This window comes from Coregonus lavaretus (genome assembly GCF_964263955.1).
Source record: "Coregonus lavaretus genome assembly, chromosome: 7".
Classification (NCBI taxonomy): domain Eukaryota; kingdom Metazoa; phylum Chordata; class Actinopteri; order Salmoniformes; family Salmonidae; genus Coregonus; species Coregonus lavaretus.
In genome coordinates, this window is record NC_139994.1 from 15,240,757 (window position 1) to 15,312,845 (window position 72,089).

Here is a 72,089-nt window from a genome sequence, read left to right on the forward strand (position 1 = left end):
TGAGCGTGCATAACTATTCACCCCCCCGAAGTCAATACTTTGTAGAGCCACCTTTTGCAGCAATTACAGCTGCAAGTATCTTGGGGTTTGGCTCTATAAGCTTGGCACATCTAGCCACTGGGATTTTTGCCCATTCTTCAAGGCAAAACTGCTCCAGCTCCTTCAAGTTTGATGGGTCCGCTGGTGTACAGCAATCTTTAAGTCATACCACAGATTCTCAATTGGATTGAGGTCTGGGCTATCACTAGGCCATTCCAAGACATTTAAATGTTTCCCCTTAAACCACTCGAGTGTTGCTTTAGCAGTATGCTTAGGGTCATTGTCCTGCTGGAAGGTGAACCTCCGTCCCAGTCTCAAATCTCTGGAAGACTGTAACAGGTTTCCCTCAAGATTTTCCGTGTATTTAGCGCCATCCATCATTCCTTCAATTCTGACCAGTTTCCCAGTCCCTGAAGATGAAAAACATCCCCACAGCATGATGCTGCCACCACCATAATTCCCTGTGGGGATGGTGTTCTCAGGGTTATGAGAGGTGTTGGGTTTGGGCCAGACATAGCGTTTTCCTTGATGGCCAAAATTCTCAATTTTAGTCTCATCTGACCAGAGTAGCTTCATCCATATGCTAGAAGGCCGGTGATGACGAACTCCGAAGCCTGCCCAAACAAGGAGAGGAGGCACCTTCGGAGGAAGTCGTGACACGTGTGAGTTTGTTTTGTACAGTAAAATTCTATGTCTGGGGACACAATTTGCAAAGCAAAGTTCATGTGTGTTTATTTGGATTTCAAATGAGACTGAGATGACCATCATTGCTCCTGACTTCCTTGAATGAGTGGTACTTTTCTTCCTCCATTAATGCAAAGACAGCTCTGTGTCGGACAACATTGTTCATTCCCTTGATCTTGTTCTGTTTTGCTTGATGACAAAATGAGCCAATGACACAGTGAGAAAAACACAAACATTTAGATTTGTATATCTTTTAAATTAGACTATGTATTGTGGCAACCTTTGCCTAACACCTAGTGACCTGTCAAGCGGTTCTTATCTATTGACATAATGTCTGAGGTGTTGGGTTGACAGTCACTGGACTGTCATGCTGCTGTAATTCTCTGTAGTATGTTTGACACATATTTACTGTAAAATATATATACAGTGCTTTAAGAAAGTATTCATACCCCTTGACTTTTTCCACATTTTGCTGTGGTACAGCCTGTATTTAAAACTGATCAAATTTAGATTTTGTGTGATTGGCCTACACACAATACCGCTTAATGTTAAAGTGGAATTATATTAGTACACATTTATTTACTAAAAAATTAAAGCTGAAAAGCTGAAATGACTTGAGTCAATAAGAATTCAACCTCTTTGTTATGGCAAGCCTAAATAAGTTCAGGACTAAAAATGTGCTTAACAAGTCACATAATAAGTTGGACTCTGTGTGCAATACTAGTGTTTAACCTTTTCCTGCAATGGACTAAATCGGGGTCACACAGAGTGTTTCTTGATAGTTTTAAACAAATCTACTTTGAAACAAAATTATACACCTCACACACATGGTTATGGGCTTAAAAAAAAGAAAACGCCCGTACCATGTCAGATATAGAGTTGAAATGTATTCAATTTGGAGTTTGCATTCCAATATTACACTTTATATACATCACAGAAGACTGAAATATAACAGAAGAGTTTGACAGATAAACATCGGATTTTTAGCAATAAAAATAATAACATTGTGTTTACATTTTTGTTTAGTGTAGTATTCCATCATTTGCTTGGGCCTCCCTGGAGTTCAGAATTGACAGGTTTTGCACTTTTGGGACCATTCCAATAGTTCCATTGTACCAGGCAAGCTCAATCATCAAGCACAGCTACAGTACCAGTCACAAGTTTGGACACACCTACTCATTCAAGGGTTTTTCTTTATTTTTATAATTTTTTACATTGTAGAATAATAGTGAAGACATCAAAACTATGAAATAACACATTTGGAATTATGTAGTTACCAACAAAGTGTTAAGCAAATCAAAATATATTTTATATTTGAGATTCTTCAAATAGCCACCCTTTGCCTTGATGACAGCTTTGCACACTCTTGACATTCTCTCAACCAACTTCATGAGGTAGTCACCTGGAATGCATTTCAATTAACAGGTGTGCCTTCTTAAAAGTTAATTTGTGGAATTTATTTCCTTCTTAATATTTTGGAGCCAATCAGTTGTGTTGTGATTAGGTAGGGTTGGTATACAGAAGATAGCCCTATTTGGTAAAAGACCAAGTCCATATTATGGCAAGAACAGCTCAAATAAGCAAAGAGAAACGACAGTCCATCATCACTTTGAGACATGAAGGTCAGCCAATACGGAACATTTCAATAACTTTGAAAGTTTCAATAAGTGCAGTCGCAAAAACCATTAAGCGCTATGATGAAACTGGCTCTCATGAGGACCGCCACATGAATGGAAGACCCAGAGTTACCTCTGCTGCAGAGGATAAGTTCATTAGAGTTACCAGCCTCAGAAATTGTAGCCCAAATAAATGCTTCACAGAGTTCAAGTCACAGACACATCTCAACATCAACTGTTAAGAGGGGACTGTGTGAACCAGGCCTTCATGGTCGAATTGCTGCAAAGAAACCACTACTAAAGGACACCAATAAGAAGAAGAGACCTGCTTGGGCCAAGAAACACGAGCAATGGACATTAGACTGTTGGAAATTTGTCCTTTGGTCTGGAGTCCAAATTTGATATTTTTGGTGCTGACCGACGTGTCTTTGTGAGACCCGGTGTGGGTGAACGGATGATCTCCGCATAATAATAATAATATGCCATTTAGCAGACGCTTTTATCCAAAGCGACTTACAGTCATGTGTGCATATTTTTTTTTTACCCATGGGTGGTCCCGGGGATCGAACCCACTACCTTGGCGTTACAAGCGCCATGCTCTACCAATTGAGCTACAGAGGACCACGGTGGTTCCCACCGTAAAGCATGGAGGAGGAGGTGTTATGGTGTGGGGGTGCTTTGCTGGCGACACTGCCTGTGATTTATTTAGAATTCAAGGCACACTTAACCAGCATGGCTACCACAGCATTCTGCAGCGATACGCCATCCCATCTGGTTTGGGCTTAGTGGGACTATCATTTGTTTTTTAACAGGACAATGACCCAACACACCTCCAGGCTGTGTAAGGGCTATTTTACCAAGAAGAAGGAGCGTGATGGAGTGCTGCATCAGATGACCTGGCCTCCACAATCCCCCGACCTCAACCCAATTGAGATGGTTTTGGATGAGTCGGACCGCAGAGTGAAGGAAAAGCAGCCAACAAGTGCTCAGCATGTGGGAACTCCTTCAAGACTGTTGGAAAAGCATTCCAGGTGAAGCTGGTTGAGAGAATGCCAAGAGTGTGTAAAGCTGTCATCAAGGCAAAGGGTTGCTGTTTGAAGAATCTCAAATATAAAATATATTTAGATTTGTTTAAGACTTTTTTGGTTACTACATGATTCCATATGTGTTATTTCATAGTTTTGATGTCTTCACTGTTATTCTACAATGTAGAAAAACCCTTGAATGAGCAGGTGTGTCCAAACTTTTGACTCTTACTGTATATGAAATACTGTTTACTCCCACTAGCTGGGTAATGCTCTGAACCTTACCTGGTGCTCCCAAACTGTTGTGTCAATAGTATGTCAGGAGGTTGGCTACTGTTACAGTAAAATATTAGCTTCCTTTGTACTGATAAAGAGCTATTGAGGGGACTTTTACTTTGAAAATATATTATGAATGATGTTGAATAGATGTGTTATGACTGTTGTTATGAATGATTCTGCAACAAACAGAAAGGTGTTATGACTGCTTTCATAAAGGTGTTATGCAAACCCCCTTCAAATAAAGTGTTACTGAACTAAATTGTCATTAAATTAATATCAAATAACCTCTGTGATAGTATGTGATCGCAAGGTCGCCACTTTCCACATGTATTTGCGATGTGAGGTTAATTTGTGTTTATTCAAATGAGACCGAGATGACCATCATTGCTACTGCAGGGACAGGGAAGTGATTCAGTCTGGATTCTCCCCACAGATTACCCTGAATGACAGTCCAAATATTTTCTAAATACACTTCAATTGCTCTGGTGCTATCCAGACCTGCGTTCAACTAGTATTTGAGTGTTTTCTTGAGCCTGTTTGGAGTGCCAAATGGACAGGGTTTGCACTTTTGGGGCTATTCCAATGGTTCCATTGAACCAGGCAAGCTCAATCTTTGGCCAATAGAGGACACTACAGTTAAGCCAGAATACTCCTAATGTTATTATGTAGGCTTTACATGCCAGGGTTGGTTCAGCAGCATACCGTAATGTACCATGTCCATGTACCAATGCACAAATGTGGGTGAAATTTGGCTAATAATAAGTGTGCACATTACTGTCATGAAATAATGGCACTTTATTTTCATAAAGCTAATATAATTGTATTAGTTGCATTTCACATGGAGTTGACCCAAACCCTGGCAAGGTAAGCTGCAGTAGTTGACAGGAAATTACAATACAAAATGTATGTTTTTAAAATTTCACAATTGTGTGTTCATGTTTGACTTTTCAAGTTGGTTGAAATTGATTCTGTGACCAGTAGTAGAAAAACAAGTCAATTTACACAAGTTTAGATTGATGTTTTTCCACCTTGATTTCTTTAATAAATGTTTAGTTTCTGTATTGAGTAAAAGCAATCTCCAAGAGTAAACTGTAATGAAGTGAAGAGAGTCATCTTGTGTGGTTGTTTGTTCTCTTTGGGACACTAATGCAGCACCAATAGACAGTCATTTATACCCATAATCTCAGTATTTCCTTATTCCAAACTTGGTTAGAAAATCCTCATCTAACAACACTGGTGTATTGAGTAACGTGAATCGATATGAAGGTTGCAAATAGAAATAGATTGAATAGAGCTGACACGATTGTCTAATCTATTCTATTTGACAGACAATAATTTATGTTCTACATGATACATTTCTGTCTGAGCGCTAGGTAATGTTACATCCTGAACAGGCCCCATATCTCTTTACATGGTCTGGGAGGGGTTAAGCAGAAACAGTCTGTTTATGAATAGATAACACATCCAAGTATGTACTTTAATGCGGGGTTGAGCAGAACAAATTAATGTTCCAACGACCCTTGGCAGATGTCCCCATCCATACCAGTTTGGTGACATTGCCAACGAGTCAACGTCATCAGGGATGAGAAGACATAGTTCATAACCAGGATTTAAGCAGGATTTAGTACTGTCAGATGTGTGGAGTGACAGCTCCACCGCGCTAATCGAACCTCCACAATAAACAATCACACACAAAGACAAGGGGGCAGAGGGAGCACTTATACAGGTACTGATGAGGGGATATGAACCAGGTGTGTGTAATAAACAAGACAAAACAAATGGAATGATGAGATGAGGAGCGGCAGTGGCTAGAAGGCCGGTGACGACGAACTCCGAAGCCTGCCCGAACAAGGAGAGGAGGCAGCTTCGGAGGAAGTCGTGACACGTGTGAGTTTGTTTTGTACAGTAAAATTCTATGTCTGGGGACACAATTTGCAAAGCAAAGTTTATGTGTGTTCATTTGGATTTCAAATGAGACTGAGATTACCATCATTGCTCCTGACTACCTTGAATGAGTGGTACTTTTCTTCCTCCATTAATGCAAAGACAGCTCTGTGTCGGACAACATTGTTCATTCCCTTGATCTTGTTCTGTTTTGCTTGATGACAAAATGAGCCAATGACACAATAATGGATGTGGTTATTGATGTGGGTATGCAGACCCGCGAGCAACTGCGGCCCCTCATGAGTTCAGATTTTTTTTGGGTGGCCCCCAACCCCATCAAAGTTGCCCATCCCTGAATTAGGCTATGCATTGCAGCAACCTCGTCAAGAGGTTCAGATCTCTTTGCATAACGTCCAAGGGGTTAGGCTGGACAATCATAATGCTGTAATTCTCAGCGGTATGTTTGACAAATATTCACTGTAAAATACACTATGAATGTGGACACCCCTTCAAATTAGTGGATTCGGCTATTTCAGCCACACCGTTGCTGACAGGTGTATAAAATCGAGGACACAGCCATGCACTCTCCATAGATAAACATTGACTTGGCATTGTGCATGGTGATCTTAGGCTTGTGTGCGGCTGCTCAGCCATGGAAACCCATTTCATGAAGCTCCCGACGAACAGTTATTGTGCTGACGTTGCTTCCAGAGGCAATTTGGAACTCTGTAGTGAGTGTTGCAACCGAGGACAGACGATTTTTACGCTCTTCGCGCTTCAGCACTCGGCGGTCCCGTTCTGGGAGCTTGTTTGAAATACCACTTCACGGCTAAGCCGTTGTTGCTCCTAGACGTTTCCACTTCACAATAACAGCACTTACTGTTGACCGGGGCAGATCTAGCAGGGCAGAAATTTGACAACCTGAGTTGTTGGAAAGGTGGCATTCTATGACACGTTGAAAGTCACTGACCTCTTTAGTAAGAACATTATACTGCCAATGTTGGCTATAGAGATTGCATGGCTGTGTGCTCAATTTTATACACCTGTCAGCAACGGGTGTGGCTAAAATCCACTAATTTGAAGGGGTATCCACATACTTTTGTATATACAGGTTAGTCTAGGACCGATAGGAACCTCGACTCAATAATCTGCTTTCAACTATTTAGCGAGAGGCAGGACCTATTTCTATAGAAGAAGCCCATTTTTAACTAACTCATCAAATGCTTTTTAAAAGACAGCTTTTCATTTATCCAGATTCCCAGATATTTGTAAGCAGGGACACGATCAATATGGACACCATCCAAAGCACATATGCTTCAATCGTCATAGTTATTTTTACGTACTCTAGAGAACAACATATACTTAGTTTTACCTGCATTCAATACTTATTTCAGGTTAATAAAGTTTTCTGTAATACAATGAAGGCAGACTGTAGTTGAGCTAGAGCCAGGTCAATCGTGGGGGCAATAGCATACAATACAGTATCATTGGCATACAAAAAGTGCAGGTTAACATTTTGGTAACACTTTACTTGACACCCAGTTCATAACACGTTATGACACGGTCATATACTTGACATCCAGCTCATAACACGTTATGACACGGTCATAACCATGTCATAATATGTCATAACTGCTGACATAACTTGTCATAACCTGTCATAATATGGTCATAACACTGTCATTACCCATATATTTACACCTGTTGTGACATTCAGAATATTGCGTTATTTATAGCTGGTCATGACACCTACATAAGAGTGTTAAAACCCACAAAACCTAACACACAAGGCAGAACATTACATTACACCATAGCCTACTTGTCAAAAGTATGTTTTTGTCATATAACATTTTCAGAAATTGAACATATTCAATTATCATTGTAAATACACACAAATTGATGTCCTACCCCAATGCTCTGTTGCTGATGACTGGGATGAATGCAGGAGCAGATTTCAGGAGCAGGACAAGAGACCCTCTTTTTGACTGGCTTACGAAAGCATCCCCCCCCCCCCCCCCCCAGAATTTGAGCGTGCATAACTATTCACCCCCCCGAAGTCAATACTTTGTAGAGCCACCTTTTGCAGCAATTACAGCTGCAAGTCTCTTGTGGTATGGCTCTATAAACTTGGCACATCTAGCCACTGGGATTTTTGCCCATTCTTCAATGCAAAACTGCTCCAGCTCCTTCAAGTTTGATGGGTTCCGCTGGTGTACAGCAATCTTTAAGTCATACCACAGATTCTCAATTGGATTGAGGTCTGGGCTTTCACTAGGCCATTCCAAGACATTTAAATGTTTCCCCTTAAACCACTCGAGTGTTGCTTTAGCAGTATGCTTAGGGTCATTGTCCTGCTGGAAGGTGAACCTCCGTCCCATTCTCAAATCTCTGGAAGACTGTAACAGGTTTCCCTCAAGAATTTCCGTGTATTTAGCGCCATCCATCATTCCTTCAATTCTGACCAGTTTCCCAGTCCCTGAAGATGAAAAACATCCCCACAGCATGATGCTGCCACCACCATAATTCCCTGTGGGGATGATGTTCTCAGGGTGATGAGAGGTGTTGGGTTTGTGCCAGACATAGCGTTTTCCTTGATGGCCAAAAAGCTAAATATTAGTCTCATCTGACCAGAATTGCTTCTTCCATATGTTTGGGGAGTCTCCCACATGCCTTTTGGCGAACAGCAAACATGTTTGCTTATTATTTTCTTTAAGCAATGTTTTTTTCTGGCCACTCTTCCGTAAAGCCCAGCTCTGTGGAGTGTACGGCTTAAACTGGTCCTATGGACAGATACTCCAATCTCCGCTGTGGAGCTTTGCAGCTCCTTTAGGGTTATATTTTGTCTCTTTGTTGCCTCACTGATTAATGGCCTCCCTGCCTGGTCTGTGAGTTTTGGTGGGCGGCCCTCTCTTGGCAGGTTTGTTGTGGTGCCAAATTATTTTCATTTTTTAAATAATGGATTTAATGGTGCTCCGTGGGATGTTCAACGTTTGGGATATTTATTTATAACCCAACCCTGATCTGTACTTCTCCACAACTTTGTCCCTGACCTGTTTGGAGAGATCCTTGGTCTTCATGGTTACGCTTGCTTGGTGGTGCCCCTTGCTTAGTGGTGTTGCAGACTCTGGGGCCTTTCAGAACAGGTATTCTATATACTGAGATCATGTGACAGTTCATGTGACACTTAGATTGCACACAGGTGGACTTTATTTAGCTAATTGTGTGACTTCTGAAGGTAATTGGTTGCACCAGATCTTATTTAGGGGCTTCATAGAAAAGGGAGTGAATACATATGCACAAACCACTTTTCAGTTTTTTTTTTTGAATATTTTGAAGCAAGTTCTTTTTTAAATTTCACTTCACCAATTTGGACTATTTTGTGTATGTCCATTACATGGAATCCAAGTTAAAATCCATTTAAATTACAGGTTGTAATGCAACAAAATAGGAAAAACGCCACTGTAAAGAAAGCATTACAGCAACGACAAAGGAATTAAGAAACAAACTTTCACACAAAAGGAAACTTCTTGGCAGGGAAAAAATACATTTGAATAAATGTGGGTTTGACACTTATGTAGGTGTCATAACCAGCCATAAAATAACGCAAAACATGTCACAACAGGTGTAAATATATGGGTCATGACCAGTGGTGACCCGTCATTCATGGCAGGTGAGGCAGAGCCCATCTGTTTAGGTAAATAATAGGTGAGTCCAAAAATGTATTGTATGCTGCTGCATAAATGATGCAATATGCCAGGGAGATATGTATACTGTAGCTAAGAAAGTAATACTAAATGTATGCTGTGTAGTAAGCTGTTAGCTGTTGGTGGTGCTCATGTAGCCTATGGCCTGTTTTAGAGAAATGTCATCATTTAACATTGTAAGAGCTTTCATTGTCTGCTTATATGCCCCCTTTATTTATCCTACGGTTCTGATTTGGTGTAGAGAGAATACTGTAAGAACGGTCCATGTTCTGAATTCTGTCACTGTACATTTCAAAAGTGCTGAACAAATAGTTATATTGACTACGTCCGTCCTAACTCGCTCATTAATGTCTTAATCGAAATTACGGATTGCCTCTTATACGCTCGTCGTCCTGTTATGCGATAGTTTGTACATCTCAATTGTCAGTAGAAACCACATTTGTTTAAGCAAGTCAGCCATATCAGCTATGTTTTTTTAAGGCAGTAAATGAGGCTGTATGGACTGTTTTACTACCAGACAAGGCTCCGCTGATAGCCAGGTGTAGCGATGGTAAGGATTCACTCCATGGTGCTGAAAAGAAAGCTCTGCTGTTGGGACAGTTTTATGTAGGCCCTAACAGTTTGTCACCGTTAGAGTGCAATTAATGTATTTTTTATTGTTGTGTTGTGTAGTGGCTTTGCTGGCATGCATCTAAACAATTTGGGGGGGAGTTTGCCCCACAAAGATTTACATACTAAAATCGCCACTGGTCTTGACAATGTTATGATCATATTATGACAGGTTATGAGAAGTTATGTCAGCTGTTATGACATATTATGACATGGTTATGACCTTGTCATATTGTGTTATGACGCTGGTGTCAAGTAAAGTGTTACAATTTATTTTGACAGACAAGTCAGTATTGTTAATGTAAATAGTAAAAAATACAGGACCCAGAATCGAATCCTGCAGGACATAATATCCAGTAAACCTGATTTAACACCATAAGTCCTGGCCCTGGGGGTCTGCCGTACTGTTGGTTGTCACTCTGGTCTTGGCCTAACACACCTGAAGCCAATAATGCTTACTGAGGTGTGTTGGGTTGGGGCGCTGCAGGATGGTGGATCCCTATAGGCAGGACGGGGCGATCCAGCTATATTGCAAGTAAAAAGAGCTTTACAGTACTCTTACGGCTATGATATGAATTGCAGTGAAGCATGTTTTATATATTTTCGCTCTATACTCCAAAAGTTTGGATTTTAAATCAAAGTTCAAGTGCAGACTGTCAGCATCAATTTGAGGTTATTTTCATCCCTATCGGGTGAGCCATTTACAGGGGGACCAAATGTATTTGGACAAATTCACATGTAAATGTATTAAAGTAGTAAAAAGTTAAGTATTTGGTCCCACATTCATAGCACACAATGACTACACCAAGCTTGTGACTCTACAAATTTGTTGGAGACATTTGCTGTTTGTTTTGGTTGTGTTTCAGATTATTTTGTGCCCAATATAAATTAATGATAAATAATGTATTGTGTCATTTTGGAGTCCCTTTATTGTAAATAAGAATGTTTCTAAACACTTATGCTACCATGATCATGAATAATCCTGAATGAATTGTGAATAATGATGAGTGAGAAAGTTACAGATGCACAAATATCATACCCCCAATGCTAACCTCTCACCAATACAATAACAGGTGAGGTTAGCATTTCTTGGGGGGTATGACATTTGTGCGTCTATAACTTTCTCACTCATCATTATTCTCGATTCATTCAGGATTATCCATAATCATGGTAGCATCCACATTCATAGATCTCTTTATCCATTTTTGGGGGGATCCACCCCTGTAAACGTAATTTGCCTAATGACGTGCGAGTGGAGAAGGACCGTCTCATTTCAAGCAAGCGCATTTCCATCCATGTTCACTCTCCTCGACGACTTTCCTTCTCAAATACCTTTGACCTTTTTCAAAAGGAGGCGAGAGAGGATGGAGGAGAGGACGCAAGAGGTGAGCAAATGTAATTGATAAAAGGCCTATGTTTAGCCCATGTACAGTGGGGCAAAAAAGTATTTAGTCAGCCACCAATTGTGCAAGTTCTCCCACTTAAAAAGATGAGAGAGGCCTGTAATTTTCATCATAGGTACACGTCAACTATGACAGACAAATTGAGAAAAAATAATCCAGAAAATCCCATTGTAGAATTTTTAATGAATTTATTTGCAAATTATGGTGGAAAATAAGTATTTGGTCACCTACAAACAAGCAAGATTTCTGGCTCTCACAGACCTGTAACTTCTTCTTTAAGAGGCTCCTCTGTCCTCCACTCGTTACCTGTATTAATGGCACCTGTTTGAACTTGTTATCAGTATAAAAGACACCTGTCCACAACCTCAAACAGTCACACTCCAAACTTCACAATGGCCAAGACCAAAGAGCTGTCAAAGGACACCAAAAACAAAATTGTAGACCTGCACCAGGCTGGGAAGACTGAATCTGCAACAGGTAAGCAGCTTGGTTTGAAGAAATCAACTGTGGGAGCAATTATTAGGAAATGGAAGACATACAAGACCACTGATAATCTCCCTCGATCTGGGGCTCCATGCAAGATCTCACCCCGTGGGGTCAAAATGATCACAAGAACGGTGAGCAAAAATCCCAGAACCACACGGGGGGACCTAGTGAATGACCTGCTGAGAGCTGGGACCAAAGTAACAAAGCCTACCATCAGTAACACACTACGCCGCCAGGGACTCAAATCCTGCAGTGCAAGACGTGTCCCCCTGCTTAAGCCAGTACATGTCCAGGCCCGTCTGAAGTGCATTTGGATGATCCAGAAGAGGATGGGAGAATGTCATATGGTCAGATGAAACCAAAATATAACTTTTTGGTAAAAACTCAACTCGTCATGTTTGGAGGACAAAGAATGCTGAGTTGCATCCAAAGAACACCATACCTACTGTGAAGCATGGGGTTGGAAACATCATGCTTTGGGGCTGTTTTTCTGCAAAGGGACCAGGACGACTGATCCGTGTAAAGGAAAGAATGAATGGGGCCATGTATCGTGAGATTTTGAGTGAAACCCTCCTTCCATCAGCAAGGGCATTGAAGATGAAACGTGGCTGGGTCTTTCAGCATGACAATGATCCCAAACACACCGCCCGGGAAACGAAGGAGTGGCTTCGTAAGAAGCATTTCAAGGTCCTGGAGTGGCCTAGCCAGTCTCCAGATCTCAACCCCATAGAAAATATTTGGAGGGAGTTGAAAGTCTGTGTTGCCCAGCGACAGCCCCAAAACATCACTGCTCTAGAGGAGATCTGCATGGAAGAATGGGCCAAAATACCAGCAACAGTGTGTGAAAACCTTGTGAAGACTTACAGAAAACGTTTGACCTGTGTCATTGCCAACAAAGGGTATATAACAAAGTATTGAGAAACTTTTGTTATTGACCAAATACTTATTTTCCACCATCATATGCCAATAAATTCATAAAAAATCCTACAATGTGATTTTCTGGATTTTTTTTTCTAATTTTGTCTGTCATAGTTGACGTGTACCTATGATGAAAATTACAGGCCTCTCTCATCTTTTTAAGTGGGAGAACTTGCACAATTGGTGGCTGACTAAATACTTTTTTCCCCCACTGTATCTGATGCTGTCTGGCCAACAAGAGTATGGCATGTAATCCTCTTTTTGGCCAGACAGCATCAGATACATGGGCTACATGTAGTAAGACAGAGGGGAGTTGTTTCGCTCACTCGGATGCATTCTCCGGTGAGATAGTTTCAGCCACTTGCGAATTTAAGGAAAGTTGCCGGGTGCACAGTGCTGTTCAGTTGCTAGAATTATTTTGGATGACCATGCGAAGGTAACCTAATTTTGGAAGTGATTTGTTCGACAATCAGATATGGCACATTAAACATCTTTACTATAAATCCATGAAAAAAATGTGGGGACAGGGGACAGAATGCGGTCAGACCATCATATAATTGGCATATAAATTACTCTTACTGAATTTCCAAGTTGGCGAGGATATTGGAAATGTAATCAAAGCCTTTTGGAATTTATAACTGAATTTTTCCGACATAACATAGGTACAGCAAATCCCCTTATTGTATGGGACACTTTTAAATGTGTCTTTAGAGGCCATGCAATTCAGTAGTCATCTCGAAAACAAAAGCAATTTAGGTCAAAAGAGTCCATACTAACAAAGGAAATAGAAGGTCTAACAGAACAGATAGATAGCAATAAAAACTGTAACATAGAGTCTCAGAATAAATTAGAGGAAAAATGAAATGGAGAAACTTATTCAAAAAATATCAAGTGTAATATATTTTAAAAATAAAGCAAACTGAATGGAATAAGGGGAAAATGCACTAAATTATTTTTTAATCTTCAACATAGAAATGCTACCAAAAATAATTTACTGAAACTGGTTACAAATGACGGAGTCACCCATGATTCACCAAATTATATTTTGAAGGAGGAAGCAAAGTACTTTAAGCATGTGTTTTCGTTTCAGTCGCCTCCATCTCCTCTAACTGAAGCTAATTGTAGGGATTTTTTTCTATTGATAATGTAAAATTAACAGCCATTCAGAAAGACTCATGTGAAGGTGAAATTACAGAGGTGGAACTTATGGATGCAATTAAAGACTAAGTCCGGGAAAACTCCAGGGTTGGATGGCATACCAGTCGAGGTATACCAAACCTTTTTTTATATACTCAGAGGACCATTATTAAATGGTAGATTATCAGACACTCAAGAAGAAGGTCTGATTTCATTATTACTGAAACAGGATACAAGTGGGAAATATAAAGATCCAGTCCATTTAAAAAATTGGAGGCCCCTTACACTTCAGTGTTGTGATGCAAAAATTCTAGAAAAATGTAAAGCGCATAGAATTAAAAGGTATTGTCGGACATTATTCATTCTAATCAGACAGGTTTTTTACATGGACGATACCTTGGAGATAATATAAGGCAAGTACTGGAACCAATAGAACACTATGAAAAATCTGGGAAACCAGGCCTGCTATTCATCGCAGGCATTTGATAAAGTACAACTGGAGTTTATATATAAATGCCTGGAGCATTTCAATTTTGGAGAATCTCTTATAAAATGTGTTAAAATCATGTATAGTAACCCTAGGTGTAAAATAGTAAATAATGGCTATTTCTCCGAAAGTTTTAAAATGTCAAGAGGAGTTAAACAAGGTTGTCCACTATCGGCATATCTATTTATTATGGCCATCCAAATGTTAGCTATTAAAATCAGATCCAACAATAATGTCAAGGAATTAGAAATCCAGGGTTTAAAAACAAAGGTGTCATTGTATGCTGATGATTCATGTTTTCTTTTAAATCCACAACTTGAATCCCTCCACAGCCTCATAGAGGATCTAGATTCATTTTCTAACCTCTCTCTTATAATCTTTGTAAATTATATCATAGGTAGGACTGGTGGTTATGCTCTACCCAAAATTACAACCAAATAATTGCAGCATTACCACAAAAATGGAAAAGGAAAGTGGAAGGGGGAAAGGTAAGGAACTTGTCTGTAGGACCTGCATTAAATACCATAATTGGTTAAAGAAAATTGTGATAAATAAAAAAGTATACCAGTTTCATTTAAAGACCAAAGGATTGACAGCCATCCCATATAGATTCCAAAATAGTTGGGAAGATTGTTTTGACTTACTGATTCCATGGCATAGTGTTTATGAACTGACACGCAAAACAACACCAGATACAAAACTTAGAATTTTTCCATTTGTATTATTATACAGAATTCTTGCTACCAATAGAATGTTATTCATATGGGGGATACAATCTTCCCAGCTCTGCAGATTTTGCTGCGAAGAGACAGAATCATTAGATCATTTGTTTTGGTTCTGTCCATTTGTAGCTGGTTTTTGGTCACAGGTCCAGGAATGGCTGAAGGATTGCAATATTTACCTGGAGCTAACCCTGCAGATAGCACTACTGGGTGATCTGAAAAGTCATAGTCAATCGATCAATAATATAATAATACTTTTAGCAAAATGTTTATTTTCAATTTACAATCTGTAGAAACAATGAGAATAGAAGGGTTCAGAACTTTTGTGAAACATCACAGTACAGTTGAAAAATATATGGCAAATAGAAATCCAAATTGGATGGTGTTAAGAGATAGATGGGAGGTGTTGAATGGAGCTGAAGGATGGGACTAATAACATCAAACATCAACTAATTACAACAAGATAACTAATGTAAAGCATACTGTGTCCATAATAAGTATATTGGTTATAGGTTGAGAGTGTTTGTGAAAGAGCACAGTTAGAAAGATATGGCATATAGAAGCAAACCGGGTGGACATCTTGAAAATGATCGGAGAAGTTGAGGGTAGAGGAAGTTCAGGAGTAAAAACAAACAAAATAGAATTCTTGTAAAATTGACTGTGTCCATAAAATGTATATAGTATGTATAAGCTGGAAGTAAAGGCCTAAGCGTTACTCCAATTAGGGGAGGGGTGGTGGTGTTGGAAAATAATAAAGGGAGAAAAAAAATTATTTAAAGGAGGGAAAAAAGTATTTGATCCCCTGCTGATTTTGTACGTTTTCCCACTGTCAAAGAAATTATCAGTCTATAATTTTAATGGTATGTTTATGTGAACAGTGAGAGACAGAATAACAACAAAAAAATCCAGAAAAACGCATCAAACATTTTATAAATGGATTTGCATTTTAATGAGGGAAATAAGTATTTGACCCCTCTGCAAAACATGACTTAGTACTTGGTGGCAAAACTCTTGTTGGCAATCACAGAGGTCAGATGTTTCTTGTAGTTGGCCACCAGGTTTGCACACATCTCAGGAGGGATTTTGTCCCACTCCTCTTTGCAGATCTTCTCCAAGTCATTAAGGTTTCGAGCCTGACGTTTGGCAACTCGAACCTTCACCTCCCTCCACATATTTTCTATGGGATTAAGGTCTGGAGACTGGCTAGGCCACTCCAGGACCTTAATGTGCTTCTTCTTGAGCCTCTCCTTTGTTGCCTTGGCCGTGTGTTTTGGATCATTGTCATGCTGGAATACCCATCCACAACCCATTTTCAATGCCCTGGCTGAGGGAAGGAGGTTCTCACCCAAGATTTGACGGTACATGGCCCCGTCCATCATCCCTTTGATGCGGTGAAGTTGTCCTGTCCCCTTAGCAGAAAAACACCCCCAAAGCATAATGTTTCCACCTCCATGTTTGACAGTGGGGATGGTGTTCTTGGGGTCATAGGCAGCATTCCTCATCCTCCAAACACGGCGAGTTGAGTTGATGCCAAAGAGCTCGATTTTGGTCTCATCTGACCACAACACTTTCACCCAGTTCACCTCTGAATCATTCAGATGTTCATTGGCAAACTTCAGACGGGCCTGTATATGTGCTTTCTTGAGCAGGGTGACCTTGCGGGCGCTGCAATATTTCAGTCCTTCACGGCATAGTGTGTTACCAATTGTTTTCTTGGTGACTATGGTCCCAGCTGCCTTGAGATCATTGACAAGATCCTCCCGTGTAGTTCTGGGCTGATTCCTCACCATTCTCATGATCATTGCAACTCCACGAGGTGAGATCTTGGATGAAGCTCCAGGCCGAGGGAGATTGACAGTTATTTTGTGTTTCTTCCATTTACGAATAATCGCACCAACTGTTGTCACCTTCTCACCAAGCTGCTTGGCGATGGTCTTGTAGCCCATTCCAGCCTTGTGTAGGTCTACAATCTTGTCCCTGACATCCTTGGAGAGCTCTTTGGTCTTGGCCATGGTGGAGAGTTTGGAATCTGATTGATTGATTGCTTCTGTGGACAGGTGTCTTTTATACAGGTAACAAGCTGAGATTAGGAGCATTCCCTTTAAGAGTGTTCTCCTAATCTCAGCTCGTTACCTGTACAAAAGACACCTGGGAACCAGAAATCTTTCTGATTGAGAGGGGGTCAAATACTTATTTCCCTCATTAAAATGCTAATCAATTTATAACATTTTTGACATGCGTTTTTCTGGATTTTTTTGTTGTTATTCTGTCTCTCACTGTTCAAATAAACCTACCATTAAAATTATAGACTGATCATTTCTTTCTCAGTGGGCAAACGTACAAAATCAGCAGGGGATCAAATACTTTTTTCCCTCACTGTATATGTATTTATCAGTATGTATGTGTATGTGTATGTATGTATATGTGTGTGTGTGTGTGTGTGTATATATACACATATATTTATATATATATATATATATATATTTGCGAAATAGAAACATATGGGGGATTGGATGTGATGCGGACAATTACAGTGATGGAAGTTACAATCTATCTGCAATATTAAAACTGATCTAACCCCTTTTTTTTTAAGACAAAAAAAGACAACCATCTCTACAGCACTCCACCAATCACGCCTTTATGGTAGAGTGGCCAGACAGCCCACTTGGAGTTTGCCAAAAGGCACCTAAAGGACTCTCAGACCATGAGAAACAAGATTATCTGGTCTGATGAAACCGATTAAACGTGCCAAGCGTCACGTCTGGAGGAAACCTGGCACCATCCCAAGGGTGAAGCATGGTGGCAGCATCATGCTGTGGGGATGTTTTTCAATGGCAGGTAATGGGAGACTAGTCAGGATCGAGGGAAAGATTAACGGAGTGAAGTACAGAGAGATCCTTGATGAAAACCTGCTCCAGAGCGCTCAGGACCTCAGACTGGGGGCAAAGGTTCATCTACCAACAGGACAACGACCCTAAGCACACAGCCAAGACAATGCAGGAGTGGCTTCGGGAGAAGTCCCTAAATGTCGTAGAGTGGCCAAGTCAGAGCCCGGACTTGAACCCGATCAAACATCTCTGGAGATACCTAAAAATAGATGTGCAGCGACGCTCCCCATCCAACCTGACAGAGCTTGAGAGGATCTGCAGAGAAGAATGGGAGAAACTCCCCAAATACAGGTCTTACCCAAGGTCATACCCAAGAAGACTCGAGGCTGTAATCGTTGCCAAAGGTGCTTCAACAAAGTACTGAGTAAAGGGTCAGAAAACATATGTAAATGTAATATTTCCATTTTTTTATTTTTTATACATTTGCAAAACAAATCCTGCCAAATTAAAGATAATCAGGAACACAACGTATAATGAGAGGCGTGATGATTCACAAGATCACAGTGTTTAAAACAGTTCACATAATGACTCAGTAAGACAGACAGGATAGACCTGATCCCCATACAGTATACCTTATGGTACATTAGACATAGCAACAGGAACACAGGCTACAGTAAAGTTACTCATGTTCTGTAGCTAACTATGGTTCCATATAGTAAGTACTCCCTTATGTCCAATTTCACTAAATATGGCTTCCTACAATACAGGTGATAAAGCATCAGTCTGCCTCTGAAGTTATTTTTTTAATGTTTTATAATTAGCTAGAGTTCTGCCTTTTGTTCTTTCCATCTGTCTTTTTATCATGGTCTTACACAATGTTTTTACGTGACACCGATGTCTTGTGCTTATTATCTGAATTGGGGAAGAATATAGAATTAGATAAGAAACCTCTATAAAATGTATAGACTTTATTTATCACCTTTCATAGAAAACATAGTAGCCAAAAGTGCTTCTGAAATGAGCACTTACTGAACAATGTAAAATGACACGCAAGATACAGAATAATACATATAAATATTACAGTGTGCATCTTTCACCTACATCGCTTTAATTAGCCAGTAGTGCTGACTGTTGGATTGATGGCTACCATTTCTTACATGATGCAACAAAATGGCGTGGATTAAATCTTCACTTTGATCCTTTTTGTAGGCAGAGACCCAGACCAGACTAACAATTTAAAAAATGTTTTATATTCTTATATTATGCTTGCTGAGTCAACTAGAATGAAAACAAATAGTGAAAATTTGGAAAAACAAATTTGACACATTTGAATATGACATAAAGAAGCATACAAAAGAAAACCTTTCAAAGCAATTCAATTTGAGGACTACACATATAGGGGATTACTTAATTTAACTTGTAAGGCAAACAAACTAAATATGATACATCAAATGATGTTATAATTGTGAAAAAATAACAAATGCCTTATTATATTATCTAGGGCTTAAACACACTGTCGGCCTTATAAGCCTCAAGACGAAACTGTTTCAATCTGTTCATCAAGGTTCTTCTTGCCCTTAATTTAGTACTATTCAATTCACGTTCATTTCTGGGACTTTCTGTGTTCCAGAGTAATTTGCTGAGGCTCTCCACCTCAGCACAATTACCATAGATGTTGTTGCCAGTCGGAGGACCTGCGTGCTTGAGATTTAAGAGCTTACAGCAGGCTTTACAAGGTGGCTTTTCTGTATGGATGCTATCCACACTAAAAGCTCTGCATCTGACTGTTTCACATTTTACAGGTTCTCTTTTCATAACAGCAAGTGACACATAAGGGTGCCATGTGTGTAGACAAGATGAGGCAATCAGGAGTTTTCGTGCCACTAACCCAGTGCTGGACAAAGATGCCCCATAATAATAGCCCCTCTCTCGATCTTGGTCTTCAATGTAGTTGGAGACGCATATTGTTGACGCGATCAATTTGTAATCACCATCCAAACCCAATTCTGTGATGAGATTGGACAGATGGTCTTTGATATCCCCTTCATCTTCATTCAGGGTGACAACCTGCAAACATATGACAATCAAAATTAAAATACTCTCTTTAGTTGCTTTGACCAGTTCTAATGTGTAGTACATTAAAGTATAAGAAGTCACTGCTCTTGGTTGAAGTATTCCATATGGTATGGAACCAATTTTCAAACAGAGCTAAACAAATCCCTGTTGTAAAGAGCACATGAGAAATAAGCATATTTATTTTACCTGTATTTTACCAAGTCAGTTAAATGAGAACTCATTCTCATCTACAGCAATAATCTGGGGAATAGTTGAGAAAGATTGAATGAGCCAATGTCAGGAATTGGGGTAGTTCAGTGTTAAGCCATAGCAAAACAGAACACTACCGCAGAGTTCAAAGCTTAATACATTGCCGACTCCTGCCAGATCTCACAACGCCTGGATAGGTATTTAACATATCAGCTAACCACGTCATATAGTAAATGAATCTGATGCCCCACTGCACAATCGATAAGGTGACACAGCCATTGGTTGATGCGATGTCTGCAATATAGAGCACAACCTACTACTTCCACACCCCATCCCTAGGGTTTTTTATTTATTTATTTTTAAGTCATTTAGCAGACACTTACAGTTAGTGAGTGCATAGATAATTTTTTTAATTTTTCATACCCCCTGTGGGAAACGAACCCACAACCCTGGCGTTGCAAACACCATGCTCTACCAACTGAGCTACATCCCTGCCGGCCATTCCCTCCCCTACCCTCGACAACGCTGGGCCAATCGTGCGCCGCCCCATGGGTCTCCCAGTCACAGCCGGCTACGACAGAGCCTGGATTCGAACCAGGATCTCTAGTGGCACAGCTAGCACTGCGATGCAGTGCCTTAGACCACTGCGCCACTCGGGAGGTGGCAGCAGCAACTGGTTCAGGTTCTGGGTTCTGCTATTGAGGCCTGATAAGCAAGTGATTGCTCTCAGTTGCGAGCCTTGTCACATTTTATGTGTGTAAATACTTCTGTTTGAGCATGCCTTTGTGTTTCCTTTTTGTTTATATCATTATCACCACCACTTTGGACTCTAAACTGCTTGGGCTGGCTGACTAAGAGAGTCAAGACCGAGCTATCCGTGGACCCAGTAAGTTTGCTGTCTCCTAGACACATGCATCCAACACCTAGGGCCTCATTTATCAAAAGTGTATATGCACAAAAAACACTGTAAACCTTGCGTGCGCCAGTTTTCCAGCAATGGTTCGTATCTCCACTCAAATCTCAGACCATGAGTATGCACAACTTCTAGTGGTTGATGAACTGTATTGCAAGTAAATATTGTTCTTTTGGGGGAAATTGAGGTGTTTGATGCACAGGAATTACAATAATGGTAGGCTAATAAAAACATTATAACATAGGACTAATGATAAAAAAAGATGCATTTGCCATTGGTAAGGAGATCATATAGCAGCATGTCACCTAATATCTTGATTTTACATTTATTATATAGGCCTAGATCATAATCATATTGCATGTCTCTCCTTTTCTGACATGACTGGTTTATTAACGCTACACAACAAATTTTAGGCTACGATTGATCAATTGCTCATTCAATAGCCATGCTCGAAAGTAAATAGACCGGTAGCCTATTTTAAATATTTGACTGTATGAGTAGTTTACAGTATTGCTGTGCAATATGAACGTGACTTCATAGCTATTCAATCTCAGAGCCTATACCAAGGCAGGAGATAGAAACACAATCATGTATTGATAAACAAAATATTGAACAACAATTCATATTTTAAATAGAAGTGTGGGCTGTAGGCAGCATTTACTTTTAAATTGTTCAATAGACAATCAATCTTGAAGAATGCACGGCCAGTGTTTGGCACTTGCGGCATGCATTTTCTGTTTAAAGTCACTGCAAAACATTTACGCATTCTGCCCACACCACTACATAAATGTGATCAGCTTTGCCATTGCGCTTTCTACAGCATATGAGGCAGTTTTTGTTGACATAAAAGGTGAATGGAGGGTGTTTTCCCAGGCTGGGTTGTAACACTCATTCACAAGCGCAGCAATATAGTATGGCTCTGATTTATCAATGAAGACATGCATATACTGTATGTTGTTCGTGACAGTTTGATGAATCCCAATAATTTGTTGCTCAAGCAAATCCTAGAATGTCCACGTAAACCCAGAATTTAATGAGAGATTTACGCACGGTTCATAAATGAGGCCCCTGGTTCGCATATGCATCAGGGTTGGGCTCAATGCAGAAATTAATTGAGAATGCCTCAAATTCCAATTTAATTCTTAAATTTGAATTGAATTTGAATTTAAGTAGTAAACAGGATACAGAATTGCATTTCAAATTTGAATGAAAGGAAATAGAATTGATTTCAGTGAAATTCAAATGCCTCTTCTATTCTATCTTAGGTGTAGTCTATATAAATATACATATTGTACATAAAACATACAACATATATTTATATACATGCATATACAATATTGATGAAAATATAGATTTTCAGTACAAACTCTTAAAATGAATGATCATGGAAAACAAAACCTGTATGCGAATATACTAAGTTAATATATTTAATTAATTAACATTTTGTTAAATACGGGGAAGATACCACATTTACCATAATGCATTAGTTTGACCCTCAAGTTGACCCGGAGGCCTTAAAAAAGAACAAACAAATTAAATGGTTGGTGGAAATATGGCTATTCTAAGCACTAAGATTAAAAGAGTATATCAACATTGTTTCCAGAGAAAAGTGATATATTCTTTGGTATCTGGAAGTGTGACCTGTCAGATTCAATTAAACTCTCGGTAGCACTTTATTTGGATAGTCCATCTGTAGATCCTCTACAGACTATCAGTAACATTTCATCTAACTATCTACTAACCCTATCCCTAACCTTAACCCTTATCCTGACCCTAAACGTCTTACCTGAACCTTAACCTTAACCTTAACCCTTACCCTAAACCAAACTCTAACCTTAGCAAGCAGTTGCTTATCAACAGATTGTTTGTTCATAGTATGACCATCTGTAGAGCATATACAGATGGACTATCCAAATAAACTCTCATGTTCTATGACTGAGTGGAATTTCCTTTGAATTGCACTGAATTAAATTCTGCTTCCTGTCATTCAAACTCAAATTCAAATTCTACATCTGGTGGGGTGTGGCTAATTTAATTAGAATTTCAACTCATGAGTTGAATGGGAGTCAGTTCCAAACTTCTGAATTGAGCCCAACCCTGATATGCTTGCTTCTTATGTTAATGCACACATTCAGACAGACTGGATAGGTGGTTTCGTAACACAATTGGAAGCTGGGATGATTAGGTGGTCATGATGGTATAACTCGTTTAGGAATTTAACCAGAACACCAGGGTTAAAACGTATATTATTGTGATAGGTGTCAGGACATCTTTAGTGACAACAGAGTCGGGGACATTTGGGTCTCCATTACACCAGCAAAAAGAGTGCCCCCTACTGGCCCTCCAGCAGGGATCGACCAGGCCCAACCCTGCCTATCTTCAGAGACAAGCCAGCAATGAGATGCAGGGTGGTAGGTCTGCTGGAAGTGTAAGTCCCTTTATTTCGTTTTTAAGAACCTTTAGTTAAGAAACACTAACCATATCTAGTAGACAGGAGAAGGGTGTCCGGCGAGGCAGTTCCGTGCTGTAACTCTCCAGTGGTTTCGGAAACTTTGTCTTCACGATCTTCAGCACATTCTCTCCCAAGATAATTTCCGGAGGGCATGTTGGTACATGTATGTTACCTAGGAAAAAGATGCTATGAAGCATCTTGAAAACATGAAGTTAAAGCCAGCCTGTAAGATTTCCTGTAATTTAATTAATTAATTAATTAATTAATTATGACCGTTAATTTGTATGAATATGACTAAATGCCTTAAAGCTCCAGTCTGGGATTGGTACATCCATTTTTGTGATTGTAGTTTTTTATTGCCATTGATTATTGAAATGTCTCATGAGATTAGTTTAACTGTTTTACTCCAGCAGAACCAAAAATATAAGCTGGTTTTGTATTGTTTGTAAACAATGTAATTGTTCACACCGAAAACGTCTAAAAACTACTTTTGGTTTTCTTGAACTAAACCTCGTTAGCGTAATGCTAGCAGGTACCTATAGACTTCCAGTCATTGTGCTATCACTAGTTAGAATTGACTCGCAAAACTACATTTAACTCTCTTCATACTGGACATAGAGACATACAATTGGTACCCACAAGTTAATCTGACTCTGGGGAAGAAGATAAAGGGTTGCCTGATTGCCAAAATCCCAAAGTATCCCATTAAGTGTACATTTTTGTTAACTGTCATTTCGTTTGTTATATTCCAACACTCTCTCCATCTTGTGCCAATACCAGTTATTCTTAGGTCTTGCTTCCAATAGTTTATATTATTTTCAAGGAGATTGTCAGTTGGATAGACTTTCTGCAAGGTTTTGTATATCTTACCTATCATATGAGTATCCTTTTCTGACTTCAATAGAATTCCCTCAACATTGTTCTGATGTCCAAAAGATTTCAGATTGAAATTTCTTGTATTTGAAAATGTCTTCATTGGTCAGTCCAAAATTGCTTTTTAATTCTGTCATGGAAATAATTGTATTTCCTGTTACCAAGTCATTTACAGTTTCTATGCCTTTAGTTTGTTGGCCAATTTATCAGTGAATTCTGAAAAGCTATCCAAGGATTGTTCCATAGGGGTGTTATTTTAGGGAGTGATATTGTTTCTTGTAGAATCCGTTATTTTTTCCCCCATGTTGTTATAGTGTTCTTCAGTATAAAGTTTTTAATGTTCTTAGCATCCTTCAAAAACAAACTTGTGAAAATATTATAGGGATGAGCATGCGCATATTCAATACAGTGGGGGGAAAAAGTATTTAGTCAGCCACCAATTGTGCAAGTTCTCCCACTTAAAAAGATGAGAGAGGCCTGTAATTTTCATCATAGGTACACGTCAAATATGACAGACAAAATGAGGAAAAAAAATCCAGAAAATCACATTGTAGGATTTTTAATGAATTTATTTGCAAATTATGGTGGAAAATAAGTATTTGATCAATAACAAAAGTTTCTCAATACTTTGTTATATACCCTTTGTTGGCAATGACACAGGTCCAACGTTTTCTGTAAGTCTTCACAAGGTTTTCACACTCTGTTGCTGGTATTTTGGCCCATTCCTCCATGCAGATCTCCTCTAGAGCAGTGATGTTTTGGGGCTGTCGCTGGGCAACACGGACTTTCAACTCCCTCCAAAGATTTTCTATGGGGTTGAGATCTGGAGACTGGCTAGGCCACTCCAGGACCTTGAAATGCTTCTTACGAAGCCACTCCTTCGTTGCCATTGTCATGCTGAAAGACCCAGCCACGTTTCATCTTCAATGCCCTTGCTGATGGAAGGAGGTTTTCACTCAAAATCTCACGATACATGGCCCCATTCATTCTTTCTGATCAGTCGTCCTGGTCCCTTTGCAGAAAAATAGCCCCAAAGCATGATGTTTCCACCCCCATGCTTCACAGTAGGTATGGTGTTCTTTGGATGCAACTCTGCATTCTTTGTCCTCCAAACACGACGAGTTGAGTTTTTACCAAAAAGTAATATTTTGGTTTCATCTGACCATATGACATTCTCCCAATCCTCTTCTGGATCATCCAAATGCACTCTAGCAAACTTCAGACGGGCCTGGACATGTACTGGTTTAAGCAGGGGGACACGTCTGGCACTGCAGAATTTGAGTCCCTGGTGGCGTAGTGTGTTACTGATGGTAGGCTTTGTTACTTTGGTCCCAGCTCTCTGCAGGTCATTCACTAGGTCCCCCTGTGTGGTTCTGGGATTTTTTCTCACCGTTCTTGTGATCATTTTGACCCCACGGGGTGAGATCTTGCGTGGAGCCCCAGATCGAGGGAGATTATCAGTGGTCTTGTATGTCTTCCATTTCCTAATAATTGCTCCCACAGTTGATTTCTTCAAACCAAGCTGCTTACCTATTGCAGATTCAGTCTTCCCAGCCTGGTGCAGGTCTACAATTTTGTTTCTGGTGTCTTTTGACAGCTCTTTGGTCTTGGCCATAGTGGAGTTTGGAGTGTGACTGTTTGAGGTTGTGGACAGGTGTCTTTTATACTGATAACAAGTTCAAACAGGTGCCATTAATACAGGTAACGAGTGGAGGACAGAGGAGCCTCTTAAAGAAGAAGTTACAGGTCTGTGAGAGCCAGAAATCTTGCTTATTTGTAGGTGACCAAATACTTATTTTCCACCATAATTTGCAAATAAATTCATAAAAAATCCTACAATGTGATTTTCCTGATTTTTTTTTCCTCAATTTGTCTGTCATAGTTGACGTGTACCTATGATGAAAATTACAGGCCTCTCTCATCTTTTTAAGTGGGAGAACTTGCACAATTGGTGGCTGACTAAATACTTTTTTCCCCCACTGTATGTACCCACTGTTTCTCTTTAGTGCATTTAACAATATGTCGCAAGTAAAAAAAAAAAGCCTTGGGTGGTGAGTTGATACAATTCCAAGTCTGGAAGGTTAAAACCACCCTCAGACTTAGGGACATGTTAAACTTGACTATTTATTCTATTAGTTTTATTTGCCAATATAAAGTTGGTTATGGTCGAGTATCATTTTTAAAAGAATGTCTTCGGTGGGGTAATCGGTATTACCGAAAATAAATATAAAAACTTTGGGAGCCATACCATTTTAAAGAGGCTTATTCTACTGTACCTGTAAGATTTATGGGAAGATTGACGCCATTTAATTATATCTGATTTCATGTTGTTGAGTAATGGGATAAAGTTATCTTTATATGTTCGTTTTTTGTTGTCACTTATTAAGCATCCTACGTATTAAATATTTGTTGTGGTCCATTTAAAGGATTACTTTAGATCATGAGTTATTCTTTTTCCTATTGCCATTATTTCAGTTTTTTCTGAAAACATTTTTAACAAGGGGGGCATTGAGTTTTCAATATTAGTCAGGTATATCAAGAGATTGTTGGCAAATAAGTTTAGTTTATATTCATGTTTACAAATAATGATACCCGTTATATTTGGGTCCTGTCTTATTCTTTCTGCTAGCAGTTCAATTGCCTTTGCAAACAGGAGGGGGGAGAGAAGGCATCCCTGTCTTGTGCCCCTTTCTAAAGCAATTTCATCAGATAATGTATATTTTTGCTTTAGGATATACAGTACCAGTCAAAGGTTTGGGCACACCTACTCATTCCAGGGTTTTTCTTTATTTGTACTATTTTCTACATTGTAGAATAATAGTGAAGACATCAAAACTATGAAATAAAACATATGGAATCATGTTGTAACCAAAAAAGTGTTAAACAAATCAAAATATATTTTATATTTGAGATTCTTCAAAGTAGCCACCCTTTGCCTTGATGACAGCTTTGCACACTCTTGGTATTCTCTCAATCAGCTTCATGAGGTAGTCACCTGGAATGCATTTCAATTAACAAGTGTGCCTCGTTAAAAGTTAATTTGTGGAATTTCTTTCCTTCTTAATGCGTTTGAGCAAATCAGTTGTTTTATGACAAGGTAGGGGTGGTATACAGAAGATAGCCCTATTTGGTAAAAGACCAAGTCCATATTATAGCAAGAACATCTCAAATAAGCAAAGAGAAATTACAGTCCATCATTACTTTAAGACATGAAAGTCAGTAAATCTGGAAAATGTAAAGAACTTTGAAGTGCAGTCGCAAAAACTATCAAACGCTATGATGAAACTGGCTCTCATGAGGACCACCACAGGAAAGGAAGACCCAGAGTTACCTCTGCTGCAGAGGATAAGTTCATTTGAGTTACCAGCCTCAGAAATTGCAGCCCAAATAAATGCTTCACAGAGTTCAAGTAACAGACCCATCTCAACATCAACTGTTCAGAGGAGACTGCGTGAATCAGGCCTTCATGGTAAAATTGCTGCAAAGAAACCACTACTAAAGGACACCAATAAGAAGCAGAGACTTTCTTGGGCAGAGAAACATGAGAAATCTGTCCTTTGTTCTGATTAGTCCAAATTTGAGATTTTTGGTTCCAACTGCCTTGTCTTTGTGAGACGCAGAGTAGGTGAACGGATTATCAACGCATGAGTGGTTCCCACCGTGAAGCATGGAGGAGGAGGTGTGATGGTGTGGGGTTGCTTTGCTGGTGTCACTGTCAGTGATTTATTTAGAATTCAAGGCACACTTAACCAGCACGGCTACCACAGCATTCTGCAGCGATAAGCCATCCCATCTGGTTTGCGCTTAGTGGGACTATATATCATTTGTTTTTCAACAGGATAATGACCCAACACACCTCCAGGCTGTGTAAGGGCTAATTGACCAAGAAGGAGAGTGATGGAGTGCTGCATCAGATGACCTGGCCTCCACAATCACCCGACCTCAACCCAATTAAGATGGTTTGGGATGAGTTGGACCACAGAGTGAAGGAAAAGCAGCCAACAAGTGCTCAGCATATGTGGGAACTCCTTCAAGACTGTTGGAAAAGCATTCCAGGTGAAGCTGGTTGAGAGAATGCAAAGAGTGTGCAATGCTGTCATCAAGGCAAAGGGTGGCTACTTTGAAGAATCTCAAATATAAAATATATTTTGATTTGTTTAACACTTTTTTGGTTACAACATGATTCCATATGTTTTATTTCATAGTTTTGATGTCTTCACTATTATTCTACAATGTAGAAAATAGTAAAAATAAAGAAAAACCCTTGAATGAGTTGGTTTACAAACTTTTGACTGGTACGGTATTATTTTTATGAAATGTATTATTTCAGCTGGAAATTCAAGATGAACAAAGCCTTTTCAGCATCAACAGCAATTGTTGATAAATCTACATCTTGTTTTTAGCACATTATATTATACTGAAACATGTTCTTGTATTTGTTTGTAAGTGTCTAATATATATCAAGTCTGGTAAGACTTTTGCCATTCAGTTGCTTATGAGTTTTGTTATTATTTTATTGTCGCAATTTATTAAGTGTGTGGGTCTAATCTGCAGGGGACTCTCCAGATTTTCCTGGTTTTAATATAACTGAAATAACTGTTTGATACATAGAACTCAGAAGCACTGAATTGAGTGGCTTTTGTTGTCATATGAGTAAATAGGGGTGCTACTTTGTCCCAGAATGTCAAATAAAATGATATGGGAAAGCCGTCCATACCTGATGCTTTTCTCCTCATGAATGTTTTAACAGTATCTAATATTTATTTTTGGTTGACTTAGATTTTTTGTTATTCTTTTTTGTCTGCTGATAGTTGTTTCAGGGTTAGAGGCTAAGAAGGCTGTAGGATTAGTCCCAACAATTATTTAATTCTGATTTATATAGATTTTCATAGACGCTTAGAAATGTTTTATTAATAGTGTTGTTGTTACTAATTAAAGCATTTGTATCCTTATCTTTTAAATGTATAACTGCAAGGTGTTTACCAGGTTTATTTGTCTTTAAATAGTTTGCTTTATTTGAGTTTAACCTTTAGCTGTTGGCTCTCTTCAAAAGTAAAAGACCTGATTAGTGCTTTTAAAGGCAATGGCTAAATTACCTTCAAATGTCAATCGTGCTATATCACGGTTCGGATTGAATCCCGGCCTAAGTCTGCGATTCGATAAACAACTAAATGGCTGCTACATCAATTATTTTTGTGTACATTTACTGTGCATTACATTTGAGTAATTTAGCAGATGCTCTTTTCCAGAGCGACAGTTCATCTTAAGGTAGGTTTTTATTTTTTATTTTTTTATTCAGACCCTTTGCTATGAGACTCGAAATTGAGCTCAGGTGCATCCGGTTTCCATTGACCATCCTTGAGATGTTTCTACAACTCGATTGGAGTCCACCTGTGGTAAATTCAATTGATTGGACATGATTTGGAAAGGCACACACCTGTCTATATAAGGTCCCACAGTTGACAGTGGATGTCAGAGCAAAAACCAAGCCATGAGGTCGAAGGAATTGTCCGTAGAGCACCTGGCAACATGACTACTGTGAAGCATGGTGGCGGCAGCATCATGCTGTGGGGATGTTTTTCATCGGCAGTGAATGGGAGACTAGTCAGGTTTGAGGGAAAGATGAACGGAGCAAAGTACAGAGAGATCCTTGATGAAAACATGCTCCAGAGTGCTCAGGACCTCAGATTGGGGCGAAGGTTCACCTTCCAACAGGACAACGACCCTAAGCACACAGCCAAGACAACGCAGGAGTGGCTTCGGGACAAGTCTCTGAATGTCATTGAGTGTCCCAGCCAGAGCCCGGACTTGAACCCGATCGAACATCTACGGAGAGACCTGAAAATAGCCGTGCATCCAACCTGACGAATGGGAGAAACTCCCCAAATACAGGTGTGCCAAGCTTGTAGCATCATACCCAAGAAGACTCAAGGCTGTTATCGCTGCCAAAGGTGCTTTAACAAAGTACTGAGTTAAGGGTCTGAATACTTATGTAAATGTGATATTTCCGTTTTCAATTTTTTTATACATTTGCAAAAAAAACTAAACATGTTTTTGCTTTTTTCATTATCGGGTATTGTGTGTAGATTGAGGAAAAAATACAATTTAATCAATTTTAGAAAATGGCTGTAACGTAAAACAAAATGTGGAAAATGTCAAGGGGTCTGAATACTTTCCGAATGCACTGTATATCGGGAGAAAGAAAGGATCCTTCCTGGATATCCATGATTGGCTGAGATAATGTAGGGGTTGGACATGCCAAAAGATGAGTCCTGATTGGTCTGTCATGTCACACCCTTCTGTCTGTAAATGTGGGGCTTCCCTAGTCATTGTATACATTTATATTTACATTTACGTCATTTAGCAGACACTCTTATCCAGAGCGACTTACAAATGTGTGCATTCACCTTATAGCCAGTGGGATAACCACTTTACAATATGTTTTTTTTTGGGGGGGTGGGGTAAGGGGGGGGTAGAAGGATTACTTTATCCTATCCAGGTATTCCTTAAAGAGGTGGGGTTTCAAGTGTCTCCGGAAGGTGGTGAGTGACTCCGCTGTCCTGGCGTCGTGAGGGAGCTTGTTCCACCATTGGGGTGCCAGAGCAGCGAACAGTTTTGACTGGGCTGAGCAGGAACTGTGCTTCTGCAGAGGTAGGGGGGCCAGCAGGCCAGAGGTGGATGAACGCAATGCCCTCGTTTGGGTGTAGGGACTGATCAGAGCCTGAAGGTACGGAGGTGCCGTTCCCCTCACAGCTCCGTAGACAAGCACCATGGTCTTGTAGCAGATGCAAGCTTCAACTGGAAGCCAGTGGAGTGTGCGGAGGAGCGGGGTGACGTGAGAGAACTTGGGAAGGTTGAACACCAGACGGGCTGTGGCATTCTGGATGAGTTGTAGGGGTTTAATGGCACAGGCAGGGAGCCCAGCCAACAGCGAGTTGCAGTAATCCAGACGGGAGATGACAAGTGCCTGGATTAGGACCTGTGCCGCTTACTGTGTAAAGCAGGGCCGTACTCTCTGAACGTTGTATAGCATGAACCTACAGGATCGGGTCACCGCCTTGATGTTAGCGGAGAACGACAGGGTATTGTCCAGGGTCACGCCAAGGCTCTTTGCACTCTGGGAGGAGGACACAACAGAGTTGTCAACCGTGATGGCGAGATCATGGAGCGGGCAGTCCTACCCCGGGAGGAAGAGCACCACCGTCTTGCCGAGGTTCAGCTTGAGGTGGTGATCATTATACAGTAGTTAATATTTGCTACTGATGATTTTGAAAGGTATACCTATGGACAACTGTTTCTACAGCTCTCAAAAACATTGCCGCCCTGAATTTAGTTGGTGCTATCAACAAAGCTCAGTAGGAGAAAGTAGAGTGACTACTTTCTGGAGGACAATGCCATGTTGACTGACATAGGCGTACACAAAGAAGAGCTTTCGAGCAAGGGCATTTCTCCTACTGGTTTCCTTTAGTGTGGGATAACAAGTTTATTAACTTTCAAAGCATCATAATATCCCATATTTCCTCCAACTACAGTGTAAGATATACATTTTGAAGCTCTGAGTCTGTACTTTTAAAGTGTAAAAGGGATAGTGGTCATTTTGGCATTGAGGCCCTTTATCTAGTCAGATGAACCTCTGGATACCATGTTTGTGTATCTCTGTCCAGTATGAAGGAAGTTAGAGGTAGTTTTGCAAACCAATGTTAACTAGCGTTAGTGCAATGACAAAGTCTATGGGAACAGCTAGCTGCGACCTCAAAGACACCCACCACTTCCAGTCATTGAGCTAACACTAGTTAACAATTGTGCTTACACTAGTTAGCGACTTCCTTCAAACTGCACATATATACATACAATTTAATGTTACCCACTAGTTCGTCTGACTTTGGGGAAGTAGATAAAGGGCCGAAATCCCAAACTATCCCTTTAAGCTCACTTAGAGGAATTCAGTCACAATAAACATCCAATACATACCTCCTCTATTAGAATGTGCATATCATCATGAGTTTCAAAAAGTTCCAACACTTTGTAAATGATCTTTGCTGCATTTATTTCGAAATTGTCATTTATTCGAAAGGCAGCTGCCCTGAGAAAGACAACAAAATATTTAGAAAATCCCCACCTGACCATTCTTGATTCGACCATTTGTAATTTCAAGGAAGGATTATTCTGTGGGAATATCTCTTAATTCAAAGATTTCTCTTAATTAAAAAAATTACAAGATCATGAAATTAGCCTACTATTGATGTTTCTGTCTAACAGATTATGACACTTTTCAGAACTTTATCAAGAAATCTGGTTATTTTCATTTGACCATATCAAAGATAGAATAACTATGCTAATATAAATGTTACAATGTCATCTATACATTTTCAAAATTATACATATATTGGGTGAAAACTTTAAACAGCTTACCTTTCAGAAAGCCCCTGCAAGTGCAACATAAAAGATTAGGCTGCCTATTACAACAAATTGTAATTTACATTAAATTAAACATATAATTATCACAACTAAACCAGATAAATAAGCTGCTTACTGTATCAGCCATGTTCTCTGCAAGCATTGATGTGTGTAGCCTGCTACAAAGTTGATGTGGTCTGTAAAATGTATAATAATCACATGACACCCTGTAGGAGTGGTTGTCCGCAAGGTTGGCAACACATTGCACTAGTCGAATTTCCTTAGCTGCAGCCCCACCCATATGGCCAGAGATTCCACTCCCCTGTTTCCCAGGTATGACTTTTAGACCCTCACTAGAGGGGAAGGATGAACACAACCAGTATTTCTGACATCAAGCAGAGAAAATGTTAATAATAATATGCCATTTAGCAGACACTTTTTTCCAAAGAGACTTACAGTCATGCGTGCATATATATATACACTGCTCAAAAAAATTAAGGGAACACTAAAATAACACATCCTAGATCTGAATGAATGAAATAATCTTATTAAATACTTTTTTCTTTACATAGTTGAATGTGCTGACAACAAAATCACACAAAAAGTATCAATGGAAATCATATGTATCAACCCATGGAAGTCTGGATTTGGAGTCACCCTCAAAATTAAAGTAGAAAACCACACTACAGGCTGATCCAACTTTGATGTAATGTCCTTAAAACAAGTCAAAATGAGGCTCAGTAGTGTGTGTGGCCTCCACGTGCCTGTATGACCTCCCTACAACGCCTGGGCATGCTCCTGATGAGGTGGCGGATGGTCTCCTGAGGGATCTCCTCCCAGACCTGGACAAAAGCATCCGCCAACTCCTGGACAGTCTGTGGTGCAACGTGGCGTTGGTGGATGAAGCGAGACATGATGTCCCAGATGTGCTCAATTGGATTCAGGTCTGGGGAACGGGAGGGCCAGTCAATAGCATCAATGCCTTCCTCTTGCAGGAACTGCTGACAAACTCCAGCCACATGAGGTCTAGCATTGTCTTGCATTAGGAGGAACCCAGGGCCAACCACACCAGCATATGGTCTCACAAGGGGTCTGAGGATCTCATCTCGGTACCTAATGGCAGTCAGGCTACCTCTGGCGAGCACATGGAGGGCTGTGCGGCCCCCCAAAGAAATGCCACCCCACACCATGACTGACCCACCGCCAAACCGGTCATGCTGGATACTTTTGTGCCTTTTGTGCCATATGCACTTTAGGGAACTTTAAGTTCCAGCTCATCTTCCAGCACATCTTCCAGCTCATCTGAGTTGGCTAACCTAAATGTTACACTATTCAATCACGCCAGGGGTTTACTTGAGATCAGGGATGGGAGGGGTTTGTCAAATGTGATATTTATAAAAGTTTACAGAAATACTTATTTGTATAACACCTTTTATACAAAAAAAAAGTGCTTTACAAAGATCACTTAAAAAAAAAAAACGTTCCTGGAGGATCCTTTAGGGGTTCCTTAGATTGCTACACCGGCGGAACCCCTAAAGGTGACTCCAGGAACCTTTTCATTAAGGTTCTCTGCATGTCAAGTATTGAATTTCAAGCACAGATTCAACTACAAAGACCAGGGAGCTTTTCGAAAGCCTCATAAAGAAGGGAAGTGATTGGTATATGGGTAACAAAAACAAATCAGACATTGAATATCTCTTTAAGCATGGTCAAGTTAATAATTATGCTGTGGATTATGTATTAAACCACCCAGACACATCAAAGATAGTCGTCCTTCTGAACTGAGCTGCAGGACAGGAATGAAACTGCTTAGGGATGTTACCATGAGACCATTGGTGATTTTACAAGAGTTACAGAGTTAAATGGCTGTGATGGAAGAAAACTGAGGATGGATCAACAACATTGTAGTTACTCAGGCTCCCGAGTGGCGCAGCGGTCTAAGGCACTGCATCTCAGTGCTTGAGGCGTCACTACAGACCCCCTGGTTCATTCCAGGCTGTATCACAACCGGCCGTGATTGGGAATCCCATAGGGCGGTGCACAATTGTCCCAGGTTTGGCCGGTGTATGCCATCCTTGTAAATAAGAATTTGTTCTTAACTGACTTGCCTAGTTAAATAAAGGTAAAATAAACTAAATGACAGTGAAAATAATACAAATATTCCAAAACATGTAACAAGGCGCTAAAGTAATACTCCAAAAAAACACAGCAAAGGAATAAACATTTTGGCCTGAATGCAAAGCCATACAGTGCATTCTGAAAGTATTCAGACCCCTTGACTTTTTTCACATTTTGTTAAGTTACAGCCTTATTCTAAAATGGATTACATTTACATAAGTACTCAGTACTTAGTTGAAGCACCTTTGGCAGCGTTTACAGCCACAAGTCTTCTTGGGTATGACACTACGAGCTTGGCACACCTGTATTTGGGGAGTTTCTCCCATTCTTCTCTGCAGATCCTCTCAAGTTCTGTCAGGTTGGATGGGGAGCGTCGCTGCACAGCTATTTCCAAGTCTCTCCAGAGATGTTCGATCGGGTTCAAGTCCGGGCTCTGGCTGGGACACTCAAGGACATTCAGAGACTTGTGCTGAAGCCACTCCTGCATTGTCTTGGCTGTGTGCTTAGGGTCGTTGTCCTGTTGGAAAGTGAACCTTCGCCCCCAGTCTGAGGTCCTGGGCACTCTGGAGTAGATTTTCATCAAGGATCTCTCTCTACTTTGCTCCCTTCATCTATCCCTCGATCCTGACTAGTCTCCCAGTCGCTGCCGCTGAAAAACATACCCACAGCATGATGCTGCCATCACCATGCTTCACCGAAGGGATGGTGCCAGGTTTCCTCCAGACGTAACGCTTGGCATTCAGGCCAAAGTGTTCAATCTTGGTTTCTTTAGACAAGAGAATCTTGTTTCTCATGGTCTGAGAGTCCTTTAAGTGCCTTTTGGCAAACTCCAAGCAGGCTGTCATGTGCCTTTTACAGAGGAATGGCTTCCGTCTGGCCACTCTACCATAAAGGCCTGATTGGTGGCGTGCTGCAGAGATGGTTGTCCTTCTGGAAGGTTCTCCCATCTCCACAGAGGAACTCTGGAGCTCTGTCAGAGTGACCATCGGGTTCTTGGTCACCTGCCTGACCAAGGCCCTTCTCTCCCGATTGCTTAGTTTGGCCGGGCGGCCAGCTCTAGGAAGAGTCTTGGTGGTTCCAAACGTCTCCCATATAACAATGATGGAAGCCACTGTGTTCCCTGTGGACCTTCAATGCTGCAGACATTTCTTGGTCCCCTTCCCCAGATCTGTGCCTCGACAAAATCCTGTTGACAGCGCTACGGACAATTCCTTTGACCTCATGGCTTGGTTTTTGCTCTGACATGCACTGTCAACTGTGGGACCTAATACAGACAAGTGTGTGCCTTTCCAAATCATGTCCAATCAATTGAATTTACCACAGGAGGACTCCAATCAAGTTCTGGCAAGGTAAGCTGCAGTAGTTGACAGGAAATTACAATACAAAATGTATATTTAAAAATTTCACAATTGTGTGTTCATGTTTGACTTTTCAAGTTGGTCGAAATTGATTATGTGACCAGTAGTAGAAAAACAGGTCAATTTACACAAGTTTAGATTGATGTTTTTCCACCTTGATTTCTTTAATACATGTTTAGTTTCTGTATTGAGTAAAAGCAATCTCCAGAGTAAAATGTATTGAAGTGAAGAGAGTCATCTTGTGTGGTTGTTTGTTCTCTTTGGGACACTAATGCAGTACCAATAGACAGTCATTTATGCCCATAATCTCAGCATTTCTTTATTCCAAACTGGGATAAAAAATCCACATCTGACAACACTGGTGTATTCAGTGACGTGAAACGCTATGAAGGTTGCAAATAGAAATAGATTGAATAGAGCTGACACGATTCTCTAATCTATTCTATTTGACAGACAATAATTTCTGTTCTACATGATACATGTCTGTCTGAGCACTAGGTAATGTTTCATCCTGAATGGGCCCAATATCTCTTTACAGGTCTGTTTATGAATAGATAATATATGCAAGTATGTACTTTATTGGGGGGTTGGGCAGAACAAATAAATGTTCCAACGAACAGACCTACACAAGGCTGGAATGGGCTACAAGACTATCACCAAGCAGCTTGGTGAGAAGGTGACAACAGTTGATGCGATTATTCGCAAATGGAAGAAACCCAAAATAACTGTCAATCTCCCTCGGCCTGGGGCTCCATGCAAGATCTCACCTCGTGGAGTTGCAATGATCATGAGAACGGTGAGGAATCAGCCCAGAACTACACGGGAGGATCTTGACAATGATCTCAAGGCAGCTGGGACCATAGTCACCAAGAAAACAATTGGTAATACACTACGCCGTGAAGGACTGAAATCCTGCAGCGCCCGCAAGGTCCCCCTGCTCAAGAAAGCACATATACAGGCCCATCTAAAGTTTGCCAATGAACATCTGAATGATTCAGAGGAGAACTGGGTGAAAGTGTTGTGGTCAGATGAGACCAAAATGGAGCTCTTTAGCATCAACTCAACTTGCCGTGTTTGGAGGAGGAGGAATGCTGCCTATGACCCCAATAACACCATCCCCACTGTCAAACATGGAGGTGGAAACATTATGCTTTGGGGGTGTTTTTGTGCTAATGGGACAGGAGAACTTCACCGCATCAAAGGGACATTGGACGGGGCCATGACCCGTCAAATCTCGGGTGAGAACCTCCTTCCCTCAGCCAGGGCATTGAAAATGGGTCGTGGATGGGTATTCCAGCATGACAATGATCCAAAACACACGGCCAAGGCAACAAAGGAGTGGCTCAAGAAGAAGCACATTAAGGTCCTGGAGTGGCCTAGCCAGTCTCCAGACCTTAATCCCATAGAAAATATGTGGAGGGAGCTGAAGGTTCGAGTTGCCGTTCAAACGTCAGCCTCGAAACCTTAATGACTTGGAGAAGATCCGCAAAGAGGAGTGGGACAAAATTCCTCCTGAGATGTGTGCAAACCTGGTGGCCAACTACAAGAAGCGTCTGACCTCTGTGATTGCCAACAAGGGTTTTTCCACCAAGTACTAAGTCATGTTTTGCAGAGGGGTCAAATACTTATTTCCCTCATTAAAATGCAAATCAATTCATAACATTTTTGACATGCATTTTTCTGGATTTTGTTGTTGTTATTCTGTCTATCACTGTTCACATAAACCTACCATTACAATTATAGACTGATCATGTCTTTGTCAGTGGGCAAACGTACGAAATTAGCAGGGGATCAAATACTTTTTTCCCTCACTGTATATCAGGTCTGGTAAGACTTTTGCCATTCTGTTGCTCATGAGTTTTGTTATTATTTTATTGTCGCAATTTATTAAGTGTGTGGGTCTGTAATCTGCAGGGGACTCTCCAGATTTTCCTGGTTTTAATATAACTGAAGTAACTGTTCGATGCATAGAACTCGGAAGCACTGAATTGAGTGGCTTGTGTTGTCATTTGAGTAAATAGGGGTGCTACCTTGTCCCAGAATGTCAAATAAAATGACATGGGAAAGCTGTCCATACCTGGTGCTTTTCTCCTCATCAATGTTTTAACAGTGTCTAATATTTATTTTTAGTTGACTTCGATTTTTTGTTATTATTTTTTGTCTGCTGATAGTTGTTTCAGGGTTAGAGGCTAAGAAGGCTGTAGGATCAGTCCAACAATTATTTAATTCTGATTTATATAGATTTACGAAGAAGCTTAGAAATGTTTTATTAATAGCGTTGTTGTTAATAATTAAAGCATTTGTCTCCTTATCTTTTAAATGTATAACTGGTTTGTGGTGTATTTGTTTTGTGAGGGCTGCAAGGTGTTTACCAGGTTTATTTGCCTTTAAATAGTATGCTTTATTTGAGTTAACCTTTAGCTGTTGGCGCTCTTCAAAAGTAAAAGACCTGATTAGTGCTTTTACAGGCAATGCCTAAATTACCTTCAAATGTAAATCGTGCTATAACACGGTTCGGATTGAATCCCGGCCTAAGTCTGCGATTCGATAAACAACATAATGGCTGCTACATCAATTATTTTTGTGTACATTTACTCTGCATTACATTTGAGTAATTTAGCAGATGCTCTTATCCAGAGCGACAGTTCATCTTAAGGTAGGTTTTTGTATTTTACATTTGATTTTTTTTTTTTAACTAGGCAAGTCAAATTATTATTTACAATGACGGCCTACCCGTTATAGGTAAGAGAGACAATCACACAGCACAGTCATACTAAGCCATTTTTTCCCTCAATAAGTATCTATCAGTAAAGGCAGGGATAGTAAGAAAAGACACATGCGATAGTTAGCAACTACGGTAGCGCTAGTTAGCAACTTCCTGCAAACCAAACGCAGAGACATAAAAATTTTACCTATAGTTCATCTGAGTCTGGGGGAGTAAATAAAGGGCCTCATTGTCAAAATCTCAAAGTATCCCTTTAATCCAGTGTAAACGAATGTACAGAATGTATTATACAAGAGACAAAAATCTAACAAATGCTCAATAATCCATGCTTTCTGGGAGTGCTATAAAGTCAAAAAGTTATGGGTGGAGTTAGAAAGTTGGCTGTAAGAAGTTCTACAATATAAATGCACTTTTAGTCTATCTGCATATTTCAAGACATGGCATATGAGGGTGCAGTGAGATATCCAATGAATGGGACTGTAATTTTCTCGTCAATCATTTTGAAACTGGAAATCAAATGACCCTCCATCGTTAAGACAGTGGATGAATCAAATGGATTATTAGCTAAATATTGAAAAAATTATTGAATAAAGAGCTAAACAAAATAGTACAATTTGAAGCCATATGGCATAAAGTATTACAAGCACTGGAGATATCCAAAGGATGAGGAATGAAATAAAACTTTATTGTGAGACGGGTAGGATGTGCGTGGATATGGTGGATCTGAGCAAGTGTGATATAATTCATGTTTGTTGAAATGTATGTATGTACACTACCGTTCAAAAGTTTGGGTTCACTTCAAAATGTCCTTGTTTTCGAAAGACATTTTTTTTTTTTGTCCATTAAAATAACATATCAGAAATACAATGTAGACATTGTTCATAAAAAAATAAAAAAATATATGCCATTTAGCAGACGCTTTTATCCAAAGCGACTTACAGTCATGCGTGCATACATTTTTTGTGTATGGGTGGTCCCGGGGATCGAACCCACTACCTTGGCGTTACAAGCGCCGTGCTCTACCAGCTGAGCTACAGAGGACCATGATGGCTATTTTAGCTGGAAACAGCAGATTTTTAATGGAATATCTACATAGGCGTACAGAGGCACATTATCAGCAACCATCAGTCCTGTGTTCCAATGGCACGTTGTGTTTGCTAATCCAAGTTTATCATTTTAAAAGGCTAATTGAACATTAGAAAACCCTTTTGCAATTATGTTAGCACAGCTGAAAACTGTTGTGCTGATTAAAGAAGCAATAAAACTGGCCTTCTTTAGACTAGTTGAGTATCTGGAGCATCAGCAATTGTGGGTTCGATTACAGGCTCAAAATGGCCAGAAACAAATAACTTTCTTCTAAAACTCGTCAGTCTATTCTTGTTATGAGAAATGACAGCTATTCCATGCGAGAAATTGCAAAGAAACTGAAGATCTCGTACAACGCTGTGTACTACTCCCTTCACAGAACAGCGCAAACTGGCTCTAACCAGAATAGAAAGAGGAGTGGGAGGCCCCGGTGCACAACTGAGCAAGAGGACAAATACATTAGAGTGTCTAGTTTGAGAAACAGGCGCCTCACAGGTCCTCAACTGGCAGCTTCATTAACTAGCATCCGCAAAACAACAGTCTCAATGTCAACAGTGAAGAGGCGACTCCGGGGTGCTGACCTTTTAGGCAGAGTTGCAAAGAAAAATATATATCTCAGACTGGCCAATAAGAAGAAAAGATGGGCAAAAGAACACAGACACTGGACTTTTTCTTTGCAACTCGGTCAGCATCCCGGAGTCGCCTCTTCACTGTTGACGTTGAGACTGGTGTTTTGCTGTTTTATTTAATGAAGCTGCGTTAAAGGCCCAATACAAAATAATTTATTTGTAACAGTTAAGTACCTTACTGTAATCGTTTTTCATTCAAATTGACAGAAATAGCTTTTTAGCAAAAAACTATTCCTCAAGCAATAATTTTGATAGGACTATCTGGGAGTGGTCTGAGTGGGGAGGGGAAAACTGAAAACTAGCTGTAATTGGCAGAGAGATTTGGAACTCTCTTTGTTATTGGTATATTAACCAATTTACCGTCTGGTGATGTCACCAGGCAAGCCAAAACTCCCGTCCAAGCAAACCTGCTAATTACAAGGTCCTGTCTAGATTGTATTTTCAAACACCAACTATCAGGGAATAACACTGATCAAATGTTTTGTTTACAGTGTTAGTTTTTATTAGCTGTTGTACAATATAATACAAAACACAGGAATAAATGAATTTTGACTGCACTGGGCCTTGAACCATCCCAGCCATTCCAATCCTATCTAACAACCCTATCAGCTAGAATGAATGACAGTGACTATTCAATAAACAAATGGACAGAAGTGAATAAGTCAATTGTGACTGGTTACAAGATCAGAGGCATTTGACGCTAGTTCCTACTTCACAGTATGGCTATTAAAAAAAATTGTTGATGGCAGAAATGCCTTTTTGAAAATGTGAACTTTCATGTGCCTTAATTACAAAATGGCAGTTTAGTCTTGTATTTAATTGTTGACAGCCAGTAGACACAATGTTTATATTGAAGAAAGTGACTCATTTTGGGAGCGATGCATTTAAGTGGATCATGTTGTGAAATGGAAGTTGTTTTCTGTTGGTGGTGAGCAAACTGTTTTCTGTTGTCTTTAGGGGGAAGGTGTTACAGGTTTTGGTTTTTCCATTTATATTTTGAGGTTGCACGTAGGACACACCGATTGGTGTCACCTTGTTTGTCAGTATGTATTACACCTGTGCTGGCTTGTCCATCTCGTTAGTCGGAAGGTGTTAAGAGTGGCTGGCCCAGTGCTCCAGTTGTCTTGGTGGCATGGTGGCCTCCCGAGTGGCGCAGTGGTCTAAGGCACTGCATCGCAGTGCTAGCTGTGCCACTAGAGATCCAGGTTTGAATCCAGGCTTATTATGCTGCCTATTACAACAAATTGTAATTTACATTAAATTAAACTTCTAAATATCACAACTCAACCAGATAAATAAGCTTGCTTGCTTACTGTATCAGCCATGTTCTCTGCAAGCATTGATGTGTGTAGCCTGCTACAAAGCTGATGTGATCTGTAAAATTTATAATAATCACATGACACCCTGTAGGAGTGGTTGTCCGCAAGGTTGGCAACACATTGCACTAGCTGAATTTCCTTAGCTGCAGCCCCACCCATATGGCCAGAGATTCCACTCCCCTGGTTTCCCAGGTATGACTTTTAGTCCCTCACTAGAGGGGAAGGATGAACACAAGCAGTATTTCTGACATCAAGGAGAGAAAATGTTAAGGGCTGTCAGTGAAAAAAAACTAAACGCGAGAGTGGTGTAATACATCATTCAAATCTCCTAACATGATTAGTGTTATTGTAATATAATGACTTTTTAATCTATCAGTCTATCATAATTGACGATGACAGATTTTTTACTTTTGTGCTTCATATGCACTTTAGGGAACTTTAAGTTCCAGCTCATCTTCCAGCTCATCTGAGTTGGCTAACCTAAATGTTACACTATTCAATCACGCCAGGGGTTTACTTGAGATCAGGGGTGGGAGGGGTTTGTCAAATGTGATAAAAAAATATATTTAAAAGTTTACAGAAATACTTATTTGTACAGAGAAAAAAAAAGTGCTTTACAAAGATCACTTTTTTTTTTTAAACGTTCCTGGAGGATCCTTTAGGGGTTCCTTAGATTGCTACACCGGCGGAACCCCTAAAGGTGACTCCAGGAACCTTTTCATTAAGGTTCTCTGCATGTCAAGTATTGAATTTCTAGCACAGATTCAACTACAAAGACCAGGGAGCTTTTCGAAAGCCTCATAAAGAAGGGAAGTGATTGGTAGATGGGTAACAAAAACAAATCAGACATTGAATATCTCTTTAAGCATGGTCAAGTTAATAATTATGCTGTGGATTATGTATTAAACCACCCAGACACATCAAAGATAGTCGTCCTTCTGAACTGAGCTGCAGGACAGGAATGAAACTGCTCAGGGATGTTACCATGAGGCCATTGGTGATTTTACAACAGTTACAGAGTTAAATGGCTGTGATGGAAGAAAACTGAGGATGGATCAACAACATTGTAGTGACTCTCAATAATAAACTAAATGACAGTGAAAATAATACAAATATACAGAATACAAATATTCCAAAACATGCAACTATTTGCAAACATGCAAATATTCCAAAAAGGCACTAAAGTAATACTCCAAAAAAAAACACAGCAAAGGAATACACTTTTTGGCCTAAATGCAAAGCCTTACAGTGCATTCGGAAAGTATTCAGACACCTTGACTTTTTCCACATTTTGTTAAGTTACAGCCTTATTCTAAAATTTATTAAATAGTTTCCCCCCCTCAATCTACACACAATACCCCATAATGACAAAGCAAAAACAGGTTTTTAGATAAAAAACTGAAATATCACATTTACATAAGTATTCAGACCCTTTACTCAGTACTTAGTTGAAGCACCTTTGGCAGCGATTACAGCCTCAAGTCTTCTTGGGTATAACGCTACAAGCTTGGCACACCTGTATTTGGGGAGTTTCTCCAATTCTTCTCTGCAGATCCTCTCAAATTCTGTCAGGTTGGATGGGGAGTGTCACTGCAAAGCTATTTTCAGGTCTCTCCAGAGATGTTGTATCGGGTTCAAGTCCGGGCTCTGTCTGGGTCAATCAAGGACATTCAGAGACTTGTCCCGAAGCCACTCCTGCATTGTCTTGGCTGTGTGCTTAGGGTCATTGTCCTGTTGGAAGATGAACCTTCGTCCCAGTCTGACGTCCTGAGCGCTCTGGAGCAGGTCTTCATCAAGGATCTCTCTGTACATCTTTCCTCGATCCTGACTAGTCTCCCAGTCCCTGCCACTGAAAAACATACCCACAGCATGATGCTGCCACCACCATGCTTCACCGTAGGGATGGTGCCAGGTTTCCTCCAGACGTGACGCTTGGCATTCAGGCCAAAGAGTTCAATCTTGGTTTCATCAGACCAGAGAATCTTGTTTCTCAACCATTCCTTCTGCTGACAAGCTTTATGGAGATGCTGATTTTATTTTCCAGCAGGACTTGGCACCTGCCCACACTACCAAAGGTACCAATACCTGGTTCAAAGACCATGGGATTACTGTGCTTGATTGGCCAGCAAACTCGCCTGATCTGAACCCCATAGAGAATTTATGGGGTATTGTCAAGAGGAAGATGAGAGACACGAGACCCAACAATGCAGATGAGCTGAAGGCCGCTATCGAAGCAACCTGGGCTTCCATAACACCTCAGCAGTGCCACAAGCTGTTCGACTCCATGCCACGCCACATAGATGCAGTGATTCATGCAAAAGGAGCCCCAACCAAGTACTGACTGCATGTACAAGAACATACTTTTCAGAAGGCTGACATCTGTATTACATTTCCTTTTTTCACTGGACTTATGTCATATTCTAATTTTCTGAGATACTGGGGTTTTCATGAGCTGTAAACCGTAATCATCAAGATTAAAACAAATAGAGGCTTGAACTATTTCACGTTTTGTGTAATTAATCCACGATATATATGAGTTTCACTTTGTCAATTGAATTATTGAAATTACTTAACTTTTCCACAATATTCTAATTTATTGAGCTGCACCTGTATATAATGTGCAATATAAATATGTGCAAAAGGTGCATGAAGAGTGCAATAGACAAACATCAGTGTCATAGGGAACACCTATCCTCTGTAGCTCAGCTGGTAGAGCACGGCGCTTGTAACGCCAAGGTAGTGGGTTCGCTCCCCGGGATCACCCATACATAAAAATGTATGAACGCATGACTGTAAGTCGCTTTGGATAAAAGCGTCTGCTAAATGGCATATTATTATTATTATTAATAGGTTAAACACAGACGATTACAATTAGAACGCAGCTTCTTTTTGGGGTCTTCTACTGTAGCTTTTTCACACCAATTCACTGGCCTCTGTTGAGAAAATATTTGCCCGTATGAGGAATGAATCCATAAGAATTATAAAATAATGTCTAAGTAGAGCTTGTCACATTGAATATGGCCTGAATATAACCTTTTCATTGTTGTTTATGCTTGATTGAAACTAATAACACATTTATAAAAAGATGTACAATTAAGGAGCAAAGTATTACTAATAGAAAATGATACAAAAATGAACCTTTTTTTTCTGCATCATCTGCGTTAGTAATTTGCGTTGGATGATGTCAAGGTTTTTCACTGGCCTCTGTTGAGAAAACATTTGCCCGTATGAGGAATGAATCCATAAGAATTATAAAATAATGTCTAAGTAGAGCTTGTCACATTGAATATGGCCTGAATATAACCTTTTCATTGTTGTTTATGCTTGATTGAAACTAATAACACATTTATAAAAATATGTACAATTAAGGAGCAAAGTATTACTAATAGAAAATGATACAAAAATGAACCTTTTTGTTCTGCATCATCTGCGTTGGTAATTTGCGTTGGATGATGTCAAGGTTTTTCACTGGCCTCTGTTGAGAAAACATTTGCCCGTATGAGGAATGAATCCATAAGAATTATAAAATAATGTCTAAGTAGAGCTTGTCACATTGAATATGGCCTGAATATAACCTTTTCATTGTTGTTTATGCTTGATTGAAACTAATAACACATTTATAAAAAAGATGTACAATTAAGGAGCAAAGTATTACTAATAGAAAATGATACAAAAATGAACCTTTTTGTTCTGCATCATCTGCGTTAGTAATTTGCGTTGGATGATGTCAAGGTTTTTCATTGGCCTCTGTTGAGAAAACATTTGCCCGTATGAGGAATGAATCCATAAGAATTATAAAATAATGTCTAAGTAGAGCTTGTCACATTGAATATGGCCTGAATATAACCTTTTCATTGTTGTTTATGCTTGATTGAAACTAATAACACATTTATAAAAAGATGTACAATTAAGGAGCAAAGTATTACTAATAGAAAATGATACAAAAATGAACCTTTTTGTTCTGCATCATCTGCGTTGGTAATTTGCGTTGGATGATGTCAAGGCTTTTCACTGGCCTCTGTTGAGAAAACATTTGCCCGTATGAGGAATGAATCCATAAGAATTATAAAATAATGTCTAAGTAGAGCTTGTCACATTGAATATGGCCTGAATATAACCTTTTCATTGTTGTTTATGCTTGATTGAAACTAATAACACATTTATAAAAAGATGTACAATTAAGGAGCAAAGTATTACTAATAGAAAATGATACAAAAATGAACCTTTTTGTTCTGCATCATCTGCGTTGGTAATTTGCGTTGGATGATGTCAAGGTTTTTCACTGGCCTCTGTTGAGAAAACATTTGCCCGTATGAGGAATGAATCCATAAGAATTATAAAATAATGTCTAAGTAGAGCTTGTCACATTGAATATGGCCTGAATATAACCTTTTCATTGTTGTTTATGCTTGATTGAAACTAATAACACATTTATAAAAAGATGTACAATTAAGGAGCAAAGTATTACTAATAGAAAATGATACAAAAATGAACCTTTTTGTTCTGCATCATCTGCGTTGGTAATTTGCGTTGGATGATGTCAAGGTTTTTCACTGGCCTCTGTTGAGAAAACATTTGCCCGTATGAGGAATGAATCCATAAGAATTATAAAATAATGTCTAAGTAGAGCTTGTCACATTGAATATGGCCTGAATATAACCTTTTCATTGTTGTTTATGCTTGATTGAAACTAATAACACATTTATAAAAAGATGTACAATTAAGGAGCAAAGTATTACTAATAGAAAATGATACAAAAATGAACCTTTTTGTTCTGCATCATCTGCGTTGGTAATTTGCGTTGGATGATGTCAAGGTTTTTCACTGGCCTCTGTTGAGAAAACATTTGCCCGTATGAGGAATGAATCCATAAGAATTATAAAATAATGTCTAAGTAGAGCTTGTCACATTGAATATGGCCTGAATATAACCTTTTCATTGTTGTTTATGCTTGATTGAAACTAATAACACATTTATAAAAAGATGTACAATTAAGGAGCAAAGTATTACTAATAGAAAATGATACAAAAATGAACCTTTTTGTTCTGCATCATCTGCGTTGGTAATTTGCGTTGGATGATGTCAAGGTTTTTCACTGGCCTCTGTTGAGAAAACATTTGCCCGTATGAGGAATGAATCCATAAGAATTATAAAATAATGTCTAAGTAGAGCTTGTCACATTGAATATGGCCTGAATATAACCTTTTCATTGTTGTTTATGCTTGATTGAAACTAATAACGCATTTATACAAATATGTACAATTAAGGAGCAAAGTATTACTAATAGAAAATGATACAAAAATGAACCTTTTTGTTCTGCATCATCTGCGTTGGTAATTTGCGTTGGATGATGTCAAGGTTTTTCAGAAATTCTTCTTCCATTGACTTCAGGAAACACTTATGTTCATCCTTTTTTTTCTGAATCTCATCACTGTCACGTTCAACTTTAGACCATTCTTCTGTTGTCTGAAAAAGTGGAGTTTAAACAGTTTTTACCTTGGTGGCCTGCCCTTTGTGGTTTAGCCGCTAAACCTCTACTTTCTAATAATTTCAATTGTCTCAAAACGTCCCTCTTGAAACTTCATTATAAGGTAGTTACATACATCGCTAAACAGTTTTGATCTTACCATGTCTGCAAAACACTGGCCACGGTAGAAGGTTTTGATTCCTGGGTACTTCAGCTGTGACGCAAACAGATCTTGCATACTATTTGCAACCAGATGAAGACACTCTGTCTCGTAAGCATACACCTTCCAGTCCTCACCTACCAAAATCAACAGTTGCCCACTCTCTGCCTCACACTCATCAACATCATCTATTACACCAATCACTACCATCTTCACTTCCTCTTTAAGGTAGAATTTGCTCAACTCTTCAATTTCTTTCTTGTTTCCTTTGTAAACAGTGTTATCTTGGTGCCCGATCTTCAACTTGTACCCCTTTTTGTCGTCAAGTGAAATGCTTTCATTACAATGTGCTGTCACTTTGTCTGAAACACATCTAAGGCCACCACCTTGAAAACACAAAAGGGCAACATTAGTACAAAATGTAATATATGTCATATGCATGTTATTTCACTTATCTACAACAAGAGCAATATCGTGACAATTTCTCAGAAGCCTGAACAACAAACATAATAGCAATCTCACTCCACAAATTCCAACCAAAAGCAGCTCATAGACTACGTTGACCCAGGCTGAAGAATGCTATAGCTCAAGTCTCATTAATCCTCAAGGACACACACTACATTGCCAAAAGTATGTGGACACCTGCTCGTCGAACATCTCATTCCAAAATCATGGGCATTAATATGGAGTTGGTCCCTCCTTTGCTGCTATAACAGCCTCCACTCTTCTGGGAAGGCTTTCCACTAGAAGTTGGAACATTGCTGCGGGGACTTGCTAGACCCATGGGGCGGCGCACAATTGGCCCAGCGTCGTCCAGGGTAGGGGAGGGAATGGCCGGCAGGGATGTAGCTCAGTTGGTAGAGCATGGCGTTTGCAACGCCAGGGTAGTGAGTTCGATAAAATAATGTATGCGCTAACTGTAAGTCGCTCTGGATAAGAGCGTCTGCTAAATGACCAAAATGTAAATGTAAATGTAAGAGCATTAGTGAGGTCGGGTACTGATGCTGGGTGATTAGGCCTGGCTCAAAGTCGGAGTTCCAATTAATCCCAAAGGTGTTGAATGTGGTTGAGGTCAGGGCTCTATGCAGGCCAGTCAAGTTCTTCCACACCAATCTCGATAAATCATTTCTGTATGGACCTCGCTTTGTGCACGGGGGCATTGTCATGCTGAAACAGGAAAGGGCCTTCCCCAAACGGTTGCCTTAATGTTGGAAGCACAGAATCGTCTAGAATGACATTGTATGCTGTACCGTTAAGATTTCCCTTCACTGGAACTAAGGGGCCTCGCCCGAACAATGAAAAACAGCCCCAGACCATTATTCCTCATCCACCAAACTTTACAGTTGGCATTATGCAGGTAGCGTTCTCCTGGCAGCTGCCAAACCCAGATTTGTCTGACAGACTGCCAGATGGTGAAGCATGATTCATCAGTCCAGAGAACACGTTTCCACTGCTCCAGAGTCCAATGGCGACGAGCTTTACACTACTCCAGCTGACGCTTGGCATTGTGCATGGTGTACTTAGGCTTGTGTGCGGCCGCTCGGCCATGGAAACCCATTTCATGAAGCTCCCAACGAACAGTTATTGTGCTGACGTTGCTTCCAGAGGCAGTTTGGAACTCGGTAGTGAGTGTTGCAACCGAGGACTGGCGATTTGTACGCTCTACGCGCTACAGCACTCAGCGGTCACGTTCTGTGAGCTTGTGTGACCTACCACACACCGGCTGAGCCGTTGTTGCTCCTAGATGTTTCCACTTCACAATAACAGCACTTACAGTTGACCGTGGCAGCTTTAGCAGGGCAGAAATTTGACGAACTGACTTGTTGGAAAAGTGGCATCATATGACGTGCCACATTGAAAGTCACTGAGCTCTTCAGTACGGGCCATTCTACTGCCAATGTTTGTCTATGGAGATTGCATGGCAGTGTGCCTGATTTTATTCACCTGTCAGCAACAGGTGTGGCTGAAATAGCTGAATCCACTCATTTGAAGGTGTGTCCACATACATTGTGATGGGTGATTTGAAGGAGTCAGGCGCAGGAGGGTAAATCACAGAATACAGAGTTTTATTCCGGAATACAGAGTTACGCAGAAATGCGTCAAACAGTCCAGTGTGCAAAACAGGCGCACTCGAACAACTTGCATATTTGCACTTCTTATCGTATTGTACTTGCACTTATTCTAGGCTATATGTATATACACTGCTCAAAAAAATAAAGGGAACACTTAAACAACACAATGTAATTCCAAGTCAATCACACTTCTGTGAAATCAAACTGTCCACTTACGAAGCAACACTGATTGACAATAAATGTCACATGCTGTTGTGCAAATGGAATAGACAACAGGTGGAAATTATAGGCAATTAGCAAGACACCCCCAATAAAGGACTGGTTTTGCAGGTGGTGACCACAGACCACTTCTCAGTTCCTATGCTTCCTGGCTGATGTTTTGGTCACTTTTGAATGCTGGCGGTGCTTTCACTCTAGTGGTAGCATGAGACGGAGTCTACAACCCACACAAGTGGCTCAGGTAGTGCAGCTCATCCAGGATGGAACTTCAATGCGAGCTGTGGCAAGAAGGTTTGCTGTGTCTGTCAGCGTAGTGTCCAGAGCATGGAGGCACTACCAGGAGACAGGCCAGTACATCAGGAGACATGGAGGAGGCCGTAGGAGGGCAACAACCCAGCAGCAGGACTGCTACCTCCGCCTTTGTGCAAGGAGGAGCAGGAGGAGCACTGCCAGAGCCCTGCAAAATGACCTCCAGCAGGCCACAAATGTGCATGTGTCTGCTCAAACGGTCAGAAACAGACTCCATGAAGGTGGTATGAGGGCCCGACATCCACAGGTGGGGGTTGTGCTTACAGCCCAACACCGTGCAGGACGTTTGGCATTTGCCAGAGAACACCAAGATTGGCAAATTCGCCACTGGCGCCCTGTGCTCTTCACGGATGAAAGCAGGTTCACACTGAGCACATGTGACAGACATGACAGAGTCTGGAGACGGCGTGGAGAACGTTCTGCTGCCTGCAACATCCTCCAGCATGACCGGTTTGGCAGTGGGTCAGTCATGGTGTGGGGTGGCATTTCTTTGGGGGGCCGCACAGCCCTCGATGTGCTCGCCAGAGGTAGCCTGACTGCCATTAGGTACCGAGATGAGATCCTCAGACCCCTTGTGAGACCATATGCTGGTGCGGTTGGCCCTGGGTTCCTCCTAATGCAAGACAATGCTAGACCTCATGTGGCTGGAGTGTGTCAGCAGTTCCTGCAAGAGGAAGGCATTGATGCTATGGACTGGCCCGCCCATTCCCCAGACCTGAATCCAATTGAGCACATCTGGGCCATCATGTCTCGCTCCATCCACCAACGCCACGTTGCACCACAGACTGTCCAGGAGTTGGCGGATGCTTTAGTCCAGGTCTGGGAGGAGATCCCTCAGGAGACCATCCGCCACCTCATCAGGAGCATGCCCAGGCGTTGTAGGGAGGTCATACAGGCACGTGGAGGCCACACACACTACTGAGCCTCATTTTGACTTGTTTTAAGGACATTACATCAAAGTTGGATCAGCCTGTAGTGTGGTTTTCCACTTTAATTTTGAGGGTGACTCCAAATCCAGACCTCCATGGGTTGATACATTTGATTTCCATTGATAATTTTTGTGTGATTTTGTTGTCAGCACATTCAACTATGTAAATAAAAAAGTATTTAATAAGATTATTTCATTCATTCAGATCTAGGATGTGTTATTTTAGTGTTCCCTTAATTTTTTTGAGCAGTGTACATACAGTGCCTTAGAAGGTATTCACACCCATTGACTTAATATTAATTTTATGTTTACCGTAAGTTTTAAAGTTCAGGAGTAAAAATGTGCTTAACAAATCACATACTAAGTTGCATGGACTCATTTTGTGCAATAATAGTGATTAACATGATTTTTGAATGACTACCCCATCTCTCTACCCCATACATACAGTTATCTGTAAGGTCCCTCAGTTGAGTATTGAATTTCAAGCACAGATTCAACCACAAAGAACATGGAGGTTTTCCAATGCCTTCCAAAGAAGGTCACCAATTGGTAGATGTTGTATCAATACACCCAGTCACTATAAAAATACAGGAGTACTTCCTAACTCAGTTGCTGGAGAGGAAGGAACCCGCTCAGGGATTTCACCATGAGACCAATGGTGATTGTAAAACAGTTACAGAGTTTAATGGCTTTGATAGGAGAAAACTGAGGATTGATCAACAACATTGTAGTTACTCCACAATATGAACCTAAATGACAGATTGAAATGAAGGAAGCCTTTACAGAAAGCATTATGTTTGGGGCAAATCCAATACAACACATCACTGAGTACCACTCTTCATATTTTCAAGCATGGTGGTGGCTGCATCATGTTATAGGTATGCTTGTCATCAGCAAGGACTAGTGAGTTTTTTTTAAATTAAATAAAACAGAATAGAGCTAAGCACAGGCAAAATAGTCGTAGAGAAAAACCTGGTTCTGTCTGCTTTCCAACAGACAATGGTACATAAAGTCACCTTTCAGCAGGACAATAACCCCCAAAAAACAAGGCCAAATCTATACTGCCGTTGCTTACCAATACGACATTGAATGTTCCTGAGTGGCCTAGTTACAGTTTTCACTTAAAACAGCTTGTAAATCTATGGAAAGACTTGAAAATGGCTGTCTAGCAATGATCAACAACCAACTTGACAGAGCTTGAAGAACTTTTAAAATAATAATTGGCAAATATTGTGCAATCCAGGTGTATAAAGCTCTTTCATTACAGAGTATTTTGTGTAGATCGTTGACAAAAAATGACAATGAAATCCATTTGAATACCACTTTTTAACACAACAAACTGTGGAAAAAGTCAAGAGGTGTGAATACATTTTACATTTTAGTCATTTAGCAGATGCTCTTATCCAGAGCGACTTACATGAGCAATTAGGGTTAAGTGCCTTGCTCAAGGGCACATCGGCAGCTCTTAACCACTAAGCTACCTACCACTGTATGTTGTATCATATGGTTTTATGTTGTGTGTTTTTATAAAACAAATTTAAGCTTCACTCAAATTGCCCTTCGTGGGCAGTAAATATGTACTGGTTAGGTCAAGAAGAAATATCCAGAGAAAATTCAAAGTGTGAAAACTATTGATCATTGGATAATGTTGGAACAATCTTTCTCTGAAGTATGAACAACAAACATCTTATGTGTAACTTATCACCTTTCACAATTACAAAGATCATTAGACTAAGATGGCTTTTGGTATGAATAGGCAGTACTACCTTCAGTCTGACATTGTAGGAAAGCATTCACAATAATCCCCCTTGTGCTGTTTGAGAGGAAAAAACAAATGATTAGACAATATGGAACAATAGCATTTTGTCATACAGTACCAGGCCAGCCATAAAAACACTTAATTGTAATGAAACTTAAAGCTACAATCTGGCATTCTATAAAATACAAATTATAAAAAGAAAAAGAAAATCGACCACCAAACACTTATTAGAAAAGCAACTGATGGATGGGGCTCGATTATCTATAAAAAATATTGCCTAGTCAGGACATTTTTACTGTTCCAGCTGGCTGATAGGCATTATTAGGTAGGTAATGTTAAGCGCAGCGCAGATAATTTTCGACCAACCTTTACTTGGGGATACTTCCTCAATTTACGACATGGAAGGCAACACGTTTTCTAAAATTCCATGTGTAGTTTACATTTTACATTTACGTCATTTAGCAGACGCTCTTATCCAGAGCGACTTACAAATTGGTGCATTCACCTTATAACCACTTTACAATTATTATAATTATTATAATTATTATAATGATTATTATTTATTTTTGGGGGAGGGGGGGGGGGGTAAGGAGGGGATTAGAATGATTACTTTATCCTATCCCAGGTGTTCCTTAAAGAGGTGGGGTTTCAAATGTCTCCAGGGGGTTTGTTTGAATTTGTTTGAATTTTGAAAAAAAACGACTTCTTCCAAATGCTGACCTCTGACGTTGCCTACTAAGGAAATTACCTTGATAAAAGCATTTTCGGCAGTTAAATGTAACAAAACAACATTTATAAAAAATAAATTATTACTTTTTTTAAACACTACAATTTGTTTACAAACATGACAACTGTACTTCTAGTTCATGGTTGACACAGCTTGTTGGCCATTAGCTAAATCAGCGTTTCTCTATGAGTTCAAAGCATGTGAATGCATCCAAATGGTATTTATGACTTAACAACTGGTAATTTCCACTTTCCCACTTGGTTATGAATGCAGCATAATTTTTGACTACCCATCCACATCACTGAAGCCAAACGTCACGCCCACTTGGGTTTCTTCTCCACACTAATGTAAAGTATGGACCTATAGTCGGCTGGACACATGATATTTTTATCAATGCTTTGTTCTGATAAAAACTAGCTCATTGCATTGAGCCAGTTTCATAATATTACCATATGTCCCAGCTGCTTGCCGTAGTTTTGAAGTAATCGCGAAAAAACAGGCCTTATTTTAGGGCATTTTTACACCCTGCCAGTCCCTATGAGTTGTATTGAGCACCGTGGCACCAACTCGCCTTCTGAACGTTCTATTCCCAGCCTATTGTTCTGCATCACAATGCCAACTTCGCAATGGTTGGCAATGAGACCGGCCCGCGTTAACCCTATCTATAGGCTTACCTCAGGTAACTTTTTTAAATTATTATGATGATTATTATGATTATGATTATTATTATTATTATTATTATTTAGTTAATTATATTTAAAAATCTTTCTTAAGATGGGTAACATTATCTGCCAAAGTCACACCCCCTTAAAACGCCAATCAGCAGTTGAAACAATAACAAAGTGGACTCCCGACACTGTTTTGGGATAGGGCTGGAGAAATGTAACCACTAAAATGTTTATACAGTTATTTTATTTAGCAAACATTCTTATCCAGAGCGACTTACAGGAACAATTAGGTTAAGTGCCTTGCTCAAGGGCATATCGACAGAATCGGCTCGGGGATTCGAACCAGCGACCTTTGGGTTACTGGTCCAACGCTCTTAACCGCAAAGAAAGTTATGGATGGAAGGACTGACCATCCATGGTACAAAAAGTATAGTTTTAACCATGTTTTGAGGCTATACAGTGTTTTTTTTTAACAAGTAAGCTGAATAACTCAAAATGGATGTATTTTGATGTTTTGAAGTTCTACACTATTTCATTCAGGATAACCTATTATTTCTAATGATGTTACGTTAAATGTAGGTAGCATAGTTTGCTGGTAGTGAAAACTTCTACTTATGGAACTCTGAGGTCATCCCATTGCGGTCCTCTGTAGCTCAGCTGGTAGAGCACGGCGCTTGTAAAGCCAAGGTAGTGGGTTCGATCCCCGGAACCACCCATAAACACAAAACAATTTATGCACGCATGACTAAGTCGCTTTGGATAAAAGCGTCTGCTAAATGGCATGTTATTATTGTTTCCTATAGGGTATATTTTGATTTTGAAGTCGGACACCATTTTAATCAGGAGAATGTCCTCTTTGTAGTGATTTAAGGTTGGGCAGCGAGCTCTGCTGTCATCAAACGCTAGCCTTTCAAATGTCAGAAATTACACATTACTGTTGGAACTCTTGAGGATGGCCATTGTTTCCCTATGGGGAAATTCTACACGGACATGTCTGTCTATTTCGCCAAATATCTCACAATGTGTATGTTTAGATATTTTCAGGTCGGACACCATTTTCATTAGGAGAATCTCTTCTTTGTAATTATGTAAATCTGGGCAGCGAGCTCGGTTGTCATTGATCACTAGACCAGAAATATAAGTTTTCATTTTTTCCCTACTTCCTCATTACGCAGATTACTTTCTACACAAGTTGTTCTTTTTCAGTTTCGTCCTAAAAACAGATTGTAGTGGTAAAATAAAAAAAGGGATACATATTTTGATGCCATTTAGGGGAAGTGGAATTCTAAGCATCAGTCAGAAGAGGCTCAGCAAAGGTTCGTTTCAATTTATTTGCTGTGACCTCGCGCTAGTGTTCCAGCTTAGCCAACGTTATTTGGCAGTTTTTCAGCTTTGGGTGAATTTTGACTCGTTCTATTGTCCAGCATACCGATAGATAAAATCAGCGGAATTAAATTCAGGCAACCAGACTGTAGCTTTACATTTTAAAATACTGGCAACATCAAATGTCCCTTTACCTCATTATGTATGTGTTGTCAACAGCCGATGTGTACTGTAGCATAAAACAAACATGCAAATACGGATAAACATATTATGTTGTCATGACATACCAATTTGTCTTGAAGGAACAGAGGGGTGTACTACAAAGCAGACTACAAAGCAGGATCAATTAGTTACCCAGCTAACTTTAGTAAACAACCAGAAATAACTACAGATTTTATGGTTCATGTGTTTTTGGTTGTTGAGTCAATTATATCATTCCCACTTCAAGGTTATCTTTAAATTATCCAGTAAATTATTTGAGTTGGGAACTAACTAGTAGGCTAGTCAACACTAGTTCCATTTCAATAAATGTTCTTTTTTTCTACGTTGTCAAATGAGACATCGTTTTGTGACTCACCTGTTCAGTCTGACAGAAAAGGGTCTTCCTCTTGAATACAAACATTGATCTGCGTCCTCCAACCAAAGGACCTGTTATTTTATACCCCTGAAATTCCTACCTGCTGAATGTTTCCCTTCCCTTTTTGCTGCTCCTCCTCGCCAGGGCCGGTCGTTGCCGTTCTGAGACCCAAAACTAGAATAGTCCCTGCAGTGGCGATTTTAGCATGTAAATCTTGGTGGGACAAACAAATGTTTTATGCATGCCAGCAAAGCCACAACACAACACTGAATTATACATTAATTGCACTATAACGGTGACAAATGGTGCCCATAAACTGTTAGGGCCTACATAAAGCTGTCCCAACAGCAGATCTTTCTTTTCAGCACCATGGAGTGAATCCTTACCACCACTACACCTGGCTATCAGCGGAGCCTTGTCTAGCAGCAAAACAGTTCATTCAGCCTCATTTACCGCTGTAGTGTATTAAGATTATGACTTTGTTAATGGTTTTAAGTGGAACTTGAGAGGATGTTTATTTAGTGTCAAAGGGAATGGTTTTTAGTGTGATGCCACATAGGACAGAGAGGTCTGTGTGTTGTAGACAGGGGATTGGACAGTAGAGGGAGCCATTTTGTAGTGACACCCCTGTTCGTTGGAGACAGGTGATTGGACAGTAGAGGGAGCAGCCCATATTTTGGGGAAGATTATAAGTATAGGCTAGAGACAAAAACGGCAGAGCGGCCATTGCAATTTGGGAAACGCTGCTCTCCGGGGGGGATCATGACACCCGTAAACTTATGCTGAAATCTTGTGATATGAATAAACCTTATGATCAAAGTTCAGTATGAGCGGACTCCTTTGTTACAGCAATAACTAGCGACTTTAACTCGACACTACACCGCCTTTAAAAAAAAAACTGCTGATATGGCTGACTTGTTTAAACAAATGTGACTTGTTTCAGGAAACTAGGCGTATGTCACGCGTCCCTACTTCACGGGAGATCCATTTGAACGTAAACTTTTTTTTAAAATCAAAATGCGTTTTTTGGCAGAAATGCCCTCTGGAACATGTGAACTTTAATGTTTCTTAATAACAACGTGTATGTCATCTGTAAATAACAATACAATTATTAAATTACGAGCCTAGTTTCTTTATCTAATTTTAATGTAATATGTTGTACTCATCTATACTAGTCATTGTTTAATGGCTCCTTCCATTCCCTTTCTTCTGCAGTTGGTATGGCTGTAACATGTACAGGGTTTAGTGCACTTTCCCAAGAAATAACTACTTCACCAACCCTTCCCCCTGAAAATGTCGCACTAAGTACAACATCAAATTGTTTATCTAAGTCTTGGGCTGTTATCCTTATGTCTATGATCCACCTGTCTTTTTCTTTTATTATCTTAAGGTCACAGTTACCCCATGTGATTTTCCCATAATCCTTGTGCTGGTTCCTCCCACACCAATAACCAGTTGACCCTCGTACTTTAATAGCGATCCCTTTCTGTATTTTAGTTATGGTTCCTGCCTGTGCAGGAATATACATTTTAATCCTGTCTGTTTCTCTTCTCTGTCATGTTCTTTTGCTCTTTACTATTGTCAGTATGCTATTCCCTTTATTCTCAGGAGAACTACTCAAGGGCAGAGAAATCAATGATGGGGATATCTGGTGCGTCTTGGATGTATGAAATATCTTGAAGATCTAGAAGGTCTCGAAAGTCTCGAAGGTATCGAAGGTCTGCCCCTCCGCGAGGGAATCAGCAAGAACAAGTAGCTCATCAGTAATTGCCATCCTCCCCCATCTCCTGATTCTTGCCAGCTCCAGCATCCTCAGCTCTCTCATCTCTAAGTCATCGGTTCCCTCGTGGTACTCTGGTACAATGGTTTAGATGATACCAGGTCACGCTCCCCTCTATCTGTACAGCTGTTGGTGTAACCTGGATGACGATGTATGGTCACTTTAGCTGTTAACCTTCTTCCGTCACTAGGGTCTCCGGATCAGCCAGAGTCCCTCTCAATCTATCGACATCGGTCTGCGAAGAGTGTCCTTCTACCAGCCTACCCATAGGGAAGCTCGGAGTTACTGCTGCAAAGACACACAAACACAGACAAACACAAAAGACAACAATGCTACCCAATGGCGGGGCCGTCTTCCTCTCCTGGGGTTGGAACACTCCTATAGTGGGAAAGATGGATCTAAGTATCGGTCTCTGCCACTTTTACCATCATTGAGGTAGCCAACAACACCTGGTACGGGCCCCTCAACATAGGGTCTTTCCAGCTCTTTCTTCTGTAGTCTTTTACCGTCACATAATCTCCAGGGTGCAGAAAATGCTCAGATTCTCCTACTCAGTTGGGCAAAGTTACCTTCACCCATGGGAAGAAAGTCTTAAGAACATTGTTAGGTTAGGTGAGGCACAGTATGCTACTTACAGTGGGGGAAAAAAGTATTTAGTCAGCCACCAATTGTGCAAGTTCTCCCACTTAAAAAGATGAGAGAGGCCTGTAATTTTCATCATAGGTACACGTCAACTATGACAGACAAAATTAGATTTTTTTTCTCCAGAAAATCACATTGTAGGATTTTTTATGAATTTATTTGCAAATTATGGTGGAAAATAAGTATTTGGTCAATAACAAAAGTTTCTCAATACTTTGTTATATAACCCTTTGTTGGCAATGACACAGGTCAAACGTTTTCTGTAAGTCTTCACAAGGTTTTCACACACTGTTGCTGGTATTTTGGCCCATTCTTCCATGCAGATCTCCTCTAGAGCAGTGATGTTTTGGGGCTGTCGCTGGGCAACACAGACTTTCAACTCCCTCCAAAGATTTTCTATGGGGTTGAGATCTGGAGACTGGCTAGGCCACTCCAGGACCTTGAAATGCTTCTTACGAAGCCATTCCTTCCTTGCCCGGGCAGTGTGTTTGGGATCATTGTCATGCTGAAAGACCCAGCCACGTTTCATCTTCAATGCCCTTGCTGATGGAAGGAGGTTTTCACTCAAAATCTCACGATACATGGCCCCATTCATTCTTTCCTTTACACGGATCAGTCGTCCTGGTCCCTTTGCAGAAAAACAGCCCCAAAGCATGATGTTTCCACCCCCATGCTTCACAGTAGGTATGGTGTTCTTTGGATGCAACTCAGCATTCTTTGTCCTCCAAACACGACGAGTTTAGTTTTTACCAAAAAGTTATATTTTTGTTTCATCTGACCATATGACATTCTCCCAATCCTCTTCTGGATCATCCAAATGCACTCTAGCAAACTTCAGACGGGCCTGGACATGTACTGGCTTAAGCAGGGGGACATGTCTGGCACTGCAGGATTTGAGTCCCTGGCGGCGTAGTGTGTTACTGATGGTAGGCTTTGTTACTTTGGTCCCAGCTCTCAGCAGGTCATTCACTAGGTCCCCCCGTGTGGTTCTGGGATTTTTGCTCACCGTTCTTGTGATAATTTTGACCCCACAGGGTGAGATCTTGCGTGGAGCCCCAGATCGAGGGAGATTATCAGTGGTTTTGTATGTCTTCCATTTCCTAATAATTGCTCCCACAGTTGATTTCTTCAAACCAAGCTGCTTACCTATTGCAGATTCAGTCTTCCCAGCCTGGTGCAGGTCTACAATTTTGTTTCTGGTGTCCTTTGACAGCTCTTTGGTCTTGGCCATAGTGGAATTTGGAGTGTGACTGTTTGAGGTTGTGGACAGGTGTCTTTTATACTGATAACAAGTTCAAACAGGTGCCATTAATACAGGTAACGAGTGGAGGACAGAGGAGCCTCTTAAAGAAGAAGTTACAGGTCTATGAGAGCCAGAAATCTTGCTTGTTTGTAGGTGACCAAATACTTATTTTCCACCATAATTTGCAAATAAATTCATTAAAAATCCTACAATGTGATTTTCTGGAATTTTTTTTCTCAATTTGTCTGTCATAGTTGACGTGCACCTATGATGAAAAGTACAGGCCTCTCTCATCTTTTTAAATGGGAGAACTTGCACAATTGGTGGCTGACTAAATACTTTTTTCCCCCACTGTATATCCTCTCTTCTGTCAGGAGAAGCCTTGAGATTCTGAAGCGCACCTCCTTATAGCTTGTTGCAGTCCACTCGTTTCATAGACAGGCCACTCTACTCCCTGCCTCCTACCACAATTATACTTTCACATGAAACATTTAACCTAACCAATAACACATTAATTAATACTGCTCACATACTTAATACAATTTGCATATTTTACCACAAAAAAAAACATTAAAACCCCTGTAACCACAAAAACATTAAATCCCATGTAAACCATAAAAAATTAAGTCCCATGTAAACCACAAAAACATTAAATCCCATGTAACCAATACTTCCCCCCTTTGGACACATGCATCACATCGTGATTAATGTGTTCAAAAAACAAAACAACAACAATATTGCCTGTTAAACCAAAATAATAACTTAACTTAAAATTACAACTTTAATAATATCTTAACCTAATTGTATCCTCATAACATTATTCATGGTATATCCCTCATTCAGGATTAACTCTCTCACTTCATCCTTTTTCTGTTCGGAATGATATATAGGATTATTGCCAAATTATAAACTTCTTCATAATTATCAATATTATAAATGACCCTTAACTCTATAAATTACCTTAAACTCATCATCCTATGTCACTCGGTTTTCCAGTGCGGGTGATCAAATCACACTAGAAAATCAGGACAAAGGTCAGAGGTCATTCAACCCTTTTAAATAAATGTTTCATTCTAGAGTAGACTAATCATTAACAACCGTCAAAACATTTCATAAATGTTGTATCCTATGTGTACAGTAAGTCCTTAGTACAGCTCTTTTCAAAAGAAATCACACATTTACTTATCACTCAGTAAATAAAAGCCCAACATACATGTGTTTGCCCCCTTAAGACATACAGTGAGGGAAAATAGTATTTGATCCCCTGCTGATTTTGTACGTTTGCCCACTGACAAAGAAATGATCAGTCTATAATTGTAATGGTAGGTTTATTTGAACAGTGAGAGACAGAATAACAAAAAAATAATCCAGAAAAACGCATGTCATAAATGTTATAAATTGATTAGCATTTTAATGAGGGAAATAAGTATTTGACCCCCTCTCAATCAGAAAGATTTCTGGCTCCCAGGTGTCTTTTATATAGGTAACGAGCTGAGATTAGGAGCACACTCTTAAAGGCAGTGCTCCTAATCTCAGCTTGTTACCTGTATAAAAGACACCTGTCCACAGAAGCAATCAATCAATCATTTACATTTACGTCATTTAGCAGACGCTCTTATCCAGAGCGACTTACAGTTTGTGAGTGCATACATTATTTTTACATACTGGCCCCCCTTGGGAATCAAACCCACAACCCTGGCATTGCAAACACCATGCTTTACCAACTGAGCTACATCCCTGCCGGCCATTCCCTCCCCTACCCTGGACGACGCTGGGCCAATTGTGCGCCGCCCCATGGGTCTCCCGGTCGCAGCCGGCTACGACAGAGCCTGGATACGAACCAGGATCTCTAGTGGCACAGCTAGCACTGCGATGCAGTGCCTTAGACCACTGCGCCAATCAGATTCCAAACTCTCCACCATGGCCAAGACCAAAGAGCTCTCCAAGGATGTCAGGGACAAGATTCTAGACCTACACAAGGCTGGAATGGGCTACAAGACCATCGCCAAGCAGCTTGGTAAGAAGGTGACAACAGTTGGTGCGATTATTCGCAAATGGAAGAAACACAAAAGAACTGTCAATCTCCCTCGGCCTGGGGCTCCATGCAAGATCTCACCTCGTGGAGTTGCAGTGATCATGAGAACGGTGAGGAATCAGCCCAGAACTACACGGGAGGATCTTGTCAATGATCTCAAGGCAGCTGGGACCATAGTCACCAAGAAAACAATTGGTAACACACCACGCCGTGAAGGACTGAAATCCTGCAGCGCCCGCAAGGTCCCCCTGCTCAAGAAAGCACATATACATGCCCGTCTGAAGTTTGCCAATGAACATCTGAATGATTCAGAGGAGAACTGGGTGAAAGTGTTGTGGTCAGATGAGACCAAAACCGAGGCATCAACTCAACTCGCTGTGTTTGGAGGAGGAGGAATGCTGCCAATGACCCCAAGAACGCCATCCCCACCGTCAAACATGGAGGTGGAAACATTATGCTTTGGGGGTGTTTTTCTGCTAAGGGGACAGGACAACTTCACCGCATCAAAGGGTCGATGGACGGGGCCATGTACCGTCAAATCTTGGGTGAGAACCTCCTTCCCTCAGCCAGGGCATTGAAAATGGGTTGTGGATGGGTATTCCAGCATGACAATGACCCAATACACACGGCCAAGGCAACAAAGGAGTGGCTCAAGAAGAAGCACGTTAAGGTCCTGGAGTGGCCTAGCCATTCTCCAGACCTTAATCCCATAGAAAATCTGTGGAGGGAGCTGAAGGTTTGAGTTGCCAAACGTCAGCCTCGAAACCTTAATGACTTGGAGAAGATCCGCAAACAGGAGTGGGACAAAATTCCTCCTGAGATGTGTGCAAACCTGGTGGCCAACTACAAGAAACGTCTGACCTCTGTGATTGCCAACAAGGGTTTTGCCACCAAGTACTAAGTCATGTTTTGCAGAAGGGTCAAATACTTATTTCCCTCATTAAAATGCAAATCAATTTATAACATTTTTTACATGCGTTTTTCTGGATTTTTTTGTTGTTATTCTGTCTCTCACTGTTCAAATAAACCTACCATTAAAATTATAGACTGATCATGTCTTTGTCAGTGGGCAAACTTATAAAATCAGCAGGGGATAAAATACTTTCCCCCCCTCACTGTACCTGGTGAAATAATAGTTAATAAACAACTAAGGGGGGCCCTATAAAATCTGTGATTTCCCCCCCCCAAAATTGTGTTTTATATTCCCCCAAATTTTGTTCAGTTGTATTATTTCAGGTTAATAAAAATAAAATCTCTTAAAATTACAATGTTCGTAGAGAAACAACGAAATTAGTTCCGAGTCCATGTCAATGCTTAAATCACATCAGAAGACAATTTTTTTAGGTCTGGGGCGGCAGGTAGCTTAGTGGGTAAGAGCGTTGTGCCAGTAACCGAAGGTCGCTGGTTCTAATCCCCGAGCCGACTAGGTGAAAAATCTGTCGCTGTGCCCTTAAGCAAGGCACTTAACCCTAATTGCTCCTGTAAGTCGCTCTGGATAAGAGCGTCTGCTAAATGACTAAAATGTAAATGTAAATGTAAGAAAACTAATACATTTAGATTTGAGTGTAATTCCCCTATAATTGCGCATCTGGCCAGTGAGTAATGTGCCATCTAATGTGCAGGTCTAGCAATGGTTCTGTACTGCTGCTGCTCATTCCATGGCAAAGTTTGCAAATAACACATAGATACAAATACTTACTCAAGATATATTTCTGCCAGGTAAGCCTTCTTTGCAGTTAACATTTAATTGAGAAGGTTGAGGAAAGTATTTCTGTCAACCCACAAGATGGTAATCACATCAACTGGCTACACACAGTGAGACAAATGCGCACCACACAGACAGACGGGCAATATTGCTAGAAGTTAATTGGCAGATATTGTGTTAGGTTTGGCTTTTTAAGTCAACCAGGTGTGGGATAATGTCAATGTTGCATTGATTAGATGGGAGCTTGCGGTGGGTGTCTGATACTTATGAGATTTGTTTATGACAGTTAGCGGTGGAACACGTGAAAATTGCATGTACTTTCAGAATTGTTTGGTGAGCTACTCATTGGTGGGCTGCAGGCTACTGGTAAAATCAACCTCTTGGAGACCCCTGCCCTATTTTCTACTTACCACTTGTATCCTGTGCTTGTTTTGTGTTACAGTTTTACACTTCTAAATAAATCTACCAAAGATATCTCCGGCCTGGTTCTTGGAAGATGTAGTGTTTAAGAGTACATGCTACTGTACTAGAAAAGCACTCTATGGTAGCAAGGCTTTAGAGAGGACAGCACAAGGGGGTATGTTCCATGTTTAATTTCAAAATAATTGATGGCAAAAATAATGAAAATATTGACATACATTTCACAAACACTCATGGTCTCTGTACAAAGAAATATACATGCAAAAGTAAATAAACAAAATGTGAAATAAACCATTTAAAAATCAAAATGCATGTATAAAATAGGATGAGATTGGGACAAAAAAAGAAACAGGAAAATAATACATCCAGTCCACATTCCCATGTTCAACAACCTTTGTACAACTTTACAAAAATGGATTAATAAATAAATTAAAGGACATTGTATGTGACTGTACAGATGATCTGACAATGGACCTCTCTCTCTTTCCCGCCATCTCTCCCACAGCGTCCCTCTCTAACTCTCTTCTAGAAGGAAAAATCCAGTTTTGCGTGTTCCTAACAGATAAATCAATATACTTCCCTAACATCAGGGACTGGACACTGGGACTCTTCTGAGAGACAGGAAGAAAATAAACAAATCAAAAATCAACTACATCGATAAGTGTCATGTAGAGCACGACCCCAGAAGGTTAGGTTACCTAGGAAGCGATAACCATAGAATTACAATGTCCTATGGAGACACTCAAAATGGCCACCAGTCCAACCATTATGGCTTCATTGACCTGAATTAGGAGGTCCGTTCTACTCATTCTAATTCTATGGTGATAAGTTAACACCCCAATAGGGTTATAGGTCAAATAAAGAGGACTACCACCAGTGGAGCTTGCAGTACCAAGTACATACTTTTATCTCCATTTATTACATGTACAACAGATGTCTTCATAAATAGTTGCATCAAATGTTAAAACCGCAACATTGCACATGATAAGAATGGGGGAAACATAACATACAGTGAGTGCATTTACAGTATTCTGTCTTCCTCCTCTTCCTCATTCACTTCCCTTCTGATTGGCTATATCTGCTGCCACTCAGGCTCGGTCTGCCAATTGGCGATCTACTACATTTAATTTGCAGGATTCTTTAGTCTCGCCTCCTAGAACATCCTCAAAAGCAGGCAGCCATTTTGAAACGGGAGGGACAGAAGGCAGTTAGTCTATTTACAAAGTAAGGCTTAAACATCTTAAATCTGCGCAACACAATTTTTGTTTTAGTAAAAGCAAAAACAAAACAAATAATTATTTTCTGTTGTGAAGACAATGCAGCAGTCAGCAGAATCTCTATAGTTACTTGCAACATGGTCGTCGTCATGGTTTCTTAGATTAAAGTATGTAAGCGCAACAATTGAAAAGCTCTGATTGGACATAAAACTGTCTCAACAAAGTGGAGGAGCTCAGTCATTGGATGAGTCCTCTCCGGGCTCTAAAGTAGCGTAGCGACTTTCCACTGCTGAGCATTTTCTTCAATCTTCTTGGGTTTTTTTCAAACACGTTTTTGAAAAGTTGTGGACAATGTTCTCTCTGTATTGGTTCTTTAAGAAAGGAGGTGTCCCAACAGTTTGAGTCATGTATTGTAAAAGCACAAAAACAAAACCTCTCTCTCACTCTATCTCTGTCAAACAAAAGGGAAGGGATAGTTGCTATGTGTGCTAACACCCTCTTCCTTAGCAACTCTCCTCTGAAAGCTCTGTTTGTTTGTGCAGGGATAAAATCCTCCACACGATAAAGATCGATCAAGAGGCTCTCTGTTGATCGATTGACTCAGTAAGATAGAGGAAAAATAAGTTACTCCATCGATTTGTCTGTTTTTATTTAATTTTTAGAAAATCAGTTTGAGTGTAAACCAGCAAGCAGCAGTAGACTGTTGAGGACATTATGTCACCCTTGTTTTGATTGGCTGAGAACTCGGTGTGTGTTCTCTCGGGGAAAAATGATTGGTTAAGGACCGCTACGCCTACAAGCATCATGTTTTGATTGGTTGAAGGACCACAGGACTTTTTTTTTTTTTTAAACCACAACATATCTGAAAGAGCATGAGATCAGCGAATTTCATTTACTTTTCTTTCTCCGAGATGCCCAGTCCCATTTGGGACTGGACCAGAGGAGGCTGGTGGGAGGAGCCATAGAAGGACAGGCTCATTGTAATGTCTGAAATGGAATCAATGGAACAGAGTCAAACACGTTGTTTCCATGTGCTTGATGTGTTTGCTACCATTCCATTGATTCCATTCCATCTATTACAATGATCCCATCCTCCTATAGCTCCTCCCACCATCCTCCCAGGACTGAATGTCCTATCCTTCCAGCCAGGGTTAGAGTGGTTGGGAGGGGGCATCTCTCTCCATCCCTCGCTCAGGCCTGTGGTTGTAAACGGCTCTGTAGGAAGCTCTGTACCCCTCCGATGGGCTTGGCGTCTGTCTGGTGCTTCCTTCTGTCTATGAACAGCACAAGGCGAGACGTGTCCAGACACCCACCCTCCACCCTACCCTGCCCCTGGGCGTCTGCTAACCCGGCCTGGCCCTGAACCCAGGGCTCCTGCAGACATAGCCCAGCCGGAGGCCTCCTTGCAGGGTCAGCCCTCAGCAGCAGGCAGATGAACTCCCGGGCTCCCTGGGTGACGCCCTGGAAGTAGTGGTGGGGGAAGCTGAAGTCTAGCCGGCAGATGTTCAGACACGTCTCCTCCACGCTCTCGTCCAGGAAGGGAGACGCCCCGCTCAGGATGACGTAGGTCACAACCCCTAGGCTCCAGAGGTCAGAGGTCAGTGCGGCGGGCTCCCCCACGACCAGCTCGGGGGAGGCGAACTCGGGGCTGCCCAGGAGAGGGTGGATGTAGTGGGCACTGTTGAGCTGGACGGCGTCCCCGAAGTCGGTCAGTTTGACCATGGGCTGGCCGGACGAGGTGTGGGACACCAACAGGTTCTCAGGCTGGAGGAAGAGGAGGAAGGGAGGAGGAGGAGAGAGGTGGAGAGCGATATGGGGGAGGGAGACAGAGTATAAATAGGAGGTATAGAAAAGAGAGAAGGGGAAAGATAGTGAGAGAATAGAGAGGAGAGAGAGTATAAATAGGAGCTAAATGCAAAAAGGAGAGAGTGAAAGAATGAAGAGGAAGAGGAGGACTACAACAGTACCTTTAAGTCCAGATGGGCTATCCTACAGTTGTGTAGGTAATGTAAAGCTTCTAGGATGTTCCGTAGGTAGCTGGCCACTTTCTCCTCAGTCAGATTCCCCCAGCTCACTATGTAGTCCAGGAGACGACCCTGATCAACCCTGCAGAGAGGTTTAGATGGCAGCAGAGTTGTGAGAATGTTAAATGTTACTGTGTGTGTGTATTCACATCTCCAGGACCAATCTGTAGCTGTCTACGATTGCTACAAGTGTGTGTGTGTGAGTGTGTGTGTGTATGTGTGCAGGCGCCAGGTGATGTGTGTGTAAATGTATGCACTCACTAAGTCTCTCTGGATAAAAGCGTCTGCTAAATGACTAAACTGTAATGTAAATGTGTAACTCACATCTCCAGGACCAGTGCGTAGCTGCTGGGGGTCTCGTACGTGTCCAGCAGTGTGACCAGGTGTGTGTGTTGTAGTCTCTGTAGCAGGCTGAGCTCCTGGGTCACCTGGTCTCTTTTCATCAGTTTCTTATTGACCAGCTTGACAGCCACAGTGCGTTTAGTTGACTTGTGTTCGCAACGCTTGACCACAGAGAACCGGCCTCTATGGAGAGAGTAGGTAGAATAGGGTAAACAGACAGACAGAAACACACACACACACACACACACAGCTAGGAGTGGTAGGAGGAGAGGTGTGTAATGTACCTGCCCAGCTCTGCCACCTCAGTGTAGTGGGACTCAAAGTTGTCCTTCCAGCTCACCCTGATCCCGTCACTGGACACAACTACACAGACAGGGAATACAGTCAAATACAGGGAAAGAGAGAGAGTGTGTGTGTTTGTGTGTGAAAAATAAATAGAAGCATGCGAGTGTGGGATTACACTGTACAGTACTGTGGGAATGTGTTGGTGCAAATGTGTGTGTGTGTGTGTGTGCACGTATTTATGCAAGTGTGTGTGTGGTGTCTTACCTAGCACTCTGAGGCTGGCTGATGATGTCACGGAGCCCAGGTCGTTAGCGGCGACGCAGGTGTAAACACCGTCGTCCTCCGAAGACACGCCTACTATCCTCAGGGTCGCCTCGCCAGTCTCACTGTCTCACACATTTATACATTTTAACAGTCAATAACCTTACCGTTTCACTGTCACACACACGTTCATACATTTACTTTAATATGATAATACAATGCTTTCAGAAAGTAGTCACACCCCTTGACTTTTTCACATTTTGAATTTAAATTGATATTTTGTGTCACTGGCCAACACACAACACCCTATAATGTCAAAGTGGAAATATGTTTTTAGAACTTTTTACAAATTAATTAAAAATGAAAACCTGAAATGTCTTGAGTCAATACGTATTCAACCACGTTGTTATGGCAAACCTAAATAAGTTCAGGAGTAAATATTTGCTTAACAAGTTACATAATAAATTGCATGGACTCGTGTGCAATAATAGTGTTTAACATGATTTTTGAATGACTACCTCATCTCTTTACCCCTTCGGAAAGTATTCAGACCCCTTGACTTTTTCCACATTTTGTTACGTTACTGCCTTATTCTAAATGAAATTGTTTCCCCCCCCCCTCATCAATCTACACAGAATACACCATAATGACAAAGCAAAACCAGGTTTTTATACATTTTTGCAAATTGATATATAAAAAAATTGAAATATTACATTTACATAAGTATTCAGACCTTTTACTCAGTACTTTGTTGAAGCACCTTTGGCAGCGATTACGGCATCGAGTCTTCTTGGGTATGACGCTACAAGCTTGGCACACCTGTGTTTGGGGAGTTTCTCCCATTCATTCTCTGCAGATCCTCTCAAGCTCTGTCAGGTTGGATGGGGAGCGTTGCTGCACAGCTATTTTTCAGGTCTCTCCAGATATGTTCGATCGGGTTCAAGTCCGGGTTCTGGCTGGGCCACTCAAGGACATTTGGAGACTTGTCCCGAAGCCACTCATGCGTTGTCTTGACTGTGTGCTTAGGGTCATTGTCCTGTTGAAAGGTGAACCTTCGCCTCAGTCTGAGGTCCTGAGCGCTCTGGAGCAGGTTTTCATCAAGGATCTCTCTGTACTTGGCTCCGTTCATCTTTGGCTCGATCCTGACAAGTCTCCCAGTCCCTGCCGCTGAAAAACATCCCAACAGCATGATGCTGCCACCACTATGCTTCACCGTAGGGACGGTGCCAGGTTTCCTCCAGATGTGACGCTTGGCATTCAGGCCAAAGAGTTCAATCTTGGTTTGATCAGACCAGATAATCTTGTTTCTCATGGTCTGAGAGTCTTTCGGTGCCTTTTGGCAAACTCCAAGCGGGCTGTCATGTGCCTTTTACTGAGGAGTGGCTTCTGTCTGGCCACTCTACCATAAAGGCCTGATTGGTGGAGTGCTGCTGAGATGGTTGTCCTTCTGGAAGGTTCTCCCATGTCCACAAAGGAACTCTAGAGCTCTGTCAGAGTGACCATCAGGTTATTGGTCACCTCCCTGACCAAGGCCCCTCTCCCCCAATTTCTCAGTTTGGCCGGGCGGCCAGCTCTAGGAAGAGTCTTGGTGGTTCCAAACGTCTTCCATTTAAGAATGATGTAGGCTACAGTGTTCTTGGGGACCTTCAATGCTGCAGAAATGTTTTGGTACCCTTCCCCAGATCTGTGCCTTGACACAATCCTGTCTCAGAGATCTACGGACAACTCCTTTAACCGCATGACTTGGTTTCCGCTCTGACATGCACTGTCAACTGTGGGACCTTATACAGTGGGGAGAACAAGTATTTGATACACTGCAAATTTTGCAGGTTTTCCTACTTATAAAGCATGCAGAGGTCTGTCATTTTTATCATAGGTACACTTCAACTGTGAGAGGCGGAATCTAAAACAAAAATCCAGAAAATCACATTGTATGATTTTTAAGTAATTAATTTGCATTTTATTGCATGACATAAGTATTTGATTACCTACCAACCAGTAAGAATTCTGGCTCTCAAAGACCTGTTAGTTTTTCTTTAAGAAGCCCTCCTGTTCTCCACTCATTACCTGTATTAACTGCACCTGTTTGAACTCGTTACCTGTATAAAAGACACCTGTCCACACACTCAATCAAACAGACTCCAACCTCTCCACAATGGCCAAGACCAGAGAGCTGTGTAAGGACATCAGGGATAAATTGTAGACCTGCACAAGGAAGGGATGGGCTACAGGACAATAGGCAAGCAGCTTGGTGAGAAGGCAACAACTGTTGGCGCAATTATTAGAAAATGGAAGAAGTTCAAGATGACGGTCAATCACCCTCGGTCTGGGGCTCCATGCAAGATCTCACCTCGTGGGGCATCAATGATCGTGAGGAAGGTGAGGGATCAGCCCAGAACTACACGGCAGGACCTGGTCAATGACCTGAAGAGAGCTGGGACCACAGTCTCAAAGAAAACCATTAGTAACACACTACGCCGTCATGGATTATAATCCTGCAGCGCACGCAAGGTCCCCCTGCTCAAGCCAGCGCATGTCCAGGCCCGTCTGAAGTTTGCCAATGACCATCTGGATGATCCAGAGGAGGAATGGGAGAAGGTCATGTGGTCTGATGAGACAAAAATTGAGCTTTTTGGTCTAAATTCCACTCGCCGTGTTTGGAGGAAGAAGAAGGATGAGTACAACCCCAAGAACACCATCCCAACCGTGATGCATGGAGGTGGAAACATCATTCTTTGGGGATGCTTTTCTGCAAAGGGGACAGGACGACTGCACCGTATTGAGGGGAGGATGTATGGGGCCATGTATCGCGAGATCTTGGCAAACAACCTCCTTCCCTCAGTAAGAGCATTGAAAATGGGTCATGGCTGAGTCTTCCGGCATGACAACGACCCGAAACACACAGCCAGGGCAACTAAGGAGTGGCTCCGTAAGAAGCATCTCAAGGTCCTGGAGTGGCCTAGCCAGTCTCCAGACCTGAACCCAATAGAAAATCTTTGGAGGGAGCTGAAAGTCCGTATTGCCCAGCGACAGCCCCGAAACCTGAAAGATCTGGAGAAGGTCTGTATGGAGGAGTGGGCCAAAATCCCTGCTGCAGTGTGTGCAAACCTGGTCAAGACCTACAGGAAACGTATGAACTCTGTAATTGCAAACAAAGGTGTCTGTACAAAATATTAAGTTCTGCTTTTCTGATGTATCAAATACTTATGTCATGCAATAAAATGCAAATTAATTACTTAAAAATCATACAATGTGATTTTCTGGAGTTTTGATTTAGATTCCGTCTCTCACAGTTGAAGTGTACCTATGATAAAAATTACAGACCTCTACATGCTTCTAGAGTAGGAAAACCTGCAAAATCAGCAGTGTATCAAATACTTGTTCTCCCCACTGTATAGACAGGTGTGTCCCTATCCAAATCATGTCCAATCAATTGAATTTTCCACAGGTGGACTCCAATCAAGTTGTAGAAACATCTCAACGATGATCAATTGAAACAGGATGCACCTGAGCTCAATTTCGAGTCTCATAGCAAAGGGTCTGAATACTTATGTAAATAAGGTATTTGTTTTATTATTTTTATAAATTTGCAAAATTTCTAAAAACCTGCTTTTGCTTTGTCATTATGGGGTATTGTGTGTAGATTGCTGAGGATTTTTATTTATTTAATCAATTTTAAAATAAGGCTGTAACTTAACAAAATGTGGAAAAGGTCAAGGGGTCTGAATACTTTCCGAAGGCACTGTAAAATTATCTGCAAGGGCCCTCATTTATCAATATTGCATATAAACTATTCTAAAATACACTATATCAAATCGTATTTGCCACATGCGCCGAATACAACAGGTGTAGACCTTACAGTGAAATGCTTACTTACAAGCCCTTAAACAACAATGCAGTTTTAAGAAAATAAAAAAAGGGTTAGGTAAAAAATAAAAATAGCAAATAATGAAAGAGCATTAGTAAAATA

General features: G+C 40.7%; 2 protein-coding genes across 2 annotated transcripts in view; both read right to left on the reverse strand.

Annotated features, from left to right (window-relative positions):
- Positions 1 to 44,386: 44,386 nt before the first annotated feature.
- LOC311132144 (uncharacterized protein) lies at positions 44,387 to 56,313 on the reverse strand. Its single transcript, XM_084165364.1, has 14 exons — positions 56,166 to 56,313; positions 55,783 to 55,817; positions 52,878 to 52,924; positions 47,584 to 47,969; positions 47,264 to 47,422; positions 46,993 to 47,058; positions 46,722 to 46,787; positions 46,451 to 46,516; positions 46,180 to 46,245; positions 45,909 to 45,974; positions 45,638 to 45,703; positions 45,366 to 45,431; positions 45,095 to 45,160; positions 44,387 to 44,889 (listed from the first exon to the last, which is right to left on the reverse strand). Exons 1-14 carry the CDS (start codon positions 56,208 to 56,210, stop codon positions 44,800 to 44,802), a joined length of 1,290 nt encoding a protein of 429 aa, XP_084021490.1. The 5' UTR covers positions 56,211 to 56,313; the 3' UTR covers positions 44,387 to 44,799.
- A 7,840-nt stretch (positions 56,314 to 64,153) lies between these two features.
- The window catches only part of LOC311131898 (triple functional domain protein-like), a 101,877-nt gene continuing 93,941 nt past the window's right edge, over positions 64,154 to 72,089 (reverse strand). The window contains exons 53-57 of the mRNA XM_084165014.1: positions 68,123 to 68,244; positions 67,858 to 67,936; positions 67,556 to 67,756; positions 67,175 to 67,313; positions 64,154 to 66,971 (exon numbers count right to left, since the gene is read on the reverse strand). Coding sequence (XP_084021140.1) covers positions 66,399 to 66,971; positions 67,175 to 67,313; positions 67,556 to 67,756; positions 67,858 to 67,936; positions 68,123 to 68,244 — 1,114 coding nt within the window. The 3' untranslated portion in view covers positions 64,154 to 66,398. The remainder of the gene's footprint in view (positions 66,972 to 67,174; positions 67,314 to 67,555; positions 67,757 to 67,857; positions 67,937 to 68,122; positions 68,245 to 72,089) is intronic.

Excerpts from the sequence above, each read along its gene's own strand:
- LOC311132144 (XM_084165364.1), bottom strand. The coding sequence starts at position 56,210 with ATGTTTGTATTCAAGAGGAAGACCCTTTTCTGTCAGACTGAACAG. Across the intron at positions 55,818-56,165 it reads TTTTCTGTCAGACTGAACAG|TACACATCGGCTGTTGACAA; the intron begins GTGAGTCACAAA and ends TTTATGCTACAG. Across the intron at positions 47,970-52,877 it reads CCTACAATGTCAGACTGAAG|GTGGTGGCCTTAGATGTGTT; the intron begins GTAGTACTGCCT and ends TGTGTTTTCAAG.